General features: G+C 38.6%; 3 protein-coding genes and 1 long non-coding RNA gene across 5 annotated transcripts; all 4 read left to right on the top strand.

Moving 5' to 3' along the window:
• The first annotated feature begins 10,717 nt into the window (after window positions 1–10,717).
• LOC145141356 (uncharacterized) lies at window positions 10,718–11,420 on the top strand. Its single transcript, XR_013722612.1, has 2 exons — window positions 10,718–10,806; window positions 11,127–11,420. It is a non-coding gene; the product is annotated as an uncharacterized LOC145141356 (long non-coding RNA).
• A 7,923-nt stretch (window positions 11,421–19,343) lies between these two features.
• LOC145139508 (uncharacterized) lies at window positions 19,344–20,595 on the top strand. The gene is made up of 2 exons (XM_079073308.1): window positions 19,344–19,853; window positions 19,942–20,595. Exons 1-2 carry the CDS (start codon window positions 19,344–19,346, stop codon window positions 20,593–20,595), a joined length of 1,164 nt encoding a protein of 387 aa, XP_078929434.1.
• Window positions 20,596–42,509: 21,914 nt separating this feature from the next.
• On the top strand, window positions 42,510–44,175 carry LOC145139506 (uncharacterized). The gene is made up of 4 exons (XM_079073306.1): window positions 42,510–43,010; window positions 43,101–43,703; window positions 43,780–43,866; window positions 43,961–44,175. Exons 1-4 carry the CDS (start codon window positions 42,510–42,512, stop codon window positions 44,072–44,074), a joined length of 1,305 nt encoding a protein of 434 aa, XP_078929432.1. The 3' UTR covers window positions 44,075–44,175.
• Window positions 44,176–45,680: 1,505 nt separating this feature from the next.
• On the top strand, window positions 45,681–50,778 carry LOC145137145 (receptor-like protein 7). Of its 2 annotated transcripts, none has more exons than XM_079071285.1 (2): window positions 45,681–48,988; window positions 50,727–50,778. In XM_079071285.1, the coding sequence occupies exon 1, from the start codon at window positions 45,804–45,806 to the stop codon at window positions 48,918–48,920; it is 3,117 nt and encodes a 1,038-aa protein (XP_078927411.1). In that variant the 5' UTR covers window positions 45,681–45,803; the 3' UTR covers window positions 48,921–48,988; window positions 50,727–50,778. The 2 variants fall into 2 exon arrangements, with proteins under 2 accessions (XP_078927411.1, XP_078927410.1); XM_079071284.1 differs by lacking the exon at window positions 50,727–50,778 and adding an exon at window positions 50,591–50,645.
• The last annotated feature ends 21,311 nt before the right edge of the window (window positions 50,779–72,089 follow it).

The raw sequence follows: 72,089 nt of genomic DNA, 5'->3' as shown, positions 1-72,089 counted from the left end.
GAACATACTCATCTCGGAACAACCATGTAAACCTCTCCCATGTCACTGCAACATGATTTGCAGGAGTACAGCTGGCAGTCACAAACTTGCACTAGTCCTTCGCTCCTAAGCGAAGCTGGTTCAGTGCGAACCGAACCCTCAGGTGCTCTGGGCATGAACACGTGTAGAAACACCCCTCAATGTCGGAGATCCATCTCCTAGCAACAATGGGATCCTGATTCCCATCAAACTTTGGTGGCTTCGTGTTGTTGAACTCCCGTAGCAACAACGAGTCACGTCCCTGTGGTCTAGCAGCAGCTACAACTGCGGTGGCTGCAGCAGCAGCAGCCTTAGTAACAACAACATATCGCTCATCGAATGTCTCAATCAACGTGGTCTTAATAGACCCGTACATCTCTGGTATGGCCTCTATGATAGTTGCAGCCACCTCATCATGAATGATCCTGTGGATCTCCTCGTCACTGGAACCACTGTTCTTGGGTTTGTGGCGTGTACCCACCATAATGTCTTTGAAACACAACACGAAAAATTGTCAGAGACTCGCTCGAGCATGCTCACACTCTATATTTCCCATCCCTACATGCTCCTTAGTATCCTAAGGATTTTTACTTGGGTCGCATACATATCCAATGCTTTCAGTATTACGGTGTAACATCTCAATTTTCACGCCCAAAAAATTCATTTTTTTATAAATTACTTTAATTAAAACATTCGGAAGAAAAACATTGTCAAATCATAACATCTCATAAAACTATGTATAATGTCTGAAAATCCAAATCATAAATAGTGATAATGTCAGAGCACAATCCCAAGGAAACTCATAATGCGAAATCTGGGGTGTGTGTATGATGTGCAGCTACCGCGCCGGCTCCTTCCCCTTCGATGAAGAGGTACCTGAAACAAAACTGAAAACTGTAAGCACGAATCTTAGTGAGTTCCCCCATCGTAATACGACCATTCTGGGGTGCCGACCTACCCGTGTCAAGCCATTCTGGGGTGCTGACCTACCCATGTCAAGCCATTCTGGGGTGCTGACCTACCCATCGGTCCTAACAACCAACCCTAGGGGACTATTCCACCCCCTACTGCTACTATCACATATATCACAACGTAAACATACTATGAGACATATCTGGGGTGTCCGAACTGCCCTTCGGTCCTAACAACCGAACTTGGGGACTATTCCCCTCCTACTACCACTATTACATATAACATATCATGGCAGCATATAAACATATCATCATATACTGTCAGACATATCTGGGGTGTCTGACCTACCCTTCGGTCCTAACAACCGAACTCTACTACTATCACATATAACATATCATGCCAGCATATAACATATCAGGTAGTAGCAAACCTAGATGATATCACAAAGACAATCATCTAACATACAACTCCTACTGGTGGGCCGGCATTGTGGCCGTAGACCTACCGCTACTGGAAGGTAACTCACCTCAAACGAGTAGCTGCTGAATATCTGTGTGGGGAATCTCTGACTGCTGCTGCTCCGGAAGTTCTCCGGCTATAATCCCCACAAAACACTTAATCAGAATCCCGATATCTACCCTTAGGGTAAAATGACTATTTTACCCCAGACCAAGTCCAAGTCAAAGTCAAAGTCAAGGTCAAGGTCAAAGTCAACTTCCAGTTGACCCAAATCGCCGAGTTGGGTCGTTAACTTGTCGAGTCCCTACCCCCTCAGTTGTCCTCTTCCACGTCCCTACTCGTCGAGTTTAGCGATGACTCGACGAGTTCTCCTTCTAACACAACCTCAGATGAACCTTCATCCGACTCGCCGAGCGGTATGAACACTCGTCGAGTCCGTCTTCATCCTAAGAACACGTCCTGTCCTCGACTCACCGAGTTGTATGAACAACTCGTCGAGTTCATCTTCAAGGGTTGGGAGATTGCCTTGGACTCACCGAGTCTGTTCTAGCACTCGTCGAGTCCCATGAATCTCCAGGTCTAAAATGAAGTCCAATGCGTTGGGTCACTCTTTCTGTCCTGCTACCACCCTACTAACACCCAACTGAGTCCTTTTGACCCTCAACAGATATGGGACTCAAAGCCTTGGACTCGTCGAGTCCTAAGAACGGACTCGCCGAGTTGGTAACGTCCACACCCTAAATCCTCGATTTCTGATGTACAACTCTTGACCAAAAGATAGATCTAGGCTCCTACAATCGTCCTAGCACGTAAAGTTACAAACTTTACGTGCATGCATGGGACTTTGAGTCCAAAAGGTCCTAAAACAAGCTCTTGGGTTGCATGGAGTCTTCCTTGGGTGGAAAAGCACCCACTTTCTGCCTTGTGACCCCTCAAAGGACCTATATCCGAAGCCTTGTCCCCAACCATGCTTGCATTCATGGTTGGCTACCTAAAATGGCTTATAAAAGCCTTAAATCTCCACAAAATGGGATCTAGCAAATGAACAAGAAAGTTAGCAACTTTATACCTTCTGAGGACTAAAAATGAAGCACAAACTCGAACCCCTCTGGTCTCCTCTTGTTTCCTCAAGCCTTTCTCCTTCCTTCTTAAGACTATCAACACCAAAATCCACCAAAATGGCTTAGATTGCTTCAACAACGGCTAGGGTTTTCTATAGAGGGTTTCTGGGAGCATAAAGGGACAATGGAGGCTGTATAAGGTTGTTTAAATAGGGTGCAAACCCTCAGATTAGGGTTTTGTCCAGACAGAGCCTACCCGTCGAGTCCGGGACCCGACTCGACGAGTCCATCACTTAAATCCCGCGTCTCATCCCGCTTCTACTCGGCGAGTTGGGCCTTCAACTCGCCGAGTCCCAGGCCAAAAATGCAACATTACTTAAATAAAATACAGACCAGGAAACAGGTGTTACATACGGGCCCAATATTACCTTCCACACTAACCCGTAGTCACCCTAAGTCCTCCTCCTAGGATCCTAATTCACAAGTACTCTATCTCTCGTGAATATCAAACTACTCTCTCAGTAGGCTCCTCCTATGCTCATCTAGGTATCTCTCCTAGATTATTCCTCGTCTCAAACTCTTTCTAAGAGATTCCTGCTAGATACTCCTACTCAGCATATACTCAGGGTAAATAACAGATAGCAACATCTCCTAGGCTAAGGCATCACAAATCAGGCAACTCTAGCCCTAAAATATGAAATACCTAGCCTGTCCTCCAACATGCATCCCTAACATCTCATAAATATCTCATACTATAAACAAATAGGGGTATTTTGGGAAATCACCGTTCGGGCTCTGGCTGATTGTACATCCTGATCCATCTCCTTTTTCTCTTAAAAATCTTACTCGTTTTAGAAAAACTATTTCTCTTTGAAATTTTTTCTCCAATCCTCAGTTTGAGTTTAGACATACCCGAAGGTACATCCGAATCCCTCAAACCAAGGCTCTGATACCAACTTGTAACACCGTAAATTTTCAAACAAAATTTTCATTTTTAAATCACAAAATTCTCATTAACACATTTCACAAAAACCCCCAAAGTGTCAAATCATCAAAACACAAATCCATAATTGTTTGAATAAAAATCCAGGATCCTCAAAACATAACCCCATCTCGTGTGTACAATCAAGCCAACGCCTTCCTGTGATCCTAAGAAGTACCTGAAACACATATCACATAACACGGTAAGCACAAAGCTTAGTGAGTTCCCCAAAATACCACACACATCTCATTAGCCTCTCATGGCTATATCTCGATAAAGACCCTCCGGTCAACGTGTCTTAGTGGAGACCCTCTAGTCCCACAACTCGGGTTGGACCCTCTGGTCCTAACTCAATAAAGCTCGGGATAATACACAACATAAATCACAAAGACATAATGCATGATATCACATAACTCAAAATAAGCATACAAGACCCTTCGTTCACACAATGTTACCACTCAGGTAAGTATAGTGAGAAGACTCACCTCGTAAGTAAGCAAGTAAACCTCGCACCCCTTGAACGGTCTAATCCTCGCTTACATGTCATAATCATCTCTAATTTAACACTTATATCCTCAACTCAAAATAATTTAAGCTAACTTCTTTTTTTATTTTTTGGAAAGGGTAGAAGACCATTTTACCCTCCCTTGGTCTCCATAATCCATGTCTTGATCAACCCTAAAGTCAACATAAGTCAACACTCGAGTCAACAGTCCATGTTGACCCAACTCGTCGAGTGCATCTATACGACTCGTCGAGTTTGTTCGTTTTCTCAGAAATATTGCGAAAGTCCAACTCAACTCGTCGAGTTGTCTCATCAACTCGCCGAGTTACACCGTGTCCAGACTCGTCGAGGAAAACCATAACTGACTCGTCGAGTCCCTTCAGACCCTTTCCTCGTCCAGATGTTTTTTTGGCAGAAATGACGTCTCACTCTGGATCTAGCCTTCTAAGGCTCACTTATCACGTAAAGCTGCAAGCTTTACGTTCATGCAGGACATATAGGGCTCAAAATGCCATAACAAGCTCCATAAGGGGTTTCATGCATAGAGACTTGTCCAAAGCTTGATAAAGCTTTGATCTTTGGGCTCATGGGACCTCAATATGCCCAGATCTGGAGTCTCAACTCCATGACAAGCTCATAACACTCTAGGACTCCAAGAAGGATGGGGAAAAGGCTCTAAATGCCCTAAAACGAGATCTAACCAACCAATGAGCAATATGGTGACTTTTTACCTTCAAACAGAAGGTAGGTATGAATGAACACCAGATCCAAAAGCTCCTTCTCGCCCAAAGTCTCTTGCTCTTCAACTCTCCTCCAAGAGTGCACTAAAACTCACAATATTAGCCTCTCTTTCTCACACACAAGGTTATTGCTCGATTAGGGTTTCACACAGTGTAGTAGGGTGACAAGGGTGGCGGAAATAAGGGCTTAAGGTCCTTTAAATAGGACACAAACCCTGAAAACTAGGGTTTTCTTGCTCAGCTCCTACTCATCGAGTCGGGCTCCTCCGACTTGTCGAGTAGACTCTAACATCCCGCGGCCATAATATTCTCTACTCGGCGAGTTGGGGCATCCAACTCGTCGAGTTGCTCTAACAAAATGAGTAAATAAATTAAATATCATACCTGGGAGTCAGGATGTTACATAAACTCATCAAGATGAAGACTTATACCTCCTTGAGATGCTAAAGGAAAGTGAACTTCTGGATCTTCTTTGCCTTGGACTCCCAATGGGGTCTTCCACCACCTTTTCCTTCACAAGCACCAAAAACTCATACTTTTAAGGCTAAAAATAACAAAATGGATTTAGGGTTTGCAAGGGACGATTTTTGAGAGATGGAGGCTGATGGGAGAAGCCTATAAAGGGGCTAAGGATCTTTAAATAGGGCTCAACCCTTAAACTTTAGGGTTTTCCCCAACAGCCACTAGCATATCGTGGCGAAATCACCACATCGTAGCGTTCATTAAATCCCGTGGCCCAAAGCTCACTGCCACGTCGTGGTGAGGCTTCACCACGTCGTGGTTTCCAAAGAAGATTACCATACATACTCGAAAATAATACCATACCTGAAACCGGGTGTTACATGATGGTTTAATGACCATTGAGGAACAAGTTGCTAAATTCCTAAACATATTAGCACACCACAAAAAAATAGATTTATTCAAGTTAGATACTATTGGCCAGGGAAACAGTAAGTCGGTGTTTTCATCGTGTTTTAGATGCTTTAATGCGTTTGCATCAGATATTATTTGTCAACCCAACGCATGTTGCAAATGATTGTATATACACCCGGTGTAAGTGGTTCCATGTAACCATTATAACATTATTATGATATATTATAAAATTTAGGTTTTTAACTAACAATACATTAAAATTTTATTTATATGGTTGTCTAGGAGCAATTAATGGAACTTATATCGAAGTTAATGTCCTTGACTCAGATAAACCAAGGTACCGAGCAAGAAAGGATAATATAGCAATGAATGTCTTAGGTTTCTGCAAATCATGACATTAATTTTGTCTATGTCTTAGCTAGTTGGGAAGGTTCGACTACCAATTAATACCTTTTACTTTTTATATTATATGTACTATTATTTGGTTGATGGATGTTATATCAATGGTGAAGGGTTTTTGGCACCGAATAGAGGTACTAGGTATCATTTACGGGAATGGGAAGGAAGTACACGTGCTCCTACAAATAAGGAGGAATACTTTAACATGAAACACTCACAAGCGAGAAATGTTATTGAGTGGTGTTTTGGTCTACTAAAGGGATGTTGGGTCTATATTAAGAAGTCCTTCATTTTTTCCAATAAGAATTCATGGGAGAATGGTCATAACATGTGCTTTACTGTATAATTTTATTAAGAAACACATGGCTCTAGATCCAGAGGAAAACACGTCAAGCACTGTTGAAGATATGCCTATCGGGAAAAGCAGCCAAATCAATTTCAAATTGTGGATGTTGTTGAATCAAGTAACAAATGGACTCAATGGAGGGGTGATTTAGCCAAGAAATGTTTGATTCTCAGATGTCAACCATATCTTATTAGATTTTTTTATTTTTTTATTTTAGAACTTTTATTTTTAAGTTTGTTATTTGTAATTGTTATGGACGTCAAGAAATTTGAATTTTGTGTATTTTTTTTATTAATTTTAACTGGATTAATTGTTTTAATATTTTCCATTTTTATATATTTGCTATAGGTGGTATTGCTGAATCGGTTGCTGATGCAACAAAAAAAAAGAAAAAAAAATTGATAACGAAGAAGGAGAAAATTTTCCATCGCCTTGTAATATTCAAAACACTGCAACTTCCTCTGATCCGAATCCGAAAGACTCGGCGCAAAATAAAAAGAGAAAGTGACATCTGAAGAAATAACACAGATAATTGAAAAGGAGCTTGTTACCAATTCCGAGGAAATATAGAAAATGACTAGGGCTATTGTGTTTTCTACTAATGACCTCGTAGAGTTAAAAAACATACATGAAGAGTTGAAAACCATGGGGTTGTCTCCTTGAGAAATCATGCATGTTTTTTTTAAAGTTTAAAAAAAACTTGAATTTATTACCAATATGGAATAGCTTGGACTTAGCTAACAAACTACTTTTTACGGATACTATATTGGAAAAAGACAATTGAAATTTGTTATTTTTTATTTAAAATTATGGATTTTAGAAACCATTTGAGTTTAGAACTTTGTTAATTTTGAAGCAATTTTGATTATTTGATATTAGAATTTTTTTAATATGAAAATTTTAAATAATTTTTTTACTAAAAATGTTAATTTTGAAGTTATGTATGTTAAATAGAGTTATTATTAATATTTATTGTAAAATGGTAATATGGTCATTTTTACATCTTGTTCGGTCTAGTTCTATTGTTACCAAATAGTCTCAGACAACTTGTTCTGTTCTATTCCAGTCTTACCAAACGCTATAGCAAAGGAGAATTTACATGCATTAATTTTAGGTGGTTCCCATGACCCACCTTAAATTTCAAATCTTATAATAAGTTATATAGGAAAAAATTTAAGAACCACCTTGAAATTTTTTAGAACCTACCTTATAATGTTAGATAAAAATTGGTGATCAATTTTAAGGACCTAGTTAATTGATTTATAAGCTTATCTATACCTAACCCACATCGGCATTGGAATAAAAACTATCTGATGTTTGTTATCTATAAAAAGGAAAAGTGATGGAAAGGTTTATTATGGAATGTTTAAGTAGTAAAGCTTTCTACCTCCCACTCCAACATTGTTGAGTGGATTTATTGAGGAAAAAAAAGACAAATAAAATCCGAGACTAGGTTTTTTTCTAAGTTTAAATTAGTTTTAGTCATTTAATATTATTTTTAAATGTTGAACTGATTTTTATCGGTCTAACTTGATCTTGTCCGAAAAAAGGACAATTTTTAGGTTGAATTAGTTTGAGTTGGATCGAGTTTTAAAGATTTCCGATTTTCTTGGCCAAGTAGGCAAAACTGGCCTCAATAGAAGGTTAAGTCCAAGTAATTTGCGGAGTACTCGACCGAGTTATTCGATTTTTACAACACTACATACGACCCGACCCAAAACTAATAATTTTAACTATTTCATTTTTTTCGGTTTCACTTAAATAGGAACCACATGGTTTTTTGTTTTAGACTTGCCACTTTGGTATACAAATTATTTGTTATGTCCAGTCTAACCATATTCAGTCCGGTCCGGTCCAACGGTACCTTAACAATGTATATTATATAATCATTTAATTAGCTATTTTCACACCAAAAAACCATTTGAAGGCTACAATCCATTAATGTCCTATTTGTTGAATCCCTCGGTAAAAGATTGTTTCCTCAGTAAATCCTCCTTAATGTCCTATATGCTGAATAATCAAAATAAATTTCATTTACATCCTAGATCTGCTTAGAATCCTTTGTTATATGCCCAAATTTTGCTAGTTATCCGTAGCTAATTCCGTCGTTGAAACCCAAAGTTTCTAATAGTGCATAGTTATGGAAAACGTCCCAGTTTTGAAAAGAATAATTTACACAATCAATTTTTATTATTATGTTTTTACTTTATATAATTTTATATGTTTTAAAATTACAACATATGTTTTAAAAATAAAAAAATACAACTTTCAACTAATAGCTAGTTTGCGGAAGAGGTCCTTAAGTCCTTTATATATGTTGTTACTAAAGAGTTTTTCAAAGTGATAATGATTCGATCCCGTTAGGTTTCTCATGCATGTTGTTATTATTCTCTGCGTGTTATTTTGTGTATCCAGCAGTTTTTTGAGATTGATAAGGATAAACATAAATTATTTATTTTATTTTGAATAAATTTAAAATTTAAACAGAGGATAGTCTATTTTTTTAATAATATGACAGGTTTGTACTTATGTTAATAATATATTAATATAGATATAGATGGATTGGAAGATAAACAAGGAAAATATGGAGTTGGCATAATTTAGAGAGGCATTAATAATTATCCCGTATTTCATTCTAGAATCATCCCTCTGGTTAATTCGTAACTATATATATAATCATCGTTGATATTAAAAGAAGACAAGCTGATTGAGAGAAAGAATTAATAGCAGGAGTACGTATAGTGGTGATCGAAGGCATTGAAGTTTCTGTTAGGACTTTTCGTTCGTCAACTTGAGGTATATATAATATAACTTCGGCTCTAGATTTCAAGTATACATGTAGTCCTTAATATATTGATATTTGAACGTATTGAATGTTAAAGATGAATTAACGTAACCTGATTCGACCATATAAAATCACGATCCAAAAATCGATTTTAGTGATGTGTTTGTATTGATCATCTGCAAGGAAGTAGAGTTTAACATGCATTCGGTAGTTTTAATTAATATTTGAGTTAATAAAATTATTAAACAAATTATGCATAAAACTGTTTGGTATCGATAAATACATGATATTGGATATTGTTGATTTCTTTTTTCGATATTGTTTACTTGATCAGAGCCATGGGAAACGAAACATCAGTACCACTGAAAGTATTTGTTGATGATAAGAAGAAAAAGGTGATGTTTGCAGAAGCTGAGGAAGACTTTGTGGAAATCCTCTTCAGTTTTCTCACTTTGCCTCTTGGAACAATCGCAAGACAGCTCTCAAGAATATTTCCAGGGGACTCGACATATACAAAACTTGGAAGCTTGACTTCTCTCCATGAAAGTGTCGGGAATTTAAATATGACACTTTTCTCAAGCCTGGAATCTAAGGGTTCCCTAGTTCATACAATAAATTCATCAGCTCATCTTTGTGAAAAACTTAAAGTAAATCTGAATCATGATCAAAGGGCGCGTGTGTTTCCGCATGAGGAAATTTTTCTCAAAAAGAAGGCCAAGTTCATCATTACTGATGATCTCAATGTAGTACCTATTGTGCTTGATAAAAGCATTGAGCTTCTTAATTCTCTTGGTGTTGACTACATTGATGAACTACAGGAGAAAACCGTGAACTTTGGCTTAAAAGAGGTAATTAAGCTTTTTATAATAATGGAATAGTTCAAAAGTTATCGTTTAGTTTTAATATATTCACTGTTCAAATTATTATTTCAGTTCATACATCTACTGAAGTGGTCACTATTTACGAATAATTCTTTAACAAATTGTGTGTTGGGGGGAAGAAAGCCAAGTTCATCGTTCTTCACAAACTCTACATTAACAATTCCGAGTACCTCTGGCCAGATTCAGACTCAGAAAATAAAATTACTTATACAAAAATCAAAGAAGAAGGTATTATGTGCACAAGTGGAGAATCATTTTGTTGAATTGCTGTTTAGCTTCTTAACTATCCCATTTGGTGCATATGAACGTATAACAAAGGATATTGGTTCATCTCCATTAATGGGTACAAGTAATCTTTACAATAGTATTTCAAGTTTGGGAGAATACTTGACATCTGAGGATGTGAAGACGATGCTACTTTGCCCAAACATTGCAGAAAGTTATGTTTGTGTGACTGATTTGCTGCCGATTTATGAAGTAAATAAACGCCAAGGTTCTTTCCTTAACAAAGAACAAGCAACAATATTCATGGTTTCCAATGATTTGAAAGTAACAACGTGTCCATCAATAGCTACAATTTCAAAGTTTAACACACATGGTGTTCCTATCCATGATATGGAGCTTCTTGAATTGAGCATTGGTGAACAAGAGGTAAGATATATATAGCTAGCTTCGGGATACATGAATATTAATAAATCCTTTAAGTTAATTAAAACAATTTGCATGCATGACACCATTTGCTTTGATTATGCGCACAGGCACTTTTACTTCTCAAGGCATCTCTAACGTCAAGATCAGCTTTAACTGATTGGTTCAGGGCATTACTATCTATGAAGAAATTAAAGGTAAAAAAGCATCACTTTTTTGGACACACTACAACTAGCTATTATCCCTCTTCTTAGGTGAGAAAATTAGAATTGTTCATATCTGTACTCATTACATACTTAAATTGATTTTTCATATTGCTTTTACTGATCTTCTTTTTCTTATTTCTGGCCATCAATTTGAAGAAGAGATAATGGATCGTTCTAAGCTTGCTATCTAACAGTTTAACTTTTCATTGTTAAAACTTAAGCATGTTGCTTCTATTAATTTGGTTTATTACTATTCATTTTCTCCATATATATTTTTACAATTGTTGATAACAACAGTTTTTCTATTGTAGGATCTTGTGCCAAACAATGATTTTGGTGTAGATGGAGGAAGCATGTCTGAAGAAGAAGTTGGTTCCAATTCAGAAGTAGATAGTCATAGTGACAAATTATCCGTGGCTGGAGATGCTGGAAGGGAGTCAGAAGAAGAAGCTGTGTTGATTTCAGAAGAAGAAAATCATAGTGATGCATTATCCGTCATATCGTTCGATTAGATATTTGGGTTTATAGTATCTATTTTAATTAAGCTTATTGCTACTATTTTAAACTCTATATGACTTTTGAAAGGATGAATTTGGACTTTTTTCTGTTGTCTTTCTGGTTGGATAGATAGAAAAACGAAGAAAATGATTGACCAGATAATGGAATGGAATAGTTTGGTTAACCTATAAGGAACGGAATGAGTTTTTATATTATTAATTGATTAATTCACATTATAATATAAAGTTCATACAAAAGAAACTAGTTTAATGAGATCAGCAAACCATTGCATACATGACCGACCCACGATACTAGAAATAGGGAAGTTAGGACCTATAAGGTTAAACGGTGTGGTAATTTCTTTGTCTACCAAAATTTGGTGTCATATAGACGCTACATAAATTTTGGTCATTCTTATCATTTTTTTGCCTAGGAGTATGTTTAGGAATACACTTATCGTTCACAAAAAGCCCATGACACCGTTCAGCGTAACGTCTTGGTATCATGCATACTAAATCAATAAAAGATGTTACTAATATATCCCTCAGGTCTTAGAGGTTGTTGAATAGTTGTTGATTGAGTTAGATCTGATTGAGTCAGATGTCTTGATTGATTCTACATCTGAAACCATGTTGATTAATTACGAGTCTGACTGACTGTGATTAATGATGAAAATGACCATTTTACCCTTCTGTTCTATATATATGACACTCAATTTAAACAAGTGATTCTTTTCCTTTTAATATATTCAAAGATAAATTACAATACATGACCAACCAAATCAAATCAAAATGATAATTGCATATCTAGTTTGTTTGTTTGTTTTTTTTTTTTCACAAAATTGTTGCTTTTTCAAATTTGGCCATAATGCCCATCCTTAATCCAAAACAACCTCTTGGTACATTTGGAAGCAAATTTTAACCATTTTCAATTTCCTCTGCTAAAAAAACAATTTCCTCTTGAAAATTTTCGAGTTTTCTGACAACCTCCAAAAGATCAATTCTTTATGGTAATTTACCCAAAACTTAAAGTAAAAACTAGTCTTCATATTTTCAATATTTTTTCATGTTTGTTTTATTGACCAAATGCCATAACGGATTCAAAAACCAAACTACATACACACAATCACATACATACACACAATCACATGAAAACTGAAATTCTAAAATCGAACAATTTCTATGGGCATTGATTTTTTTTTCTAAGTTAAGTATTCACTATAATTCAACCATAGATTCAACTTTGTGATTTTTTCCAAGGGATGTTCATTCTCCACTGCTTTCTGTTTTCGCCCACTCACCCATCCTATCTATCAAACCAAATAATATATCGGCTATAGCCAAAATTACTTATGTAAAATCAAGCGAATATAATGACATGATTCTTTTAAGATAAAAGTACTCACTTTTGGTTCCAACCCTACAAAAATAAAAAATAAAAATAATGATAGAAGCCACATAAATCAGAAGCAAGGTGAAACAGAAACCTTGGAGAAATAAGAAGCTTTGGAGAACCGATGTTGGAGAGGAAAAATATAAGTTGATTTCGATGAGGCTGAAGTTGGCGATGCAGAGACTGGTGTCACAACTAGCAAATTAGGGTTAAGATTTTGATCCTTGTACGAGACAATTCCTCCATGTAAACTTGTACTATCCCTTTTAGTGAAATTCAAACTTCGATGCTATTTAAATTCATCCGTTCATACATGGTGATTCAAGTCGAAACAACCTCGTATAAGTCCACAACTCGATCCAATAAGCCAAGTCTAATCACTTTTGGGCCTTAGCCCAAGAATTCTCGACCCAAAACCCTTATTGGACCAAGACTTCTCCCTTGGGCCCTATTGGTCCGATAACTTCTTCACTTTGTCTTATTGGGCCGAAAACCTCTCTTTTGGCCTTAATGGGCCGAAAACTCCTATTGGACTTTATATTGGGCCGAAAACCCATGCTTGGGCCTTATTTGGGCCGAGAACTCCTATCTTTGGGCTCTTTGAACCGAAAACCGCTTATTAAGCATCAATGAGCCAAAAATCTTTATTGGGCCAAGCCAAATCGAAGCCCACCACTTTGGGCCAACCTTGGGCCGAGAACCCCTCTTGGGCCGGTTGGATTAATAAAAAAAAAACAAAAAAACAAAAAAAAAGGAAATAAGCTTGACACCTTATAATTACACAACATATATTTATCCCCCATGCAACCAAGCTAGTCCTATCAAGTAAGGAAGAAGTCAACTCTTCTTATCTCCCATCCTCTCTCTTAATCGGTCGAACACCCCTCTCCCTCCCACTCTCATTTCAAGTTTCCTTTCAACTCATTTTCCTCTCATTTGCTCTCAAGAACATCTCACCTTCTTCTCCCAAATGTTTTCGTGTGTGTGAGGGAATTCTCCAAAGAATCTTCTCCAAAAGCTCTTAAAGTGGTAAGTGTTCTTGTTGACTTCAAACATCCTTACATCTTTCAAGCTAAAACTCTTGTTTACATCCTTTGTTTTGTGTTAAAACTCTTAGAAACACCACACTTTCGAGAATCTCACCAAGATCACAAGCTAGACTTGAAGTTTCTTCTTCCTCTTCTTCTACATCTCGAAAATCCTCAAGGTGAGCTTCATACCCCACTATTTTCATGTTTATCACTCTTTTTTTTAGGGGGGGGGGGGGGAGGGGGGATTACAAGTCAAGTCTTGTTTGAATCTGTGAATATTTACATGCACTTGTATGTTTATGTGGCTATGTGTGTTGAAATGTTGATTACTTCAAGATAACACTCCATAAACAGAGATTTTATAAATCTCATAACTATCCTTGAATAATTTCACATATATTGGTATTATGTTGAAGAAGAAATAAGTTACTAAGTAAAAATGGTTTCTAGTGTGTGTTAAAAATCAAAGAAATTGTCATAACATATTGGGTGGTAAAAGCTTGAAAGATGGTGAAAATATATGAGTTACACTCAAAAAGGTTAATTTTTGGTTATATATATTTTTCCCCTAATACTTGTACAAATATTGGAACATAACAACTCTCATGGATTTATATGAGATTTTGTGGAATATTTTGTTTACAAAGCTCTCAAATAAAATTTTGGGTATGTTAAAATACACTACTAAACTTGGTTATTTTTTTTCTAAAAACTATTTTTATTAGTAAAATAGTCGTAATATGTTGTCATATTTTGCTAGTTTGAATACTTAAAGAATTATAATATTTACACAATGTATACTACAGTTAGACGAATTCACTAATGATTATTTATAAAAAGCGTTAAAAATAATTGAACTAAAACGGTATACAACCAAAAGTTTTACGACAGAAAATTTCGCGTAAACCTGTTAAGGCACTTGTGAGACTCTCCTTCGCCGTACCTACCTAGCGTACACTGTAAGTCCTGTAGTTATAACCAGAGTCTCCTGGAGGGAGAGCGAGGTAATTGTGTATAGATCTATACGGGGTTGACACCCCCACACCTAAGCTGTTCGCTACAGCTAGACTAGGCCAGTCTAGGGTGAAAAATATCTTACCGAAACCGACGTCTGAAGAACGTCATGACAGACATTTAGTCGTATCAAACATGGTTGTAACGACTCACATATGGATTAACAATGATATTTTGGATCTACGAAATTGTACACTTCACTGGTTTTATAAAATATTAAACTATATTTCACTATTGTACTTTACGATCACCACTCGAGTCTTTAGGCTTTAAGACTACATCTTTTCAATAAAACAGGAAATATAGGATTTTCTGGGAATGCACACTCTTTTTACTTACAAGCAAAAGAAAACAAAGGACACACATGCAATTATTCACGGTTTTAGAACGAGACTACAAACTATCTTTTTCACAGGAAATATCGGATTTTCTGGAGTTTTACAAATTATTACAAATCAAAGATATTACAAAGTTTTTATACAAATATGCTTATGAACTCACCAACTTTTTAGTTGACGCTTTTCAAAACGACTTGTATTCTCATGGACTCAATGAGCACGTACCCCGAGGCTATGGATTTTGTGCACTTACTACATTTTTTTTGGAAACATCATATTTATTGTCACAGTTGTGTAATGTTGTGAACAAATACAATCCTGTAAACAATGAATGTTGGTATCTTTAACGTATGATGTTGGTTGCAATGTTTCCAATTATATTCAATTGTGATGATACAATACAATGAAGTCATCCGGCCCCGGACGTTTCCGCCGTCCTGGTTCGGGGGTGTGATAGTTGGTGAGGTAGAAGTTGATGATGTTGAAACCGACAATGGTGAAGAAGTCACTGAAGAAAATGTCGTTCAAGGGGGAGGGGTTGTCCCTCAAGGCATGGTAGGGCCATACAAAAGAGAGTTTTCTTGGAAATTAATTCAATCAGTGTATTTGGTTGATTCGGTCAAACTCTTTTGACTCTTTGTACTCTTCTTACTCATCCAAAAGCTCAAAACTACATCATCAAACAGGTTGATTAACCGAATCAAACCTGACATTTTACTTGACTCAGTAAAATATATATCAAACAGACCCTTATCGTCATGGGTTATTAAAAGGAAATTTAAAGTTTAAGTCCATGAAGTTTCCTTGCTTATTGGATAACTGCCTTAGCCTCATTTTCTTTTAAAGTTCTAAATTAATCCTATTGACTTTCATAATTTGCACTAGTCATATTTAAATTAGTTTGATTTAATTTTTAGTTTTCCATTTTGACACTTAACCGCTTTATTAAATTTAAACGTAAAACAGACTATTTAATTAAGTTAACTATATAGGACTTTAAATTTATTTTATTATAAAATGAATAATTGAAACTTTCTCTAAAAATAGATGTTACAAATAATGTTGATTAACTGAGTCAGACCTGACCTCTTATTGGAAATAAAGATCATGGGTGGTACTGCGAGTTTCACGAATCCACTAGGCACGACACCATCAAATGCACTATGCTGCGACGAGAATCAAAAAACAAGATGCAGTCTACACAACTTACCGACCTGATAAAAGGACTTCGGTCCAAACCTTTGGAAAGTATTGCACCAATCTAGCCAAAAATAAAGAATTTAGGGAAGAACGAGATTTTCATGTTCAAACAGCCAAATCAGTCCTAAGCAGATCACAAATGGGATGACTAGGGGTTTAATTTTGGCGAATGTGATTACAACCCAACAATCATAAAGGAGATGGAGCCATAGTAATCGGGGGATTCTTAGGCAAGAACTACGTGAATGACATTTATATAGATAGTGACAACTCGACAAATGTTATATATACAAGCAATTTTACAAGCAACTCTTGAGCCACGTTCAGAAGAAGATAGAACCACCCGAAACTCATCTACCCAGCTTCGTCGGGCATAACGTATGGCCGGAAGGAACAATCATGTTACCGCTTACCCTAGTAGACTACAACAATGGTAGGACCGACACTAAACTAGGGCCCTTGTTAAAAATAAAATTTTAAAATTATTTAAAAATATAAGAAAGAGTTTGGGCATATATGATATTTTGAAGTGTATAAAAAATAGATATGATATTTAAAAATTAGATTGGACAAATATGATATTATGATATTTAACAAAGGTATACAGTGATGGAGTCAGGATCAAAGTAAAGAGGTGGCGCAAAAAATATTCCACGTAATATACAATAAGAAAAAATAAAAACCGTAATTTCATTAGACATAACAAAGTTTCAAGAAAAAATAATCATTAACGATTAACCATAAGTACCTAATTTAACAAAACATAATCGGTAATTTCTAATTTTTCGACAAAATGCGAAAAAAAATGAAATTTGAAATAACTTAACAATAATAATAGAATTTAGTTTTATTTATTTACTTGTTTCATTGTGCAAGTTGACCGTTGCCGACAACAACAAGCAGCAACGTGAAGTTGTGAGTGCGCATGGGAGGGAGGAACGAACAAACAACGACAACAATTTTGGGTCTTCCGATTTTTTGCAAAACAATAATATTTGGCTTCTAGCTTTCTTTGCTTCATTAAACTATTTTTTCTTTTGGGCTTAAAAACTTCGAAAAGTATTGGGCATTTTGACTATTTTAAATATTTTGGGCTATTTTGTATTTTGATTTATAAATTAGAAATAATCTAATATTTTTTAGGGTAGTCCAAATTTTTTCCGGAATGGCAACACAAAATAAAATGAAAATTTTAGAAAAAATTTACACGACTGGACAAAATTTAAGGAGCATGCTCGGCTACCCCGAGCTCCTACATAGATCCACCAATGAAAATATATACAAAATTCTCCCTATAAAAATTGCTAATAATTTTTATGTAATTAAAACTGGGCATAGAATAATAAGTTACAATGTTTAGTTTTTACAGAGAAACCCATATTCAAATCTTGTGAATCCACCAAATATGTATATTTTAATAAACTTAGTTTTTCCAGTGAAACCTATATTTCAATCTTGTGAATCAAAATATGTATATTTTAATAAACTTTAATCGAATCTTTTAAAGGGTTGCCTTTTTTATTCGTGCCTTATATTCTACTTTATAAAAAATTTAATCTAAATTTTACGGGGCTACCTTTTTTATTATTGTTCCAGCCCAGGCCCAAAACCTGTTCCGCTAGTTATACTTTGTGTTTTATATTGGTTTATCAGAGCTTTTTTAATTATTTAAATTAATGTAAAAATATTGGGGTTTCTGTATGATAGGTTTGTACTTGACGTTTCACAGCTTGTACTAATACTCTAATAGTATTATAGATAAACAAGGAAATATGGAGTTGGAATACTCATATATCTTTCTAGAATCATTCCCTAAATTAAATCATGTCTTAGCTATAAAATCACCGTACGTAAGAGGGAAATTAGTTTTTTTTAGCAGAAAGAAGCAGTCGTCGTGATTGGAGGGAGGCATTAAAGTTTCTATAACTTCGGCTCTAGATTTCAACTTTCATGTACGTACTTCTCTCTAGCTTGTTTATGTGCATGTATTAGTCGTTAGCGTTGCCTGATTAATCAATCATCATACAACTGATGAACAGATTTTTTGTGGTGTGTTTGAGTTAACATATTTAATTATTAGACAAACTCACAATCAGAAGCTCAAAATCAGGTTTAATGGCAGAATATTCACCCACCAAAGTTGGGTCTACAAAACCAAGATCCGACAGGTTTAGGTCAGATTGGGATCTTAACATCGGTCTTCAATCTGTGTCACATCCCATTCTAATGTATATAAGCTTTCGATTCAAAGTTATGCTTAGTATTCATGTTAATGAAATATTGTAGAGTTTACAATTTAATAATTTTGCCCAAAACCAGTTTGACCAAGACCAAAAAAAAAAAAAAAAACAAAAAGACGCCTAGACTAATTTCGTTCACGTCTTAAAACAAAAATATTGGGCTGAAAATACTAAAAAAAAAAAGGACAAAAGTTGTGGGCTAAGTTATAAGCCCGCAACTAAGACAAATAGGATCAGGATCCAGGCTGAGTCCCATTAATGGTCTGTTAACCAGTTAATGACTTTTCAATCCGAATCTAACCAAATCTATTGAAAAGACCCCTAGCTAGAGCATTTTTATTAAATTGTTATGTTAAAACCGTTAATTTAAAAATTACAATATTTCGAAATTTTAAATAATTCTTAAAAGTTATAAATTTAAGTGTTATTTTTAACATCTGATTAGTTAGATTACATCTCCGGTTGTATAGTATATGCCTAATTTAGGATTTTTGGGCACTATTTTATTCAGGGAGTTAACGAATTGTCATAATTAAGTTGCTAACTAACCGTATTTAATTTTGTTAATTGTTTATATTTAGGAAAGTTATAATCTATCTATACATTGTTGATTTCATGCAATTTTTTGGTGCTTCCACTTACCTAGAGTTTGTTTCACATCATCCATGCGATATATATTTGGTTTATTCATGTCATTATTTTTGAAAGATTTGATGCAAATAACTGTTTGGTGTTTTGATAAGTACACGTATACGTATAATATAAACATTTATTAATTTTCTAGCTACGATATTGTTAACATGATCAGACGTACTATGGGAACGAATGACAAATCAGTTCAACTGAAAGTGTATCTTGACAAAAAGAAGAAAAAGGTGAAGTTTGCTGTAGCAGAGGAAGACTTTGTGGAAATCTTGTTTAGTTTTTTCACTTTGCCTCTTGGAACAATTGCAAAACTCTCAAAAAAATATTCTAATAATGATATCAAAGTTGGAAGCTTGACTTCTCTATATGGAAGTGTCGTGGATTTAAATTTACAACATTTCTCTAGCAAGAAGTGTAAAGATGGTCTGGTAAATCCAAGAAACACATCAGTTTCTCATTGCAAGAAGCTTAAAGTAAATCTAGATGAAACAAATCCCATGGATGATAGTGTAGCTACTGATGATGTTGTGTTTCTCAAAAACAAGGGTAACTTTATCATTACCGATGATCTCAATGTAAAGCCTTTCATGCTTGATAAAAGCATCCAACTTTTAAATTCTCTTGGTGTTGAATCCATTAATTGTCTAGAAGAGAGAAAGATGCGTTTTGGCTTGGAAGAGGTAAAAGGTTTTGGTTAATTTATTATATCAGCGTTTGAATTTTTATAAAAAATTATATATCTTTTTAATATTATCATATATGTTTCAGTTCTCGAATCTACTTCTGTGGTCACTATCGACAAATAATCCTTTGACAAATCTGGTGCTCGGGGGAAGTAAGAAGCCATGGTCATCCCCATCGTGTCTCACAAATTCTACATTGATCGATATTACTTCAGCTAATTTGGTTTCAAGTAACTCTGGGAAGATGACTCAACCAATGAAATTACTGGTGCATAAAGCAAAGAAGAAGGTTCTATGTGCACACGTTGAGCATCCTTTTGTGGAACTGCTCTTCAGCTTTCTAACAATCCCGTTAGGTAGTTTTGTACGTTTAACAAAGGAGATCGATGATGATTCATCTCCAGTTCAAGTGGGCATAATTAATTTGTACAACAGTATTTCATGTTTGGCTGATGAAAATTACTTGGAATCTGAGGATGTGAAGGCCATGCTACTTTGCCCAAAGATTGCAAATAGTTATCGTCGTGTCACTGAATTTCTGCCGATTTATGAAGTAAACAAAGACGCAGGTCGTTTCCTTAAAGAACACGCAAGAATATTCATAGTTTCTGACGACCTGGTAGTAACAATCTCTCAATCGATTGATATAATTTCAAAGTTCAACACACTTGGTGTTCATGTTGCTGATATGGAGGTTCTGGATGTAACCATTGGTGAACAAGAGGTAACGCTAGCTTAATTTCAACTTTGCATGTAGATAAGAGAGAAGCAACCATATATTGATTGATCTACGATAATTGTATTTTCGAAACTATCTGGTTTAATATTGCATGACACGTACCTTTGTTTCATTATAAAATGCAGGCACTTTTACTTCTCAAGGCTTCTCTCTCGTCAACGTCAGCTTTAACTGATTACTTTGATCCATTTAGGAAGAAACCAAAGGTAAAATCATCGACTTGAAGCCCTAACATACTAACCCTCTTCTTTGGTGGGGAAATTGAATTTTAAAGTGTTGACAATAATTGTTTTATGTTTATAGGATCATGTACCAAATATTGCTTTTGCTGAAGATGGTGGAAGCGATTCCGGAGAAGAAGTTGATTATTCAGGAGATGAAGTTGGTTTTACTTTAGAAGATGAAGATGATATTGATGGATCATTCGTAATTATAGATTTATAGATTAGATATTTAAATTTGTAGTTTGCTATTTATGCTTATGACTCATGGGTTGTGTGGAGCTATAGAAACGGAGTTGTTTTTAAAAGCAAGTTGAGGGGCGTTAATTCCAATGTTTAAAAAACCGGTTTTTTTGTTGAACCGGTATGTCGACCGGTTTCCAGTTCAACCGCCGCGTCAACCGGTTTCTATAATTTTCATATTTTGTTCTTATTTTTCTACACATGCATACATACATAAATCATGAATTTGACGTTTACAAGTTCAAACATTAAAAATACACATAAAAATAAGTTGTAGATCTGTCTAAATACATTAAAACAACATATAATTATAAGTTTTACATCAATTTACATACGTCAAAAAGAAAATAAAGTATAATACCGAAATAAAATATAGTTTTACATGAATACAAATGCATCAAAAGACATCATAACATTTACCATATGTTTTTATTTAGAGAAATCTAAATAGATATGAAAAAATCCACAAAAGTTTATTATTGAAAATGGTTTTTTCCATGTATTTTTATTTAGTTTAACCGGTTCAACCGGTTTATTTTGACCTGTTCAATTGGTTTTTTCTAAAAACTGGCCGGTTCAATCCGGTTTAGAAATTGGTGTAAAACCGGAGATAGTTGAACCGCTCCCTTTCCCGATTCCCGGTCCAACCGGTCGGTTCAAACTGGTTTTTAAAACACTGGTTAATTCTCTTGTTTTTGAGGTCAAATCGATAGCTTTTCTTTGGCTCAAATGTAGAACTAAATTGTTTTTTTTCTCTGGATCTAAATAGCTTGAATTTTTTTTTTAATCCCCTCCTAGGATGTCGCTAGTTTGCAATCAAGGTTGGCCTTATGTGCAAATAAACAAAGGTACTAAGGTAGGGCTTAGGGCCCCTACCATTTAACCCAAATTCCGAGTCCATATTCCACAGAAATTTGATGAAGCGCTACACTCTACGCCTCAAAACTCAAAAGTTTTGTCTTCTTAAGCGATTAGCGATCGACGATTAAACTTTTGCCTCTGGTCTTCTTCTTCTCCATTCTTGTACTTTAAATAACGATTCTAGGATTCTTCTTCTTGATTCTAGGAATCTTCTACGTTGCCTTATGATCTTCTTCCTGCTCCAGTCTCGGCTTCTTCCTTCTCCATTAAAGGTTGTCACAGACTCACAGTGTCACTGAAACGCAGAAACGGTAATATATATGCAATTTTTTGTTCAGTTTACGATTCTTATTTTTCCATTGAAGGCTGTAAAAAACAGTCATGATGTCATCTGATATTTTGATTATCTAAACGGAGTTAATACTTTTTAGTTATTATTTTTTCAGTTATCTGATTTTTTTATTCCATTGTTCATTGATTACACCAGATTACAGAATATACAATCAATGAATCAGGTTGGAAGGAATTTGAGTTTTCAGTTTTCTAGATTTGAGCTTTCCATTATCGCAGGGGCGGTATAATCGTAATCCATATCTTCTATACTTATAGCTTGATGATCATTCATTGTTATTATTAATCAAATAATTAATAATCATATCAAAGAGAAAATACGAATCAGGTGCTTTAAAAAGGAAACAGAAAATGGAACAAGAAGCTTTTATAGGTAAGCAAAAAGGGTCGTTTTTAAAATATTTAACTACAAACGAAAATATTGATAATGAGCAAGAACAAACTAATGTTGATAATAATGATCATGAACAAACTAATATCAAAAATGATAATGAACAAACTAATGTTGAAATTGATAAGGAACAAACTAATATAGTGAAAATGATAACGAACAAACTAATATTGAAATTGATAATGAATAAACTAATAGTGAAAATGATAACAAACAAACTAATAATGAAAATGATAATGAACAAACTAATATTTAAAATGATAACATGCTTTTAAACATATATGATCGAAGTAGATGGAATAATATTGATACTAATTTAAGAGATTTATTCGTAGAAAAAGGTCCTATTAAGATTTATGATTTTAAATTTCCAAAAGATGAACATTTAAGAAGCTTTAGTACATTTCTTTATATGCAAAAAATACTAAATTGAGAAAAATATGAACGAATTAGGTTGGTTTATTCTATAGATGTAGATAGAGTTTTTGATTTTGTTGTAAATTATTTAATATGAATATATCTACATGTTCATTAACACATAAAGATAACAATTATTGGAACAATATTTCTAATATACTAAAAAGACATGAAGCAAGTAGCGAGCACATTCTTAATATGAGGTCATGAATTGATTTACAAACTAGATTAGCAAATAATAAAACAATTGACAAGCAAACCCAAGAACAAATAAATAAAGAAAAAGAACATTGGAAAAATGTGTTAATAAGAATCATCGTTGTAATAAAAACTTTAGGAAAAAATAATTTAGCATTTCGTAGAATAAATGAAAAGATTTATGAAGAAAATAATGGTAATATTTTAACTATAATTGAAATGATTGCGGAATTTGATCTTATTATGCAAGAACATACTAGGCGAATTAAGGACAAAGAAATTCATAATCATTATCTTGAACACAATATTCAAAATGAACTTATTAGTTTATTAGTAGAAGAAGTTAAAAGAAAATTTATTAAAAAAGTAAAAGAAGCTAAACAATTTTCTTTACAATTCAATAAAAAAAATGGAATAATCATGGATTCTAAGGACACATGATTGCGACTTGGTTTTTAGAGGACTTCTAGCAACAACCATCTTCAATCATTGATGGATGTCGTATTTTGTTGACTTCGTTCACCAATTACAAGAAATTAACACCAATACACATTCCTATGCAAAAAATCGAGCACTCTATCGATCCCTCTATCCGGTTAACAAATGCCCTATTCTGGGGACTTTCTTTAGCAATCATCCTGAAGTGAAGAAATGACATTGAAACATACACTGTAGGTAAATTTCAACTTCTTACGTGTATACTCAACAATACCCTTAGCCGCACACAAAAACTAGATATTTGCTCATGGTTGCGTTTTATTCTTCTTTGCTTGAGAAATATCCATGCACAAACAAATGCAACTAATTATGAATCTAGTTATCTATATCTATCATCATATCATATCCTCACGATCATTGCTTAGCATTCTAAGTTTAAGTCTAGAAATAAATCTTTATTCCTAGTTCGCTTAAACTAATTCTCTGATACCAACTGTGACATCCCCATTTATATGGCCAGAAAAGACCGATTTGTTTATGCTTTATTTTGGAAATCAGAGTATCCTTTTAAATAAAAATGTTGCGGAATTTGTTCACAGAAAAACATGATAAGTACGTTATCAAAGCATTCCCGAAGAAATGTATTTTATTCATTTTAAACCATTGGGATGTCATTGCCAATACAGAAACATAAGCATAAACAGATCTTACATTCATTTATACTAGTGATCTACATCTCCTTAATATCTCAGTGTAATGTAGCTTCATATCGACACTTGTGATACAAATAAACTGAGTGGGTCAGGTTGGGAAACCTGGTGAGTACATAGGGTTTTCAACCCACAATAATATAGTTATTATGTTTAAACATCAAACAATTAACCCAATTACCCATCCCCATTATTCTTAAGTATCTTCCCTATGAATAATCTATTCCTCATTATTTATTCCTAATGATTGTCCTAAGGAATAGACACGAAGTCCATCGTTGTCAGGGTTTATTCAACAGGCACTAAGTCCATAGTTGTCAGGGTTCATCCAACGGACGCTAAGTCCATAGCTGCCGGGGTTGTCTCATTTATTGACAGGATTATTTTCAGGAGTCCACCCACAATACGTGTCAATGGGTTTTTAGAGTACACCGGGTGAACGTCTCGTTCACAACACCTAAAGGTTGCGAGCCTCCTAGTGTTCCACCGGACTATCTAGAATCGTCCGTTGTGACAACCCGAAAATTTTTGCTTTATATGACAAGCCAAACAACCTTAAGTCAGACTCACTCCTGCTATCATTTGGCACTGTTTAGAGTCTGTTTGAGTGTTTTAAGCCCAAATCATTCAAGGAATGAGTGTCAGGAAGTATCTGCTAGAGCCACAGTACAAAGATCAAGCCATAAACCCCTTTCATGAGGAGTTTACGGCCAAAACACATGAGTTTACGGCCATAACTCATGGTGGCCGTAAACCCTTAGCTATATAAAGGATACTTAGCCATTTTCTTCACTTTTTCCTTTCCTTGGCCAAAAACACTTCCAAATCCTCTCAAGTATCTTCAAATTCATCATCTTAGATCATCAAAAACGTAAGTGTTCTTCCTTTAGTTTGATGTTAATTCTTCATTAACTAGCTTCATCTAATGATTTCATCCATGAAAATCATCTTTTCTTAGATCTTCAAGAAACACCAAGAACACACACTAGTGTTCTTGGACCTTAAACACCATTTCAAGCCTCTATATCGTAAGTACTCCTTCCTTAACTTATTGGCTAGTTGGAACACTTGATTAGGGCCTTGAAATCATCAAGAATACAAGAACAAAAGGAGTTTACGGACAAACAATCTCCCTTGGCCGTAAACCCCTATAAAGATGTCAATTAAACCCTAAACACTTCCTAAGGCTTGGAATTGAGACTAGGACACTCCCTTGTGCTTTGTAAGATCTTGAAACATCACCAAAACATCATCTATGTGAGTTTACGGCCCAAGAGTAAACACCCTTGGCCGTAAACTCCAATAATGGTCAAGAATTGGACCTTAAACACATATAGGCCTTTGCTAAACATTAGCTCTTGAAACACCTTACCTTAAAGACCCAATAAGACATCATTTGGAGAGTTTACGGCCATAAGGTTTATGGTATGGCCGTAAACACCTCAACACCCTTCTATAAGTTGGTATTTCTCATCCTTGTGTAGAGCAATAGTCCCTCAAGCTTCCCTAGCCTTCAAACACACACTTAAGCATCTTTGACCATGAGTTTACGGCCGTAAACTCTCTTGGCCGTAAACACATGGCCGTAAACACAAGACCTTGACCTTAAACACCCTTTAGATGAATCATATGTGATTCCAACACTTGGTCAAAGTGTTTCCTAGTCCCGGAAGGTGTTTCCTTTCATATAATTGCTTATAAACACTATATTCATGCCAATACATGTCATTATATGTCAATTAGGACTTGTTGTGGCTTGGAACTTCATTTGTGGAACTTCTCATCTTTACGCACACATTCGTTTGAATCACCCACCTAAGGTGAGTTCATACCCCTGTAATCAATCTTTTAATTCTTTTTAATTGCTTTTAAGGGGGGGGGGGATACAAGTTGAACACAGTGTTAATTGTGTAATTGTTTGTTATAAACATTTTCAAAAGGATTACTTATGTCATTTATAAGTTATCAAAACATTTTAAAGACTCTTTTCAAGTTATGTTACTTATAGTTTAACAAAACTCCGTTTTAAAGTACCATCATAACTTAGTAGTAAAATGAGTCTTTTCAGCAACAATTCAAGTACATTACTAGTAAACTATAATAGGTATAGTTTAGAGATTCAGTTCATACTAGATACAAAATACTATAACAAGTACAGAGGAACATACTATAACAAGTACAGAGAGTCATATTATAACAAGTACAGAAAGTCATACTATAACAAGTACAGAGGAACATACTATAACAAGTACAGAGAGTCATATTATAACAAGTACATAGAGTCATACTATAACAAGTACAGAGAGTCATACTATAACAAGTACAGAGGAACATACCATAACAAGTACAGAGAGTCATACTATAACAAGTATAGAGGAACATACTATTACAATAACAGTAGAAACATTCTATAGAACAGAGTAATACGTTATACCGAGTTTCAATAATAACGGTACAAATTCAACGTACCAGGGTTAGCGAACTTGAAGTATGACACCTACGTTATACCGAGTTTCAATGATAACGGTACAAATTCAACGTACCAGGGTCAGTAAACTTGAAGTATGATACCTACGTTATACCGAGTTTCAATGATAACGGTACAAATTCAACGTACCAGGGTCAGTAAACTTGAAGTATGACACATAAAGTTTACTGAGTTATTACTAATAAAGGTACAAATACAACGTACTGGGGTTAGTGAACGTCAGTATGATACATGAATTATTTATAAAGGTACATCTTCAAAGTACCAGACAATAATAAATAAAATACATGAATACATATATAAAACTCTCAGTAGTTTCGAGTAAGGCGTTAAGAGTACAGGATTTCATTAGTTCTAGTAATTGTCCAAATATTAGAAAAACGCCTCATATCTTATTCATAACATGAACATTCAATAGAAGGTGACTTATAATGCTAACCTTATGATTTCTCTGTAGATACATCAAGGATATAGATTAATTGAGTTCAGTAGATAGTAGAATGTGTGCTTTCCGCTTCATTCCCTGTTCCTTGTTTGGTTGTGGGCTTAGAGCAGATGCACCCAATCTACTATCTATTCAAACTTAACTATATATATATATATATATATATATATATATATATATATATATCCCGTATATACCAAGAAATCATAAGGAGTACCAGGTATAAGTCAAGTCATAGTATACAAATTTAATACATTGTTTTCTAATACAAAAACATAATCTCGGATAGAACATTGAGTAAACTAACTAGAAACTTAACAGTGAAAGGTTTAATCCATATTATTAAACCAATACAAATTACAGGACCTTAAATGGTTAATTTAGTAATACATTAGTTCACACATCAGTGTTATATTTAATTAACTATCTGCTTGATATTAGTTTATATATAACAAGTATAATCTAAGTGACTGTAGAAAAAACTATTATGATTTCCATTTCTATTCATAAAGAAATGAGGATTTCTTACAAGATGATTTCATTAACATAAAGGAACTATTACAATTAACTCCGTGAATACCAAAGGAATGCATAAGAGTTATATTCAGTAAAGATCCAACAACCAATGGAATGTGTGACTTCCGCTTCATTCCCTGTTCCTTGTTTGGTTGTGGGTTTAGGGCAGATTCCCACAATCGATTGTTTGTTTGATCTGTATTCAATATAACTTAAATTCATTTAGTATTCACACAAAGGATTGTAGAGTCATTTATACTTATCTTTTATACATCAGAAGATATAGGATCTTCTGAGGAACAGGCGAACTTTTCTAAACAAAACTTACTACAACTCACCAACACTTTTTACAACATTTTACAAACTTACTTACTACTCACTTACTACATCATTAAAATCTTATGAACTCACCAGCTTAAATGCTGATCTACGCTTTCAAAATAACTTGTATTCTCAGGTAACTAGTAGACAGGTACATGTGCTGGGATTCAGAAGATGGAGCATAGTAGCTTCATATCTTGCTTTGTCATTTACTTTTGTAGTCTATCTTTTGTGAATCACATACTTTGTAAACACTTTCTTTCTAATGAAATGGTTGTTTATTACTTTGATTACTATGATCTATGTATTGTGATACTAAACATGACGTCCTCCGCCCCCGAACGTTTCCGCCGTTCCGGTTTGGGGGTGTGACATCCGTGGTTGTCATCCATAGTCTGCTAGATGACGGGGCCAACGCTTAGGTAAAGGCTCCTCTCATTTTTCACTTCTCACCCTCATCTCATGATCTTTATCACCTTTCATCTCATCATCCAACTCATCTTTCATCTACCCATCTTTACCCATCATAATTATAGGTATAAAATACATATACAGTTTAAAACAATTAAAACATGTACATTTTTGTTCATCCAGCATAAATATTAAGTACACAGATAATATGCACACATAGCATGCAACTTATATTAAATACTTCATATATATGTGTAAGATGAAAGTAACTACGCACTCACTTGTCAAAGTGATGATTCCAAACTCGGGCAACGCTTCGCTTCTAACGATTCTATTTTCCTTCGACGAAACCTAGCATTATTATCGCTAAGTTTTAGTCTAATCTTTATTGCGACTAATTATTAGTCTAGATTCATCATTAACTCAAAGTCTACTTTCATGATCTATCAAGTAAGGAACAACCAGGTAGGATCATATCGGAGGTAGGGTCCGTTTGGTATACGAAGTATACTGTTTGGAAATCCCACTTTAAACACCTCACTAAATCACAGCCTAGACATCATCCCCGTAAGTAAATCAATCAGTATAATGACTTGGAATCACTGATAAATCTTTTTTATAGGTTCATAATAACGATAATGAACTTAAACATAAGTTATATGTAACGCCCCGTTCTAAAAGTACTTAATTATGAATTTCCGATATCAAGAGTAAGGGCGTTTCGGTCTTTTGTGGGCAATGGGTTTTATTCGAGAAGGTTTCGGACCGGGGTGTGTCGTTAGAACCATAGGGCTTCTCGCCACCTTTTCGTGGATATAAAGTTCGTCGGGAACGGACTTAGAATAAAGGAGTTATGACACTTTGAAGATATTGACATTTATAGCCCTTAATGGAAAAAGTTGACGAGGAAGGTCATGCATGTAATTTGGGACACGTGTGGGTACGCCCAGCGTAGGCTGGGTTACGCCCAGCATAATGGAGTAAATGAAACGCGGAGTTCCTCGACGTACGCCCGGCGTACTGGATTTACGCCCAGCGTACGTCCAGTATCCAGAAACCCTAGTTTTAGGGCCAGCCACTATATAAGGAACATCATGGTTCCAACCCTAGCCTCCATATCTGCCCTCTTACCCTCAGAAACCCTAAGTAGCCTTTCTTCTTCCATTGTTGTGAATATTTGACCTTGGGGAGCTTGGGTTGGCAAAGGAGAGCCTAGGAGAAGAAAGAAGAAGTTGTCAAGCAAGGAGTTGGGTGGCTGGAACTCGTAGATCTGGAAAGGCATCATCTTCTGGAGCCCTTTTGAGGTATAAAGTCTCTTGCTTGACATCTATTTTGTGTAGATCTTGGTGTTATGAAGTTTTGACACCATTTCTTGTCCCAAAAACCCCAAAGTGATGCATGATGCGAGTTGGTTGAGATTAACTGTCCTTTCAGACCTTAGGAGAGGTCTTGAGTGAGAAAAATGAGGTCCCAATGGCTTTGGTTGTCTCATGTATGATATAGGTAGGTCTTAATGGATCAAGACCTTGAGTTAAGAGCTTTATGGACGTCCCAAGTAATAAAGTTTGAAACTTTATGAATCCTAGGCATGTTTGGTCGATGGATCTGAAGTTTGGGCTTAAGAGCTTAAGCCATTAAGAACTTATGAGGAATTTTAGTTCAGCGAGATTACGCCCCGCGTAAATTGATGTACGCCCAGCGTAGTGGGTCAGTGTCCCGTTTCCAGTCCGCGAGAATTGAAGTACGCCCAGCGTACTCCCTCTGTTGGGTTTTGATTTTGGGCCTTAAGTGATTGGGCTGTTTATGGGCTAGTGGGGCTTGGACCGTGACTGAACATTATGGATGGAGTAATTTAGACCCAATAATTATTATGGACCTTGGATCTAGGCCCATCTGGTGAGGTGGGCCCAATTTAGTAAATTGGGCCAATATTGGGCTTTGCATGAGGATTTGGTTTTGGGTCTTGGCCCAATAAGAGGATGTTGGACTTAATGAGTGTTGTGGGCCCTTGGCCTAGAAAGTCATGATGGATTCTAATGTGATGATTTGCATGTGATAGTTGGGATTTCCGGCGAGTCAGCATTCAGAGATTTGCAGGATTTCGGCAGTTGCAAGGTGAATTATCCTCACTATATAGACAAGGTCTACGGCACCAAGGCCGGCCCTTTATCGGATGGAAATCCGGGTATTGTTTGTTATGTTATTGTTTTGCTAGATCTGCATCCTGGTATTTAGGATAGTGTTATGTTAGTGACCTGGTTAAGGTCGGTACCCGGGATATAGGGTAATGTTTATGCTAGTGACCGGTTAGGTCGGAATCCTGGTTAGGATGTTGATATGACATGTGAACTGTTAGACTGTTTGTCTGGTTGAGGATTGTTATGTGATTATTTGTTTTATGTGCACATGGTTGATTGACGGGGGTTGGGTTGAGGCGGGTCCTGCTCTGTGCTGTAGGCCAACATACCCAGGGCGGACCGGATATTCCGAAGGCCCAGCGAGCGGTCCGGATAGGCTGAAGGCCCTGAGAGGGCGGACCAGACGTGCCGAGGCTCGGAGAGTGGACCAGGCCGACTAAAGGCCCTGTGTGGGCGGACCAGTCATACTGTAAACTCAGAGAGTGGAACAGGTGGATTGAAGGCCCGGTGCGGGCGGACCAATCACACTGTAGACTCGACGTACATGGCTAGAGTCGGAGGGTGGACCAGGTGGACTGAAGGCCCGGTACGGGCGGACCAGTCACACAGTAGACCCGATGTGCGAGGTTGTTCTATTTGTGATATGATATGAGTATGTTATGTGTGGTTGGTATTTTGGGGGTAACTCACTAAGCTTTCGGGCTTACAGTTGTAGTGTTATGTTTCAGGTACTTCAGGAGATCGTGGCAAGGCGAAGGCGTGATCGTACCGCTCCTCATGTTTTATGATTTATATGATATGGTTCTGGGGGATACTCTGATAATAAACATTTTGAAAACGAGATGTAGGAAGTTAATGGTTTTTGAATGAATTAAAATGTTTTAATTTGGCTATATTTTTATGGACGTTACAAGTTGGTATCAGAGCCTTGGTTTGAGTGAATTGGAGGAACATTCGTGTGAATCCAGTCTCAAATCAAGGAGGGATTTTCAAAATGGTTTTCAAAAGGTTTTCGAAATAAGTAAAGGAGGATGCAGAGGGTACGATCAGCCAGAGCCAGTAAGTAGACCCCAAAATACCATACAAGTTATTTGATTATGTGATATGTTAGAACAACATGCTAGTACTAGGCTAGGGATCTTCAGGAATTGCATGATATAATTGCCTGATTATGTGATGCCTATTAGCCTAGGGTTTTCCTTATATGAGATATGCAGTTTTTCCTCTAGGAGTGAGGATGGAGCGAGTGTGTGTATATATGGTTAGAGTGTTGTGGTGATACTTGAGACAAATATGGGTAGGTGTGGAAGGTAGTATGGGCCCGTACTACTGAAAGCATAGGACCCATATGCGTATCAAGGAAGTCACAACTCTCTAGGGTATCGGTTATGAGATAGTTTCCCGGGTGGACATGTGATGTGTCTAAGGGTCTTGTTGGGGTATTGCAGTATAGCGATTACGAGACGTTTCGGGGTAGGATCCGGTTCGGGATCAGGATCGGGAGAGGGTGGTCAGGATGGGTCAGTACCACCCGAGGTCATTGGTCAGATGAGCACGGACGAGTTGGATGCCAGGATTCGTGAGATCCTGCATGATGAGGTTGCTGCTATGTTCCGGGCTGAGTTGCCGGAGATGTTTGGGTCGATCAAGACCGCCATGGTCGAGTACTTTGATGAGCGCTATGCAGCTCTTGCGGAGGCGGCTGCCGCGGCTGTAGCAGTGGCAGGGGGTGGAGCCGGTCGGGGATTTCAGTATCGGGACTTCGATAACACAAAGCCCCCTACTTTCGATGGAGTTCAGGATCCGATCGTTGCTATGAGGTGGTTGTCAGACGTGGAAGGATGTTTCTTCACGTGTTCATGCCCTGCTGATCAGAGGGTGAGGTGTGCTCTGAACCTTTTGAGGCTCGGGGCGAAGGATTGGTGGAGGTTGACTACTGGATCTTATTCTGACGCGCAGCGGGCTGCGGTTACGTGGGATCAGTTCCGGGAAATGTTCAGTACCCGTTATGTTCCACGGGTCGAGAGAGAGAGGTTGGCTCAGGAGTTCCTGGAGCTGAAGCAGGATTCAGAGTCGGTGACGGAGATCACCAGGATGTTCACTGAGAGGGTGATGTTTTGCCCAGAGTTTGCTTCAGAGCAGGCTCAGATGTCCCGATATCTGATTATGCTCAAGAGGGACATCAGGCAGTTTGTGTCCACGCAGAGGTATGATACCTTGTTAGAGTTGCAGGAGGCCGCCAGGCGGCGTGAGTTAGAGATGGAGTTGCAATTACGAGAGAAGAGGCAGGCCCCAGTGCAGTCGCAGCCGGCGCCGAAACGGTTCAAAACCGTTGACTCCAGGATTGGGGGTCAGAGCAGCCACACTTGTGAGAAGTGTGGGAAGGGTCATACCGGAGTTTGTAGGTCCGGTGGTGAGTGCCGCAAGTGCGGGAGAGAGGGACATTATGCGAGGGATTGCCGTCAGTCGGCCCGGGGGCAGGATACGAGAATTTGTTATCATTGTCATCAGGTTGGACACTTGAGGGCCAACTGCCCACAGTTTGCTGCAGGAACGGTGCAAGCTCCAGCACCGGGCACTTTGAGGATTACGGGTGGAGGTCAGGGTGGAGCGGAGCCTCCGAGGGCTCAGGGACGCGCATTTCAGCTTACGACAGAGGAGGTCAGGGCAGAGCGAGATGCAGCTGCAGGTATGTTTCCATTGTGATATCTTGGTATCTTGTTGATTGTGTAGTATGGTAAATCTGTCTGCATTGTCCGCATGTTTTGTAGTATGATTGAGGATCTTAGTAGTTAGGAGTTGTAGTTAACGTTCAGGAGGACTCTTGGTCGAAAGATAAGGTATATGATCTCGTTGCTAGGAATAGCGACTGCGATGCAAGAAGTGTTCAGTTGGGATTCGAACTTCCTTGGAGTTCGGGATGTGCGATGACGGGAGAGTATTTTGTGAAGGTTGCTCACTTCGGAGGGATTTAGTTCCGGGAGATGAGAGAGAACTTTATCAAGTAAGGTCGATCGAGTTATGATGGTTTGTCAGCGGAAGTTAGTAGTTGGTACACTAAGTGGGGAGAATTGGAAAATTCTCCGGTAAAACAGCAAGTATCCAGGGTTAGTTAGCTGTTTAGATTTATCAGTGTTGTTAGCCGAGAGTGTGGCATGATTAGAGCAAGTGATAGACAAGTGGGGCAGGGAACAGACCATGGTTTCAGTTAAGGTAGTTGGTCGATGTGAGGCCTGGGTTTAGGCCATGGAAAGGATTCCGGGAATGGAACTGGAGTTCGGAACCCCAAGAGGGCTAGAACAGACTGCATGGGAGAGATCCCCGGGAAGAATGGATCAGGGTGATGTGCAACAGTCTTTGAGCGGTCCGGATAGACTGAAGGCCGGTGGGCGTACCAGTCAGGCCGAAGGCTCGGGGAACAGTCCAAATAGGCTGAAGGCCAGGAGGGCGGTTCAAACATGATGAAGGTTCTGAGAGTGGTCCAGATAGGCTGAAGGCCTGGAAAGGCGGTCCATTCATGTTGAAGACTCTGTATATGTTAGTGGATCGGTATGAGGAGAATGAGTGAATATGTCACCATGCAATGGTAAGCGATATGGTCTGGCCCCAAGTATTGATCACTATGATGGAGATGGCTGGAGGCTGTGCGTGGGCCTTGTTAGTTATGTAATCGGATTCAGAGTATATGGGAGTTAGAGAATAACGGTTGCTCTACATGGATAGTGTAGAGCGGAGTTTAGCTCTGTGGCACTTATAGGTGCGGTAAGGATTGTTGAGTAGACTTCCTGGAAAGGAAAGGTATGTAGCTCCGGAATGAGTGTGGGTCCTCGAGAGGAAGGCGGCAGAGTAAAAGGATGATCGAAGATGCTTCGGTTATTGGTAGTAAGCACTGAGATTGTACCAGATATATGGAAGCACATACGAGTTGGATGCCCGTTGAGGTTGTGGCAATGTTGGATGATGCGCATGCATGTTTTCGGTCTCCTTGGAAGAGGAGAAGGAAAGGGATTCCCGATTGGAGATTGGGACAGAGGAAGGTGAGACAGCAGGTTAATAGACTCGAGAGTAGTCTGGACCGGTGCTGAGGGATGTAGTATCCTGTCAGAGCGTAAGGGATAGAACCTGAGGATGGAACAAGATTCGTTCCAGGTTGCAAGTTATCAGGGTTATCGCCAATTTTGGGCGAAGGAAGATGGATTAGTGCCTTGGCAAGAGCTCAGTGGGTGTTGTGGTATCCAGTGTTCGCAAGTTGAGAATGAATGCGTGGGACGGAAGTAAGGTAGTGTCTTCGGGTGGCACTCAGTTGATGAGCGTTGTCATCAGAGAAAAGAAGCTGGTGGCCGGCTTGAAGCAGTTGATCGGGACCCTGCAAGGGAAGAGATGGATTTTAGAGATTCGATACCTGTGTTTGAGGGAATCTGAGCCGGTTTGAGATCAGTGGATGCATTGTAGGAGTATCATCCGGAAGTTTTTGTTTCCGCAGGCTTCGAGGACGAAGCCTAATTTAAGTGGGGGAGAATTGTAACGCCCCGTTCTAAAAGTACTTAATTATGCATTTCCGAGATCAAGAGTAAGGGCGTTTCGGTATTTTGTGGGCAATGGGTTTTATTCGAGAAGGTTTCGGACCGGGGTGTGTTGTTAGAAGCATAGGGCTTCTTGCCACCTTTTCGTGGATATAAAGTTCGTCGGGAACGGACTTAGAATAAAGGAGTTATGACACTTTGAAGATATTGACATTTATAGCCCTTAATGGAAAAAGTTGACGAGGAAGGCCATGCATGTAATTTGGGACACGCGTGGGTACGCCCAGCGTAGGCTGGGTTACGCCCAACGTAATGGAGTAAATGAAACGCGGAGTTCCTCGACGTACGCCCGTCGTATTGGATTTACGCCCAGCGTACGTCCAGTGTCCAGAAACCCTAGTTTTAGGGCCAGCCACTATATAAGGAACATCATGGTTCCAACCCTAGCCTCCATATCTGCCCTCTTACCCTCAGAAACCCTAAGTAGCCGTTCTTCTTCCATTGTTGTGAATATTTGACCTTGGGGAGCTTGGGTTGGCAAAGGAGAGCCTAGGAAAAGAAAGAAGAAGTTGTCAAGGAAGGAGTTGGGTGGCTGGAACTCGTAGATCTGGAAAGGCATCATCTTCTGGAGCCCTTTTGAGGTATAAAGTCTCTTGCTTGACATCTATTTTGTGTAGATCTTGGTGTTATGAAGTTTTGACACCATTTCTTGTCCCAAAAACCCCAAAGTGATGCATAATGCGAGTTGGTTGAGATTAGCTGTCCTTTCAGACCTTAGGAGAGGTCTTGAGTGAGAAAAATGAGGTCCCAATGGCTTTGGTTGTCTCATGTATGATGTAGGTAGGTCTTAATTGATCAAGACCTTGAGTTAAGAGCTTTATGGACGTCCCAAGTAATAAAGTTTGAAACTTTATGAATCCTAGGCATGTTTGGTCGATGGATCTGAAGTTTGGGCTTAAGAGCTTAAGCCATTAAGAACTTATGAGGAATTTTAGTTCAGCGAGATTACGCCCCGCGTAAATTGATGTACGCCCAGCGTAGTGGGTCAGTGTCTCGTTTCCAGTCCGCGAGAATTGAAGTACGCCCAGCGTACCAAGAGGGGTACGCCCAGCGTACTCCCTCTGTTGGGTTTTGATTTTGGGCCTTAAGTGATTGGGCTGTTTATGGGCTAGTGGGGCTTGGGCCGTAAATGAACATTATGGATGGAGTAATTTAGACCCAATAATTATTATGGACCTTGGATCTAGGCCCATTTGGTGAGGTGGGCCCAATTTAGTAAATTGGGCCAATATTGGGCTTTGCATGAGGATTTGGTTTTGGGTCTTGGCCCAATAAGAGGATGTTGGACTTAATGAGTGTTGTGGGCCCTTGGCCTAGAAAGTCATGATGGATTCTAATGTGATGATTTGCATGTGATAGTTGGGATTTCCGGCGAGTCAGCATTCAGAGATTTGCAGGATTTCGGCAGTTGCAAGGTGAGTTATCCTCACTATATCGACAGGGTCTACGGCACCAAGGCCGGCCCTTTATCGGATGGAAATCCGGGTATTGTTTGTTATGTTATTGTTTTGCTAGATCTGCATCCTGGTATTTAGGATGGTGTTATGTTGGTGACCTGGTTAAGGTCGGTACCCGGGATATAGGGTAATGTTATGCTAGTGACCGGTTAGGTCGGAATCCTGGTTAGGATGTTGATATGCTATGTGAACTGTTAGACTGTTTGTCTGGTTGAGGATTATTATGTGATTATTTGTTTTATGTGCACATGGTTGATTAACGGGGGTTGGGTTGAGGCGGGTCCTGCTCTGTGCTGTAGGCCAACATACCCAGGGCGGACCGGATATTCCGAAGGCCCAGCGAGCGGTCCGGATAGGCTGAAGGCCCTGAGAGGGCGGACCAGACGTGCCGAGGCTCGGAGAGTGGACCAGGCCGACTGAAGGCCCTGTGTGGGCGGACCAGTCATACTGTAAACTCAGAGAGTGGAACAGGTGGATTGAAGGCCCGGTGCGGGCGGACCAATCACACTGTAGACTCGACGTACATGGCTAGAGTCGGAGGGTGGACCAGGTGGACTGAAGGCCCGGTGCGAGCGGACCAGTCACACAGTAGACCCGATGTGCGAGGTTGTTCTATTTGTGATATGATGTGAGTATGTTATGTGTGGTTGGTATTTTGGGGGTAACTCACTAGGCTTTCGGGCTTACAGTTGTAGTGTTATGTTTCAGGTACTTCAGGAGATCGTGACAAGGCGAAGGCGTGATCGTACCGCTCCTCATGTTTTATGATTTATATGATATGGTTCTGGGGGATACTTTGATAATAAACATTTTGAAAACGAGATGTATGAAGTTAATGGTTTTTGAATGAATTAAAATGTTTTAATTTGGCTATATTTTTATGGACGTTACATTATACTTAAAGTACGCTAAGCATAACTCAACTTACAGGGGGTTTAGCGAGGAACCGGGCTCTGCGGGGCAGAACTTCCGAGCCGAAAAGCTCTTTTTCTCAGAGCCTTCGGGCACTCCGGGGCTTTCCTCTAGCACCTTGAGGTTACTATGGTTTTAGAAGGGTTTTGGGAGGTTTAGAGAGAGTTTAGAGTGAGAAAGAAATAGTGGAAGGTGTGAGAAATGAAGGCACCTTCGCAAGGTATTTATAGACTGAAATACTGCTCAACTCGTCGAGTTGGGGCCTCTAACTCGTCGAGTTGGTGCCACATGTCACCCTCTGGTGGCAAGGCTTGGGGAGAAAGCAATGGCCCAGATTCAGCCACGTCACCATCTTCGCAGCAACACCCTGTCGACATCTAAACCCTGTAAGTTTCGCATACAAGCTCCATTTTCGACATTCTTTATATCCACACGTAGGTATGGACAAGATCAATAGCACTCCTTTTGACTCCGTCGGCTAATTATCGACCGATTTTAAATTTAACAGTATGAGAAGATTATATTGTTAAACGACCGTGTAAAATTCATAACTTTTACATACAGACTCCGTTTTCGTCTGTCTTTTTATCGTTGAACTCTTATTAATGAGATATTAAATTCTCATTTAGGTTGCGTCGGCCAAAATTTGATCGATCTAAAATTTGAATTCTGGGTTGTGCACTGCTATGCTAAATCTTAGAAAAATCATAACTTCCTCATACGACGTCAGATTTGGATGTTCTTTTTATGCACGTTCTCGGTTTAACGTATACTACGACTTTCATTTAGATTGATAAGGCTAAAAAGTATTTTATCAAAAAATCATTTTTTACGTTACGCGGTGCCGTGTCGGTTTAGCCGTAAAACTTCAACGGGTCATAACTTCTTCGTTATAACTCGGATTTCAGCGTTCTTTATATGTACGGAACCCTTGTGACATATACTATAACTTAGTTAAGATTATTTATTTTAAATAATCTTCTATCAAAAAGTCATTTTTGATGCTTATTGTCTCCAAATTGACTAGCCCGAATCTGCGGGCGTTATAAAGGCGGACATGTTAGCTGCACCTGATCCCACATCGAATGGGAAGGAGAACTAAGCATTCCTTAAAAGGGGTGTGGATACCTTCTCTGTACAACGCGTTTTAAATCCGTGAGGGAAGCAAATCCCATAAGAACTCTACAGTTAAGCGTGCCCGGACGAGAGAAATCCTAGGATGGGTGACCCCCTGGGAAATTTTCGTGTCGAGAGCCCAAAGCGGACAATATTGTGATATGTTTCAGAGGGGGATGTTACAAATGGTATCAGAGCTGGGGCACGGGTCGATGTGTTCGACGAGGTCGTCGAAACCTATAATGGGGGGGTGAAGGCGGGTAGGTTAGCTGCACGTGATCCCACATCGGCTGGGAAGGAGAACTAAGCATTCCTTAAAAGGGGTGTGGATACCTTCTCTGTTACAACGCGTTTTAAAGCCGTGAGGGAAGCAGATCCCATAAGAACTCTGCAGATAAGCGTGCCCGGACGAGAGCAATCCTAGGATGGGTGGCCTCTGGGAAGTTTTCGTGTCGGGAGCCCAAAGCGGACAATATTGTGATACGTGTCAGAGGGGGATGTTACAGTTCGTGTAGCTGACTCTGCATGATTTAGAGTGTTGATATGAAGCTTTTGGTATAGGTGACTTTTCTTACTATATTGTAGGACATTAGGTGTCATGTTATGCTTATTGTCTTTGTGACTTTTGCTGGTATGCTTATATCTTTGATTGGGTTGGGCCCGCTTATATGCTTGTTGGGTTGGGCTGTTAGGCTAGGCCCGATTATATGGTTGTTTAGGTTGGGCCAGCCATTATTTGGGATGTGGTGTTTTAGGGAAACTCACTAAGCTTTGTGCTTATGGTTTTAAGTTTAAACGTGGCAGATTATTTTGATTGCAAAAAAAGGAGAGCTTGGCGTGATTGCATGGCATCCTTGGATATGTGTTGAGATTTCCGCACTTTTAATTCACTACATTTTGATATTATGTTCTATTTGTAAATGATGTTTTACAAATCAATGGTTAATATTGGAGAATGGAACTGGAACATATGTTTTACTATTTTAAATGAAAATTTTACCACGAAAATCTGGGATGTTACACCTCCAACGGGGTCGAGGATTCTCAACGTTGAATCATATATTTCTTTTTTAATTTTCATATGAAAACTTTTATGTGAATAAAAACATTAAATTTCAATTTTACCAACATAAGTTTGAACATTTTACAAAACATAAAAATATTTATAGATTGCATAAAAACTATAAACAACTTTTCTACCAAGTTAACATACATGGAAAATCAAGTAGAAAAAAAAATTATCATAGTAATATTTGAGGTAAGAATAAATAAACCAAGGAGAAAAAAACTTACACACGAGGTTAAAGTAGATAAACGAAGAAGGAAAAATATTATTTCAACCAAGTAATTACTAATGATTGGGTTATTTCGATCAAATTTTAGGTAATAAATTTTACTATAAATATATATTTTGTATTATTTTTATAAATTAATATCTACCATGGTCGGGGACTAGGGATCCCCGTCCTCATCTTTTATTTGGGGATTTTCCATCCCGATCAACTTGGGGATCCCTCGGTCAAACTGAGTACAAGTTTTGGATTCCCCCATTGGGTGTTTTTTTTCCCATTACTAGGGTGATCTTCCGGTGTTTTATGTCATGTTCTTTTAAATAAGTTTCAAAATTATGAGAGGTATACTCCCCTATTATCAGGTCGTAAAAGTTCGATCGCATACTAGATTTGTCTTTGTAACAAGTAATTTAAACATCTTTTTATTAAAGATTAATAATCAAAAATCAAAAAAGAAAGCCAGTAAGGGAAAAATGGTCTTATCACATTTGACATGGAAGGAAATAGTATCCAAAGATACTATAGGGACAATGTGAGTGTAATAAAAAGTTAAGGACCAAACGTACAATTTTGATCAAACCATAGGGACGATTTCAGTAATCTGCGTACTTAGTCCTTATTTTTTTTTAAAAAACTCAAACCATCCATGTTCATGCTCTTGTTAGAAGAAATTGAGTCCATGTCAACTCGATTAGGCTATAGATTAGAAGAAATCGAAGTTGTTGCATCAGATGACTTCTTTTGCATATGAAGGTTTCTTTTACATATTTTGACGAAGATATAGGCCGGATTTGTAGTTTTGTGCCTGTGTGTGTGTGTGTGTTTATATAAGTGTTTGATTTCTTGAATGGATTTGATCTGTTGAATGGATTTCTGGATCAACGTATTTTTTGGATCTGAACATCGATGGTGTTTTTTCCTGTGAAGAAGTAGCAGTGGTGGTCGCTATAGGTTAGTGGTGGTGGTTGGTTTAAGGGTTTTCCGATTACCGAACACAAGGAGTGGGTGGTCCGGGCTTTTCGTTAAAGGGATCCAAAAAATTTCTAACTATTTAATCAATATTCTTTTTAATTAATTAGTGATATAAAAAAAGGTAAAAGAAATCAAAAGGGCAAATTAATGTTTTAGGGACCAAATTCAAAACAAAAACAAAGTGTGGGGATGCTCCGAGTTAAAAAAAAGCGTTAGGGAACAAATACATGTAAAGATTAATTACCGCAAACCACAAGGACCATTCGTGTAATTTACCTTATATATATATACCTTGTTTTTGTTATATAGTTTGTTACTCCAGAGGTTTTCAAAGCTATAATGATTAGCTCCCGTTCTGTTTCTCATGCATTTAGTAATTATACTTCGTACATGTGTTATATTGTGCATCTAGGAGTTTTTGAAAGCCATATGTAAAAAAAATGGATAAACATAAATTACTTATTTTATTTTGTATTAATTTAAAATTTAAACTACAGATAGTCTTTTTTTTTTTTAATAATATTGCGGTTATTTCATGATAGGTTTGTACTTGGTTACAACTTAAAATAATAGTATAGATATACACGGATTAATGGAAGATAAACAAGGAAATATGCAGTTGTCATTAATTTAGAGGCATTATCACTTATATCTTTCCAGAATCATCCATGTATGCATGGTTCGTAACTATATATTATATATAATCACCGTTGATATTAAAAGAAGACCGCAGCTGGTTGAGAGGAAGAACTAGCAGAAGGGGTAGTGGTGATCAAAGGCGGTGAAGTTTCTAGTGGGACTTTTCTTTAATCAATTTGAGGTATAATTACTTCGGCTCTCGACTTTTTCGTGTTTATGTGTTTGTTTTGTATTGCATGTTAGGATTAGATTGACGTAGCTAGCAGCTTGATTCGACCATGATCATAAAACTGATGAATTTTTTATTTGAGGGCTTAAGATTTCTATAATGACGACCCAAAAATCGATTTTTGTAGTGTCTTTGTAAGCATCACATTCACTCTCAAACAATTGTTTCTGGAAGTGGATAGTAGCATTTGTTAGTTTTAATATTTACTGTTAACAAAATCATTAGACAAAGAGAAGCACAAAATCAGGTTCAATGGGAGAATATTCATCCAGTAATGTCGTATGACAAAAGTAGCTGGGTAGCAGGTAGCCCAAAAGTAAACATAAGGATTTTTTTTTTTTTTTTTTTTTTTTGAATTTTTTGTTAAAAGTTAAAATTAAAGCACTCAAAAGATATACAGAATGAAGGAGCGGGATTATCAAGTTATATTAAAATTAAGTTATTAAAAACACTAGCTAGAACATTTGGAAGTGGTTATTAATTGTTAAAATTAGTAATTCATTGATAACAGTGTAAAGTGTGATTTTTCAACTCTATTTGTATACAGTGAAGTTGATCAGGGACGATGGGAAATGTTGCCGAAAAGAATGCAAATTCAGTTCGACTGAAAGTATTTCTTGATGGAACGAAGAAAAAAGTGATGTTTGCAGAAGCAGATGAAGACTTTGTGGAAATCCTCTTCAGTTTTCTCACTTTGCCTCTTGGAACAATTGCAAGCCTCTACTCCAAGGATATAAAAGTTGGAAGCTTGACTTCTCTATATGAAAGTGTCGAGAATTTAAATAAAAAACTTTTCTTTAAGTACTGGTATAAGGATTGCCTAGTTAATCCAATAAATTCATCAGCTAATGTTTGCGAGAAGCTTAAAGTAAATCTAAATGGAACAAAGTCAATCCCTTGTCAGACTGATGCAATCTTTTTCAAAAAGAAGGGTAGATTCGTCATTACAGACGATCTCAATATCCTACCTCTCGTGATGGACACAAGCATTGCACTCCTTAATTCTCTTGGTGTTGAATCCATTGATTTATTACATGAAAGAACTATATATTTTGGCTTAAAAGAGGTATATATGCTTTTGGTTTTGGTTATATTTATATATCACCATGTATCGTTAATTTTATATAATATCCCTTTCATATTATTTTTATTTCAGTTCTCGCATCTACTCAAGTGGTCATTACTGACAAATAATCCTTTGACAAACCTGGTGTTTGGGGGAAGGAAGTCATGTTCATCATTGTCCACATACTCTACACCATGTAATTCACCTTTCATGTCGGGTAACTTTACCCAGACAACAGTAAAATTACTTTTACAAAAATCGAAGAAGAAGGTATTATGTGCACAAGTGGAGAATCGTTTTGTGGAACTTCTTTTTAGCTTCCTAACAATCCCGTTGGGTGCGTATGAACTTTTAACAAAGGATATTGCTTCATCTCCAATATTGGGTATAAGTAATCTTTACAATAGTATATCAAGTTTGGGAGAAAGAAAATTCTTGAAATCTGAGGATGTGAAGAGCATGTTACTTTGTCCCAAACTAGCAACTAATTACCATTGTGTCACTGACTTGCTTCCGATTTATGAAGATAATATACGCCCAGGTCGATTCCTTAAAGAACAAGCAACATTCATAGTTTCTGATGATTTGAAAGTAACAGCTTCTCAATCAATAGCTACAATTTCAAACGTCAATGCACCTGGTGTCCCTATTGCTGATATGGAGTTTCTTGACCTATGCGTTGGTGAACAAGAGGTAATTAATTAGCTAGCTTTGGCCAATTGATTTAATTTAAACACTTTGCATGACACCATTTGCTTTGATTATGTAGGCACTTTTACTTCTCAAGGTATCTCTAATGTCGACATCTGCTGTAACTGATTGGCTAAGGGTATTACAATATAGGAAGAAACCAAAGGTAAAATCATCACTTGAATCCCTTTTACAATGTATTTTAGGCAAAATACACCTATTACATTACAGTTGTTGATAATGATAGTTTTCTGTCTCAGGGTCATGTGCCAAAATTTGCTTTAGCTGAAGATGCTGGAAGAGATTCAGAAGAAGTTGATTTTACGTCAAAAGTGAAAAATTATAATGATACATCATACATGATGTTAGATTAGATATTTGGATTTATAGTTTCTGTTTTAGGTTATTATTCGTGTTTTAAACTTTTTATGACTTGTGAAACGCATGAATGATTTTATGTCGTATTGATCATCTACATTCTCTTATTATGCATATGGTTTTAGGATTTTTTTTTTTGGATAAAGAAGGCAACCTCTGGTAAATTTATTAGAAACAGAACATTACAAACTCTGAGGCATTGAAGAATTCAAATCTATTAAAAGACCTTTGATTTTTCTTCGAATTGTTTTCACTTCCAAAAATCATTTTCCTTTTTGACTTTTCAGAATTTTTTTCCTTTGACAGAATCATTCAAATTTCGATAGTCATCCAGAGGGTATGCTTGCTTAATGCTTTTGTCATTCCCTTTAACTCCTGAAACTTTGCTTCTATCTTCTTCTTTATTTCCTTTCTTAATTGCCCCCACAGCAAACTTTGAAATTAAAACTTTATTCCCCATATTCTCATTGTTCTTCCGACTTTCCAATCTTTTTCGTTTCTTGTTATTTTGATTTGCCCTTTGATTATGAAAGTATATAAATACTTGGTTCATTCCCCATAAGCTAGAGAGTTCAAATACCTAGCTCATGTTATTCTCATTGTAGGCCTCATCTAAATCAAGCAAATTGAAACACAAAGAGTCATGAATATTTGTCAAGAAATCTTGAGAAAAACCTTAGAAAAAACACTTTGCAACCATATTTATATTTCATAACCTATCACAGCAACCCCTTTAAGTGGGGTGTATGGACCCCACTTAGAAGTGGATACCACCATATTTATTACTAAAAAGACCTCAAACATTCATGTTTTTACTAAAACGTCCTACTTGGACATTAAATAGCCCCCCATTGACATTTTTTTTACTAAAAAACCAAAGATAGTTTAAATTTTCAGAATTATGTTTTTACATATTTTTTTTTTATTAATAATGGACATGGATAGATTTCATTTTGGATCCACCATTGATAACAGCCCGTGAAATTCATGGTTATTTTTGGAAAACCTTATTTTTGTTTTTTTTTTTGCCTAAATCTAAGAAAGAACTTATGAATATTAGTTTAGTTTGTCTTTTTCACTTTTTAAAATTATCAATAATTACATACTAATATTTATGATAAAAAAAGAATCAAATTAGTGAAAATATTATACTATAAGAAAATATAAGAAAGCTATAAATGTAGATAACTAATTGTACACTTGAATATAAGTGATTGATAAAAATGACCAAAAAGCTAATCGGTGAAAAACACTTTAATATGTAAACTTTGGGGGAAAGGAAGAAAAAAAGATTCTCCCTTTGGCTTTTTATAGTAGTTGCTTATTATTTTAACGAATACTTGATACAATGAATAAATTTATTAATAGTTTAACACTATACGATGTTGTTATAAGTTATTGACCTATCACTATTCACTACAACGATTTCAAAGTAAACGGCAAAATCAACAGCCAGGATTTTTACGCATATTTGACTAGTATTAACTTTGTTTTCTTTCTGACTATTTTCAGCCAATCGATGTGTTGGAGTATTCCTCACTGCAGGAATTGAATTTAAACAGAAGTCTTATTCTCATGAGACCAACTAGAGAAATATAGCAAATCAAAAATCGTATCATATTATCATCAAGATTTTGATATTAAGTTTTCTTTTTGCCTTTTCCAATTTGTAATATTTTTAATATTGTAGCATCATTTGCGTGTGTAAAATTGTGGTTTGTTCCAATGAGAATATTCCAACTCTGGTTTCAGATTTTGTTGATAATTGGCTTTTACCTGATCTTGTTTGGGGTCAACTCCATATCGGCATCTAGCCATTGTCAAATCGAGCAGCAATTGATTTTGATACAGTTGAAGAAGGAATTAGACTTCAATTCTTCATTATCATCAAAACTTGTGTCTTGGGACCCAAATGCAGCAGATTGTTGCACCTGGATAGGTGTTAATTGCAGCATCAGGGGCCAAGTTATCGGCCTAGATTTAAGCAATGAGATGATATCTGGTGACATTGATAATTCTAGTGCTCTCTTCAGTTTAAAGAATATTGAGACGCTGAATCTGGCTGAAAACGACTTCAACTTCACACACATTCCTTCTGGATTTGGCAGCCTGACAAGTTTGAGGAGTTTGAACTTGTCAAATTCATGGTTTTCAGGCCAGATTCCTGTACAACTCTCACAGCTGACAAAGCTTCAAGTTCTTGATCTGTCTTCGCCTTTCTCCTTGGGAATTCTCTCACTGAAACTTGAGAACCCCAATTTAGGCATGCTTATCAAAAACCTCACACGGCTTAGAGTTCTTTATCTGGATGGTGTTGACATATCAGCACAAAAATCAGATTGGTGCCAGGCTTTATCCTCTTCTTTGCTTGATTTGGAGGCTTTGAGCTTGTCAGATTGTCAACTTTCAGGCCCTTTAGATGACTCCCTTGGGAACCTACAGTCACTTTCTGTAATTCGACTGGCTCAGAACAATCTTAGCACTCCAATTCCAGATTTCTTTGGCAATTTCAGAAATCTGACTGTTCTGCATCTTGGTGCTTGTAATTTGCGTGGAACGTTTCCCTCAAAGGTCCTCGAATTGCAGAAATTACAGAGTCTGGATCTATCAAGCAATATGAATCTTCATGGTTCCTTATCAGATTTTCCTGTGAATGGATCTCTTCAAAGTTTAGTGCTCAGCAACACAAACCTTTCAGGAGCAATACCGGAATCTATCGGGAATCTTAAGAGCTTATCCCGGATTGAGCTTCCAAATAACAATTTCAGTGGAAGAATTCCCAAGTCCATGGAGAATCTCACCCAATTAACTTACCTCGACTTGTCCTTAAACAACTTTACTGGCCAAATCCCATCATTTCAGCTGTGCAAGAATCTTACCCATATTGACCTCTCACGAAACAGTTTATCGGGTACCATCCCTTCTGCTCACTTCCAAGATCTTCAAAATCTTGTGTTAATTAATCTAAGGTTCAATACCTTCAATGGAAGCCTACCTTCGTCTCTGTTCAATCTTCAACAACTGCAAAAGATCCAGCTTTCCAACAACAATTTTGATGGTGTACTTGCTAATTTTACTAATCCATCTGCATCTTTACTGGACACTCTTGATTTGAGCAGTAACAAGTTGAAAGGACAAATTCCCAAGTCCTTCTTTCAACTTGGAAGGCTTAATATCCTCTTGCTATCTTCAAACAACCTCAATGGCACGATTTATACAAAAGATTTCCAGGGTCTAAGCAACCTAACAACCCTTGATCTTTCCTTCAACAACTTGTCAGTTATAACGAGCCCAATCCCTTTGTCTCATCTTCCAAAGTTTTTCTCATTAAGGTTGGCTTCATGCAATCTTCAGAAGTTCCCTAAACTACACAACCAATCAAGATTGATAACTCTAGACCTTTCAGACAACAAAATTGATGGAGAAATACCAAACTGGATCTGGCAACTTGGCAATGGAGGCCTTTCGTATCTGAACCTTTCTCGTAACCAGTTAAATAGCCTCCAAGAGCCCTATTTTCTGCCCGATCTTGCTGTCCTCGACCTGCATTCCAATCGCCTCCATGGGGCGATTCCAATTCCACCAAAAACTGCTACCTTCATTGATTACTCCAACAATCTTTTCAATTCCTCACTCCCTGAAACCATTGGGGTAAACCTCTTGTATGCATATTTCTTTTCGGTTTCTAACAACTTACTCACTGGGGAGATCCCTGGATCCATCTGCAATGCTACCTACCTCAAGGTTCTTGATTTGTCAAACAACAATTTAACTGGAAGGATACCACAGTGTTTGATCGAATCTGGTGGCAGCCTTGGTCTTGGGGTACTGAACTTGGGAAACAACAGTCTTAGCAGCCAAATCAAAGTAACATTCCCAAGGAACTGTAGCTTCAACACACTTGATCTGCATGGAAATTCTTTGGAAGGGTCAGTCCCACGATCTCTTGTCAACTGCAGAATGCTAGAGGTGTTAAACCTTGGCAACAACATGATAAACGATACTTATCCATGCTTTTTAGGTGACAACACCAACTTGCGGGTGCTTGTTCTACGATCCAACAGGTTCCATGGCTCCATGGGTTGTGGTGAAGAACAACAGAACAACTGGTCAAACATTCAGATTCTAGACATAGCTCACAATAGTTTTACAGGCACTGTCCCTTCAGATTTCTTCAGCCACTGGGATGCTATGATGGCTGACAACAATGGAGGAGAACATTCACATTCACTTATGAAGCACCTCAGCTTTACCGTTTTACAGGTCTATGATGATGGAATCTATTATCAGAATTCTGTGAGAGTCACCATCAAAGGACTAGAGCTGGAGCTAGTGAAAATCCTGACTCTCTTCACATCCATTGATATGTCAAATAACCATTTCTCAGGTCAAATACCAAGCACAATTGGGCGACTCAAAGCACTGTATCTTCTCAACGTATCACATAATGAGTTCACAGGCTCAATCCCACCGTCTCTCGGAGATTTGTATCACCTAGAATCATTAGACATGTCATCAAACAAACTAACTGGAAAGATCCCATCAGTGCTCACAGATCTTCCATTCCTTTCCAGCTTTGATCTGTCATACAATCAATTGGAAGGAAGAATCCCAACAGGCTCCCAGTTTCAGACCTTCCAAGACACATCATACAAAGGAAACAACGGATTATGTGGGTTTCCTCTGAGTAGAAGTTGCACTACTTCAGTTGCAGTATCAGCACCAAATTCCCGGGAATCAAATGATGATGGGTTTGATTGGCATTCCGTATTCTATGGAATGGCAGTTGGGTCAGTCTCAACCATCTTGTATTCCGTTTGCAAGAGAGGTACATGTTATTGATTTCTCGAGGAAGGAAGAGATTGATGGTGGTGTAAATTGTAAAATGTGATTCCGTTGATCCAACACAGGTATCATCTTTTTTGTCTTTCTATTCTTCAAAAGCAGAGTCTACGTTCTCAAAACTTTGACTTGTGTTATATAAGCTATTTTGTTTTCCTTTCCAGAATTTTTCAGTTTGTATCTAGAGTCAGAATATGAATTCTTCATGTAAGAGAAAACACAAAAAACATTAAGGTCAATTAATATCTATTGGATTGCTTAAAATACTCAATTAATGATCAATTGTGAAAGTTGATTATAAACTAAATCTGCCATATTTCTTGAACAACACCCTAATCTTGTTGCAGTTTTTATAAGGCTAACCACATTCAATAGTAAAGATATATATTTTTTCTGTTGGAACCAACCAAAATTACAGTTCTGTTTTAACGGTTTTCACAATTCATTTTCAATAGTCAAAGGCATTCAAAAAATATAAATAAAAAAAGATGCTGGAAAAAGATCCGTTTTCATGATCAATTACTCTAAGCAGTATTACATCCTGATTAAAAAAAACCGAACTTGAAACATTCATTTAATGCAAAAACAGTGTTGCAGGGGCTTATCAAAGTTCCTCGCACACGAAAAAATACAAAACAAAAAAGATGGAAAAAATAGCTAATGTTATCTAACTCTAGCTTCACAAAATCACAAATAAGTGAACTCACAGCTTAAAACATATTTGATGAAACCCCTAAAATCGGCAAACATGATCTTGAACCATCATCTTGCCACTAATCACTAATCATAACCCAAAATTAAAAAAGACCCGATTTATTTTCTCTAAATTGCAATCGGCAATCATAACTCAAAATAGAAAAAATACGTAATTGGCGAACATGAACTTGAAATTAGAAGCTGCGTACACCTTTTTGACCGATTTTGTGCTCTGGTGTTCTTCCGCAGTTCAATTCTGAGGTTCTAAATTTAGAATCAATGTGAGACGGTGATTGAGGAAACACCAAAGCAGAGAACTTCCCTAGCCCCTAAGCCCGTGCTTGTGACATTTGGTTATCGGTTCTATGGCAACTGATCCGCAAGTAAAAAAAAAAAGTATCGACCACGAGCGATCCACATCGCATGACTATGATATTTCAAATATATAAAATAACAAGTCTCAAAATAATGCTAAGCAATTGACAAAATTGTTTTCATTTAATAGAGAAAGACTTTTGTAACTACTATGTTTATTAAAAAGGTATAAAAATATATTAAAATTTATGGATTTAAATTTTTAATGCATTACAAATAGTTGATATATTTTTTTATGTTGAAAAAAATTACAAATAAAGCTAATCTCATAAATTATTTTCTAAAATTTAATCAAAAACTAGTAAAGTAAGCAAAGTACAATGCTATAGCATCTATTCCAAGGTAAATTTTTGGTCATTATATGAAATGTCATTCAACATAAACGAATATTGGATATAAAAAGATAATCATAAAACATAACAAATGGCTCCACTTATGGATGTGTAAGTCTTATTTCTTTATCCAAAAGTATGTGATAAGTAAAGTTTATATGCTTTTATTGAAGAAAAATGTGATAAGTAACGTACAATGTTAAAAATAAAGATTAAAAATTAAAGAATTTTTAATGGGTATTAATGGTTTTTTTGTTATTGAAATAGTATGTCCCAAAGGATACCGGGAAGGGTAGAAGTGGTAAACAAAAGTGAACATATGGTTAGATACATAAACTTGATGATCAACATGTTTCTGGAACTATTGTCATATACCGACTATGTCAACATCCTATACTTGCAGATCCAGAGAGGGGAGATGAAGCCGGAAGGGAGAACCACTGTTAGAGTTTCTTTGGATGCACCTTTTCCATTTCCTCAAACTTTTTTTTTGTTTTTTTTCCATTAAAACTCGGGATTTGGCAAGCTATATGAAGAAAAATCAAGTGTTAAATGCAAGAAATAACAGCATAATTTCTTAAGTTTGAAATTGTGCTTGTCTTCCTATATTTCTAAAATTATGTACCAAGCTGGCCTTGTTTTCAATTTCAGTGTCATCTATCTCATCAATATCTTGCAATGATAATGTCTTTGGAACCCTCATTTGTCTCGAACATTTTGCACTTATTTACTGAAAAACCTGATGATAACACAAAAATTTAAAATTAGGTGGGATAATTTTCAACATTTTCAAACCTTTCATTTTAAAACATTTTGTCCCATCTATCAATGATAGATGTAATTATCATCCGATAAAACTAACTTAATGAACAAACGCATTCATGAAATCTTTTCTCAAAAACAAAGCAATAAAACAACAACTTCGGCTCAAAATTGTGATTATTGTAAAAAAAACACATAATTTAACGAATAGCAACTGGAATGTAACAACGTAAATTTTCAAACAATTTTTCATTTTTAAAACATAATTCATTCATAACAAAACCCATTGTATCACATAATATCTCAATGAACAACCCCAGAATCTCAAGTACATAAATCTTCATCAGTGTGTACAGACCATGCCGACGCCTTCCCGCGATCCTCGCTAGTACCTGAAACACATAACACAACAACTGTAAGCATAAAAGCTTAGTGAGTTCCCCAAATACCACATACAACACATACGCCTTTCCAGGTCATAACTCTGTGGGATCTTCCGATCCAAGTGTCTCAAGGGACTTCCGTCCCGAATCCTGGTAGACCTTCCGGTCCTACCCGTATCGACCTTCCGGTCTGTAACCTCCTGACCTTCCGGTCCATGTCATCTTGACCTTCCGGTCCATATCATCTTGACCTTCCGGTCCTTACCACACATAACATACATAGCACATACATATCACATAACCGCATATAGCACATACATCTCATAGCATACATGACCTTCCGGTCATACATAGGTACCCTTCCAGGTACAGTATAGTGAGAAGACTCACCTCCTATGATGTCTAGTAAACCTTCTGGCTTGATAACCTCGATCCAGCCTCCGCCTAACACATAAGGTAAACATCTCTAATTAATACTTTCTCTTGTTCTCATCTCTAATAATGGGTAGAAGACCATTCTACCCCTCCCTGACCTCTCTTGAATCAGCTTGACCAAGACCCCATGGTCAACTGAAGTCAACTCTAGCCAACGGTCAACTTTGAGCAGACTCGTCGAGTGCACTCAGGTGACTCGGCGAGTCCATGCTTGTCCTCTGAATCCTCCTAAGGTCTCACTCGACTCGTCGAGTTAACCTTTCACTCGACGGGTTACCACTGGTCACGAATCGCGGGGCAACCCAACTCGACTCGTCGAGTCCTCATATGGACTCGGCGAGTTCCCTCCATGGCATCACTCAAATGACCTTCTGAGGTCAGATCTGTTTCTCTAACTTATAGATCTGACCTTCTTACACCCAAATATCACATAAAGGTTCAAACTTTAAGCTCATGCAACACTCTTATGCCCTTATATGAAGAAATAGCTCCTAAAATGGCAACCTAGATCCATATCTCCAATGGAACAACATAAAGCAGAATGGTTGGGACTCTCTGGACCTCTTAAGGTCCAGATCTAAGACTTATTCCACCTTGGGACCTCATAAGCTTCGAATCCAAGCTAAAGAAGTAATAAGAAAACCCTAGATTCAAGAAAACCACCAAATACATGAGAATGAGTATAGATTCATACCTCCTACAGCAGTCCCATGCGAAGAGATGCTAGATCCACTGCCCCCATCTCGTTCCTTGCTTGAGTCATGCTCTTTTCCTTCCACAAAACCCACCAAATTACTTGATTTCATCATAAGAACTCTCCCAAGGCTCCAATGGCGATTTAGGGTTTCTTACAGGAGATATGAGGCGCATCCAAGGTCATAAGTTCCTTTAAATAGGCTCCAACCCCGGAACGTAGGGTTTCCTCTGCCCAACACCTACTCGGCGAGTCCATACTTGGACTCGTCGAGTCCTTTCATTAAATACCCGCAATCAACTCGACGTGACTCGGCGAGTCAGACTCTCGACTCGTCGAGTCCCTCCTAAATCCTCCAAATTGAAACACAAACTGACATCCCCGAAATCCCGGATGTTACAATTCTCCCCCACTTAAATTAGATTTCGCCCTTGAAATCGCTCCTCCACATACAGATCGAATCCAATAACCAAATGGCACCATCGATAGGATCTCATGCCACACAGCTTCCATCCTCTCTGGACACCTGGATCCCAACAGGGATTCCTAATCCCGGAGGAAACCCAACCCTTCAGATTCTCTCCCGACATAATCCAACAATCGGCTACCGATCCCTCATACCAAATATAGAAACCATCCGAATCACGACCCAAGAAACGGGAGGGTTCACGTCCCAGCAGGGATCATCCACTGAACTGCTATCGAAACCCAACCGAACAAAGAATTATCAACTCTCTACCCTCAAACCCTAAGGAATAATCGTGCTCGCTCTGAAGTGTCCTCAGACATCAAAAAAATCAAAAGCCTCAGCTCCATTCCTCATATCCCTTTTTAACACCGAGTACCAGGTCTGATCTCGACCTAATAGTTGAACCTCCAGGGTCATCCGTTGCATTATCCCAACCGTCTGCATGGTTTCCTTTTTACTAACCACATCGGCCCAATGTGACCCTCGAGTAATGAAGTCCGCTTAACCCTAAGCGAATGCTACCTTCCCAAATGAAGATCGACTCGACCCCGACCTCTGTCATCTGTTACTCATAGTTCTAAGCAACTTGCGGTGCCTCCCGTACCCGAGTACTGACCCACACAGGTCTAAGACATCAGATGACAAATACTACTCCTCATCATGGAACCCACCTCAGAATCCAGAACCTCATCTCGCCTATCCAATGCACCACCAGAGCCAAACTCAAACTCGGGAGTTTGGTCCGACCTAGAGTTGGAACCACTCGTCCCAACGAAGCACTCAACTCAGAACTCATTTCCCATAAACTCATGCGTACCTCACTTATCCTATTCTTTCGGATTGCAATGACCACACCTTACTCAGAACATAATGATCCCCTAACATTGAGGAGACCCCGATCTCGCCCCTGGTCCGACCACCAGCTTTCCAAAAACTCATAAATTAGGGCCAGCCCATGCCTAAAACTCTTCTGCGCCATGCTCTGATCAAAGAGTACTTTATCATAACAACTTTTCGCTAGCTAGTGTGTACTATGTCTTCCCGTAGCACCACATCAACCTCTCACTGACTGGTGAGTACTACGGCTTCCCACAGTATCACCACAACCTCTAACTGACTGGTGAGTACTACGGCTTCCCGCAGTATCACCACAACCTCTCACTAGTGAGTACTATGGCTTCCCGTAGCATCACAACAACCTCTGACTAGTGAGTACTACGGCTTCCCGTAGCATCACCACAACCTCTGACTAGTGAGTACTACGGCTTCCCGTAGCATCACAACAACCTCTGACTAGTGAGTACTACGGCTTCCCGTAGCATCACAACAACCTCTGACTAGTGAGTACTACGGCTTCGCGTAGCATCACCACAACCTCTGACCAGTGAGTACTACGGCTTCCCGTAGCATCACAACAACCTCTGACTAGTGAGTACTACGGTTTCACGTAGCATCACAACAACCTCTGACTAGTGAGTACTACGGCTTCCCATAGCATCACAACAACCTCTAACTGACTTACACCCTCCGCGGACCAATCATATATAGGTGCATGCACTTACCCAAATTATGCATCACTATATCTGGCGGCAATCGCCATAATAAAACACCCTTCTCTGCTGTAATCCATATTCTTGGACAATCTCACTTTCTGTCATTAACTGAAAGGACTCCCACTGGAATCGTAGATGTTTGACCTACCACTTGACGTCTCCACTCAAGACTCAAAATTATCCGAAATCCAATGCATTAAATTCGGATACCTCGATACACCACCATAGAACCTTACGACATCTCGTCTCATCCACTGATCTTCCTGATCCACAACCTGAAATTGGTTGTCTAATCTTTTGCCCTTCCCAAGCTAAATAACAGCCCCATTATTGAACCAGAATTTCTCAACCGTCGAACTCACCCTACGAGCCAACCATCTCGAATTCACCATTTTGACCTCGAAGAATTTCCGTTCACCCCAAGGTCTCCGACCAACGGCCAATTGCCGTGGAGACACTCATCCTTTTCAAACATAACACATTCATTATCTCGCTCTGCACCTCGTCTCAATCACCAATAACCCTGGGCTCATGAGTTCGCACTGCCGATCTCTCCGTATCCAGATCTCTAACTGTTCTCGATAGAATCTCTAACCCCCTCAATAAAATACCCGGTTCTCCCCCACTTAGGGTTCGAACCAACCCCAATCGGCACACCAGCAATCTATCCCACAGACTGTTTCCATCATTAACATCCCACCGACTCCTGGAAGGTGCTACACAACGCTCGATGATCTCCTGACAGAGATCGAGCAACTCCAATGCCCCGAAACTCAGATGAAATCCTCAGAACTTCCTACCATGACTGCCTTTAGTCATTCAGAATCTCACACCATTCCATCACCGGACCTCCCAACCGTCCGGTATTAACCCTGACTCTTAGTCTGGAAGTAATGATCTACTGTACTCCTTATCATCGACTCCTCAACCAACGTTCCATCACGTCACTTATCATAAGAGCAGAAACCATATTTCCACTCTTAATACCTATCAAAGACAATAAGGGTCACCGCCCTGATATACTCCTCTTGATCGTCCGACGTTGCAGCTAACACATGTCCTACTATACGCAATTAGGGTGTCTCCTGGTCCTTGACCATCTCAGTCCCCACTGACGACCTGTTCAAGCTATATCTTTACCTCGCGGCAGACCTACTGCCACATACTCTGTTTGAAGATCACCATCTGTGCAATCCCACAGGGCTCACCCCCAACTCAAAAACCGAAATCTCAACACCTCTTATGTCTCCCACAGGAAACGGATATAGCACCACTCGGGTCACAGAAAGTGACCTCTCCACTATCGGCCGGTCGCCCAGCCCAGACTGTATTCTCCCATAACGTATCATCCCTACTCATCCCTGAGTCTTGTGACTCCAACTAGCATATCACCCACAATCCCTCGGAGCTCACTCGATTTCCCTTTTCAAGGGATGCTCCACTAAAACTTGTTCATCATGGCCTTCTGGCCCCACACTCATTCACCTCGATCTCAGTCTAGACAATCCCAACGGAATAACTGGTAAAAACCAGAAACACTAACCGCCACATGTCATGATACTCAAACCGTGTGGTCACCTCTCGATCTGCTATGCATCATGGTACCTGTACCATGTTATCTCCTCTTAATCTTCTACGAATCATGGTACTCGAACCACATTCCCTTTTCTCAATCCATCTCAAATCATGGCACTCTAACCCTGACATCAACTCTCGTCCTGCTACAACTCATGGGACTCGACCCATGGCATCACTTCTCAATCTGCTACTTATCATGGTACTCGAACCATGACATCACTTCTCAATGATCAAATACCGGCTCATGCGTGCCTGCTCAGACGACACGTGCTCAGGACAAAACAACGTCCTCTCGTGAAACATCCGTGTAATCACAGTCACGGACTCCGTCCGCTGCTTGAGGGACAAGAACTCATGTGCCAACCGTTCCCGCTCCAACGGGGGAACATACTCGTCTCTGAACATGGTGGTGAACCTCTCCCAGGTCACCTCCGAAGTTTCTTGCAAGAGTGAAGTTCGCCGCCAAGAACTTCCACCAGTCCTTCGCCCCCACGCGAAACTGGTTCAGTGCAAACCGAACCCTCAGATGCTCCAGACACGAACAGGTGTAGAAGCATCCCCCGATATCAGAAATCCATCTCATTGCAGCAATCGGATCCTGCGTCCCGTAAAACTCCGGTGGCTTCGTGTTGCTGAACTTCCGGAACAGCATCGAGTCACCCCCCCCCCCCGAGGTCTAGCAGCAGCCACAGCTGCAGTAGCTGCAGCAGCCGCAGCCTCAGTAACCACTGCGTATCTCTCGTCGAACGTCTCAATCAAAGTGGTCTTGATAGACCCAAACATCCCTGGTATCTCTGTGCGGATAGCCGCAACCCCTTCGTCGTGGATCATCTGACGAAGCTCCTCGTCACTCACGCCACTAGTCTCTGGTCTGTGGCGTGTCCCAACCATGATGTCTCCGAAATACAACATAAAAAATCAGAGACTCACTCGAGTGTACTCTGTAATGCCCGTGTTTCTGGGCTAGACATTAATATTGTTGTAAAAGTCTAGGTTAACCCTTGTAACTCATTTTGAAATAATAAGAATGTGTTATTTGAGTATTATGTGTTTTATGCTTAATTATGTGGCTTAATTAAATTAAGAATAAAAATAAGCGTAAAAATAAAATATTAGATAAGCTCGATATCTATGAAGGAAGTTGTAGTGGTCGTGGCAAGGTTTCCGAATATATAAAGAATGCCGAAATCCGAATTATAACGAAGAAGTTATGACCTGTCGAAGTTTCGCGACGGAACCGGCACGACGCTGAAGGACGTAAAATACAAATTTAAGATAGAGCGATATCTAGCCTTAGTAATCTAAACGAAAGTCGTAGAATACGTTAAACCAAGAGCATGCATAAAAAGAATGCCCAAATCTGACTTCGTATGCGGAAGTTATGATTTTTCTAAGTTTCAGCTTAGCAGTATGCAGTCCGAATACTCGAATTTGAGATCGAGTGGTTTCTAGCCGAAACTTTCTAAATGAGAATTGAAGATCTCATCGTTAGTAGCCCAACGGTAAAAGGACAGACGAGAACGGACGTCGGATGAAGAAGTTATGATTTTATATCGGAGTTTTCCTATCCCGGCCTACTAAAAATAATATAATAAAAATAAAAGTCAAAATTTGCCGACGGAGTCTAAATGAAAGTTGTAGAGCATAATCTCACCTACGCGTGGATATATAGAACGTCAAAAACGGACCTCGTATGCGAAAGTTATGAATTTTTGAAGTTCGTGGCACGCATACCAAAGCTTATCCGAAGGGTTCGCCCCGCGTAACCTTTGAGTACGCCCAGCGTACTCCGGTGCATGAACCGCCTCAGACTCGAGTGCTCCGATGACGTTTTCAAAGCATTACGCCCTGCGTACCGAAGCATTACGCCCAACGTAATGCGAGGACTCAGCCCCTATAAATAGAATGCGAGGGCAGCCGATTCCTTTGTTCATTTTCTCTTCTCTCTCTCCCGTTTTGCATCATTTTTCGTGCAAGATATATCCCGAAGCCCCGGTATCATTCCCGAGCCCCGAAGCAAGTTCCGAAGCCCCGGAGATCCCGAGAAGTAAAGTTTCCGAGCCGAAACTCTGCCCGTGAGAAGCCCGGTTTTCAAGAAAAACCATCCCGGTTTTATCGGAAAAGATTATTTTAAGAGACGAGTTGCTGTCCGATCATCGTCTTATCAAGTGAGTGTATATTCGTTTTCTTCTAACACATAGATATGAAGTATTCTTGTAAAATACGTGCTATGTGTTTGTATATTATTTGTTTATTTGAACTAGTTGTTGAATGGATGTTTTATACAGGTTTTAAGCTGTATATAAACGTATATATTTTATCTGCTAATATGTTGGGTAGAACATGGGTCGCCAGTTGGTGTGTGATGAAATAAAATGATGAGAGGCCTCGATGTTGTTGTTGATCTAGTCATCTAGCGGAGTATGGGTGACGACCACATACTCTTTCTAGACGGTCCCGTGGAACACTAGCAGGCTCATAACCTGTAGGTGTTGTGAACGATGTGTTCACCGGTGTACTATATCCCCCTCATAGTTGCCTTTAGGACATCTATTGTTAAGGAAACCCCTTTGCAGTAATGTCCGTCCCGATGAAAATCCTAGATTAGGTCCCTTGTAATAGTTGTTGTTTTAGGGACATAAAGTGAGGATAACGGGAATGGTATGAATCCCAACCCGATTCCCCAAATTCTGCTATCAAGCACTGGGAAGACGCGATTCACATGCCGTGAAATTTTACCGAACTCCCACCTCACACAACCCTCAAACCAAACAGCCACTTAGGTTGTCTTCATTCCTAACAACGATGCGAAACTTATCCCATTTTCAAAACCGCTCCTGCTTCTAAATCCCGGGATAATTCTCCCCCACTTAGATTCGAATAAGTCTTCACAATACATGAAAGTTGGAGAATTCCCAATCGTCCTCGCTTTCCAACGATCGATTCGATGACAACCAACTCTTTCCAACTATTGATCCATTACCAGCCAATCCCCCGTGGTCACACGCTTCTAAGAACTAGTTGAACACTTCCTGAATCCCAGCGAAACTGACCGTCTCTAATGTTTGAATGATCCCACACTCAAATATTGAAGACCTAAAGATAGGTGCTCCAACTAATATCTCAGCAACGAGCAACTTCCCTTGGCGCCCTCATCCACCAATCAATAACGGTTACTAAAACCACTGAATCCTGACAATGCTGAATAACCATCCTGTGGGACCCTGTTCGCGTGTCTCCAAAATAATACCCCTCTTCCCAAGGTGCTCCAAACAAATCTCCCGCTCTCGGACTCTAAAAATCATATCATTCAGGGTCTCGCACCCTGGCTCACTCATCCTAAAAGTGCAATAGATCGCACAATCAATCCTTACCGCCTGATACAAGAGATCCAAGGCGAACCGGACCTCACAAAATACTTATGCCACATCGACCCACCCGCGCTCACCAGTGCTGAACTACTGTCGCCAATCCCGGCGACTAACTGACCCCGAGCTGGAAATACACCCTGATCCTGGGGTCACAAGCTTGCTCATTCCTTTGAGCTCGCAAAGCTGAAAAGGGGACCATCCTTGCCCTAGAAAATGACAATCATATCCATCAATTAACCATTCTACTTCCAACTGCAAACCCCAGTTGAACCTAATCATCACTCCTTTCTGGAGTCCCCGTGACTCACATTCCGGCCTCGAGCAAAACCCTCAAAGCCTCGATCTAGAAACTCATGTGCTAGCCTCTCCCGCTCAACCCGCGAAATGTAACGAGCACAGAACATCCCCTTGATCACAAATAACTGAAGCCCTCTGCTCATCAGAATATGTCCCAGTAACAAGTCCCGGTACTGGAAAGCTCGACCAGCTCCTCCCCCTGCCGTCGTTACAGTTGTTAAAGCTGTTGCGGCAGCCGTCTCAGCAATGGCTGCGTAGCGCTCGTTGAAATACTCAACCATGGCGGTCTTAATAGACCCAAACATATCCGGTAACTGTCCCCGGAAAACCTCGATCACCTCCTCCCGGATGATCTCACTGACATGTTCCTCTGTCAATACTGGCCTATCCTGGCTGCCAGCTCCCGATCCTGATCCGGATCTGGTCTCAAGACGTCTCGTAACCACCATTCTGATAATACACCAGAGAGATCTCAGATAATCCATATAATAACAGGGAACCAACTCCCAACTAAACCCTAGGGGTTGTGACTTCCTTGCTACGCGTATGGGTCATATGCTTTCAGTAGTACATACCTATAATACCTTCCACACCTACCCATATTTGTCTCAAGTATCATCACAACGCCCTGACAATATATATAATCATAGCGAGCACTCAATCCTCACTCCTAGAGGAATGATAAATATCACATAACTGGCCTCCCGACCTCTCACAACCCACCCATCCATGAAACTTCCACCAACCCTGCAGCACTAGTGTATGCTAGCCATACATAACGCTAGACCCTATAGACATTCGAATGCTCGGTCCTACTCTAAGCCTACAACCAAACAAGAACAGGAAATAAAGCAAAACCAAATATTCTCAGGCTATAAGATCTTTATTATGTATAACTTATGATGCATACACTGAGCAACTACAGTAATGATGTCAATTTCATATAAGGAAAACTCTAGGCTATCAGGCATCATACAATCAGGCAATTCTATCATGCAATTCCTGAAGACCCCTAGCCTAGTACTAGCATGCTGTTCTAACATAACACAATATCAAATAACCGTATGGTATTTTGGGGTCTACTTACTGGCTCCGGCTGATCGTATACTTGCATCCTCCATTATTATTTTGAAAACGATTTGAAAATCATTTTGAAAATCTTTTCCTTGATTTGAGACTAGATTCACACGAGTGTTCCTCCAATTCCCTCAAACCAAGGCTCTAATACCAACTTGTAAGACCCATAAAAATCAAGCCAATTTAAAACTTTTTCAATCATCCAAAAGCCATTAGTTATTACAAAATGTTTTCAAAATAGTTTAATATCAGAGTATCCCAGAAACCATAAGTCCAAAACACGAGGATGTGTACGGTCACGCCTTCGCCTTGCCGAGTCATCTGAAGCACCTAAAACAATAAACTGAAACCGTAAGCACAAAGCTTAGTGAGTTCCCCCAAAATACCCATACACAGAACAATACACATATAATCACAAACAACATACTATGGGTCCAATCAAGCATCGGGTTGGAGTACCCCAGGCCCTCAACCATCGAGTTGGAGTACCCCAGGCCCTCAACCATCGGGTTGGAATGCCAAAATACTTTGGGTCCAGTCATCCTCGGGATGGTATACCCTCGGCCCACAACCCTCGGGTTGGAATGCCCACACACTACGAGTCCAATCATCCTCGGGATGGAATACTCACGACCCACAACCATCGGGTTGGAATGCCCAGGTCTATTGGCTCTTGCACAAAGCTGATAAGCCTCAACAACTAGTCAAACATGTGTACATATTTCAGCTAATCACATAACAGTCTATAGACAGACAAACCGATCTAACAGATCATAACAACATAGTAACATCCTATCTACCAGGATACCGATTTAACGGATCATAGCAACATATAACACCCTATCTACCAAGATACTGATCTAACGGATCATAACAGCATATAACATCCTATCTACCAGGATATTGATCTAACAGATCATCATAGCAAATACCATCCTATCTACCAGGATATTGATCTAACAGATCATACTAGCATAACATATCAGGATAACAATTCAAAAGGGTCGGCCTTAGTGCCTTAGACCCTTGAGTATAGTGAGGAAAACTCACCTCACACAGCTGAAGTCCCGCGGATAAAACTCCAGCTATTGGTTGACAGATTCCCGACCTGTCAACATCAAACAACACCTAATTAATAATTAGGTTCCAAGCCAAGGTCCAACTCACACTCCAGAGTCCCAATAGTCAACCAATGGACTAAAGCCCAACATATGGCCCAATTTTCCAAATTGGGCCCAGACCCCTACATGGTCTTTCCTTAAGGCCCATCCAATTATTCTAATCCAAACTCTTGGTATTCCTATGGCCCAATATCACATAATCATAAATGCCCAATTATGGCCCATCTATGGCCTAATTTTCCAAATTAGGCCCAAGACTCTCACATGGGCCTTATCCTAAAACGCATACAATTATTTAATCCATTTACTTAATCTTGGAAAGCCCATTAATAGTCCAATCACCAAACCCCAATATAAAGGCCCAAATTAAGGCCCAAGTGAAATTAGGGTTTCACATAAAATGATAATTAGGGTTAAGTGTTTCTCAATTAACCCACTAAGGACTTAATCCATTAAGTCCATCATTCTACTAGATAAATCATATGGTTTGATTAAGCTTAATACATAGTCCAATTCTAATGGCCCAAATGTGGGTCTCGATAAGTCAAAGGCCCATAATCCAATATTAGGGTTTTCTAAATCCTAATTAGGGTTTCTCACCCAATCATAACCCAATAGGCCCAAAACTAAATCTTTAAGCCCATTAGGGTTTCACTAGTCGGGCACCACCCATAACCACCTCGGGTAGTGGTGGTTAATGGCGGCTCACGGCGGCGGCCACCACCTCATGGTGGTGGTTTGGTTCTTTTTTCATTATTCTTCTGCTAATTACAATTACAATGCTTTAATCCAAAACTAAACACACACACACTAACTAACATAAACACATACACACACAACCACTCTAGTGGTGGCTGGTGGTGGTAGAGGGTGGCAGCCACCACCTCACGGTGGTGGTGGTAGCCTTTTCGAGAATTCCGATTACACAACATAAACCAACACTCAACACAATATAGCAACCGCATAAACACACACACACACCTAAATACATAGCAAAACTCGCACACAGCCACCTTCCACGGTGGCTGGTGGTGACGGAAGAAGCAGCAGGCGGAGGCCTTCGATCTCCAAGGCTGAGTGATGACGGTGGCAGCTTCGTCTTCGTCGGCAGCAACACGACGACATCAACTTCGGTTTGGAAGGAAACGAGGGCAACAATCCTGGTGGTTCACGCTATCATTTCTTGTTCCCAGCAGTGGTGGCGACAACCAAAACAGGGCAGCAGGCCACCGAAAGGGACGACGACAGCGACAGACGGCAGCTACTGCTGCGGAGAAGAAAGAGGAGCAAGGGAGACAGGAACAGCACCGACAGCTGCCATGAATGGCTGAGAGCGGCGACTGAAAGAAGAAGAAGAAAAGAAGGGCGGAGGCAGCGTTGGGAGGTGGTTATCCGCCACTGAGGTCTTAATTTGAGGATGTGAGGACCGCCATTGCCGTCAACATGGGCCACTGGTGGACGACTGCTGGCTTGGGGCTTCGACCGATTGGAAAGACAAGAGGGAGTTGGGGTGGTGACGACGGCTGGTGTCACAACTAGCATTTTTAGATAAGAAATTCTATTTTCATGTAAACTTCATTTGTTGTAAGGCATGTGTTATAAGTGAAAATCATACTCTGTGCTTAATAAAAACCATCCATTTGAATCCAAACTCTTGATTTAAGTTCAAAACCTAATACAATACATCTCATATGGATGGAAAACCCTAAAAATCCCGGTTCAAGATTTATATGAGCCAGGATTCACTGATTGGGATCTAATTGGACCAAATTCATTAAACTATAAGATTTTGGGCCATTTGGGCCTAGAATGATTCATTCTACCTCTAATGGGCCATGATGGGCCATAAATTATTTAATTAGCCCTAATGGGCCATAAACCCATTCCTTTCACCATATTGGGACGTGAACCCTCATAAGGGCCTAATGGGCCGAAACTATGTTATTGGGCTCCATAAATTCGAACAAGCCAAGATCGGGCCCAAAACCAATTCATCTCCATCCTTTTAACCCCATTCCGGGCCCATTTATAAAATAAAGAGAGAAAACTTCATGGGATTCACCTCATCTTTACCCATAGGATTTCCATCTAATTACATCCCATGTATCAACAACATTTCACCTTAATCTCCTATGTATTAACCAACCATCAACTCACACTCCCTCTTTATCTTCCATATTCTCGGCCAAAGAACACACACACACACATACACACACATTCTCACATTCAAACTCTCCAAAAACTCTCTCAAGCAATCCCCCCATCTTCTCAAAATTTCGAGATTTCGGGTTGTGTTTCAAGAGTCTTCATCAAGTTTTTCAACCTCTTGGTAAGTTGTTATTATGCATAAACATCTACTTTCCATCTTAAAGCTAAGAACCCTTTCTTACATAGTTTATTTCATGATCTAACCCCCTAGAACCCTTTAAGTTCGAAAATATCCTCAAGGAGTTGTTAGGGCCGAAAATCTTCTCACATCATCACCAAAAACCGAATCCAAACCTCAAGGTGAGTTCATACCCCCTATTTTCGGTTTTTACTAAGTTTTGGGGGAGAATACAAGTTGATTTGAGTATATCTATGTGTATATGCATGAATATGTGTGTTTTTCATGATTTATTTGGTGATTATGTGCTATTAACTTCATAAATCTAAAAATATGTTAAGAATATGAAGTTTATCACTTGGAACTACATGAAAACCTTGAGAAAAGTATGTGTTATCACATATAATATATGTAAACTTTGAGATCTGGGATTTATACACTTAAAATAGCAAAAATAAATGTTGTGTACAAACATGGATAACTTAAACTCAAAAATCAGCCCTTGACAGAAAAGTTTTGGCCAAATCTCGAACTGTTTTGACCACCCAAATGGTAATATTTTTCAAAATTGTTTTACATGCAAACATTTCAGGTTTATACCTTTAAAATGACTACCCTCACGTTTTCATACGATTTTCTACAATTTTTGGCGAATTTTACAAAACTGCCTATCATATTTGAAATAATCTCGGACCAGCCTGTGAAGGTGAGCAATTTCACACTGGATAGAGGCCATTAAAAATTATAAGAAAGATTGTGAACAAAGTAGACAAAATTTCCAAACTTCCAAAGTTTACGGATCCAAATTTCCACTCACGATGATTTTTATACAAATTTTCCAACAACCGGGTCAGAAAAGTCAAAAACCAGAAAAATGTGTATTTTCACAAAAATCAACCCAAAAATGATATTTTTGACAAAAATGGGTTAGAAATGTTATTTTTACCAAAAACTAGCCATAAATACAAGTTTTAAACAAAATGGGGACAAAAGTGTTATTTTTACTAAGATTGGGCCTTAGTTGTAAATTTTTGGCTTATCGGGCCAAAAATATCATTTTTACAAAAAGTGGGCTTAAATAATTTGGCTAATTCTAGCAATAAAATAACAAACGGACTAATTTTGCCATTCGTATAATATTGGACCTTAGTGGCCCATTAATATGCTTGATAGGTCCTGAATACTATTTATTTGTTTATTGGGCCTCACTGACCCATTAACATGCGCGACGGATCTTGGATACTATTTGCATGCTATTTGGGCCTATAAATACCTTACATGTGAAATGGGCCTTAGTTGTCCTTTTACATATATTTTGGGCCCATGTTATATAATCTCATTTCTTTCGGGCCTAAAAATGACTTACGTGTTCAGTGAGACTCAGTGATCCGCAGACATGGTTTATTGGGCCCGGAATGAGTTTATATGTTTCTCTTCGCGTAAATTCGATTAAGGATCTAGTGAGACTTGTCGATTGACACCTATTGAGTGTACGATCGTAGCATGTAGTTATAATCAGAGTCTCTTGGAGGGAGAGCGGGGTTTTGTGTATAGATCTATACGGGGATGACACCCCACACCTGAGCTGTTCGCTACAGTTAGACTACATCAGTCTAGGGTGACTATAACCTTATTCTATTTTTCCGTCGGCGTTCACAACCGCCAAGACAGCCGAAATTTTCATTATTTAGTATGGTTATGACGGCTCACTTAGAGGAATTAACATTATGAAGTTTGCGGAAGACCATTCTCTTTTCTCTTGGATTACTCGGAAACTTATTCACACTGGTACTCAACCTCGGGGTTGGTCCGACAGCTTTCTCTTTTCTTCTTTTACAGGTAACATCGGGTTGTCTGGGGGCATTCTATTTACATTCTATTCATTCACTTTTGGCATTCTATTAATCAATAACACCCATGCATTGATACAAGATCGGACAGAAACATACTAAACTATTTTAAGAAAATACAGGATTTTCTTGTGATTACAAAGCTATACAAATCATTTTCTCAAACATGCTTATGAAATCACCAACATTTTTATGTTGACCTTTTTAAACTAACTTGTATTCTCAGGAAACCGTTGAAGCAAGTCGGGACGAACAAACTAATGGATGTTTTGTTATATTTCTATTTCATCAGACTTTAATTATTTTGGCATGTAATATTCAAATACAATACTCGATGTAAACAATGAATGTTGTTATATTACATGTGTGATGATGATGATGATGTTATGTTGCAATTATATACTCTATGATGATACTACAAAAATGGAGTCACGCTCAAGCCCCCGGACGTTTCCGCCGTCTGGTTCGGGGGTGTGACAGATTGGTATCAGAGCATTGTTTATAGTGAACTAGCATATCTAATCATACATGATATGCAACTATAAATACAATGGGACTAAACTACTCTGAACATAATAATTAAAATACATACCTATGTGTGCATTTTATAGTAATAACACAACAAGAACATTAAAAGTCTTTGGAGGATTTGAACATCGCAATTAAACCCGGGCAGTTATGTAGTCGTATTGGGGGTGAATGTAGTCTGATCAACTACATTCATTCAAAATACGACCAACATGTTTTCGGGAGTAATCGTGATGGACAATGAATAAAAAACTTACCATCTAATTATCCAAAGAGCTTATAGAACCTAACCTAAACAAAATTTAAAATACTATAGGAGTGTTTGGTGTGCTATTTGTTTCTAGTGTTTATACACTTACGTGCAGACACTATGGCCAAGTATCATTAGCCAGGAAACCCCTACCTCCTTAGTCAGGGAAAGGCAGGGTGGCTTGACCCAGAGGAAGACCCATCAGGAGACTCAGAGGAAGAACATGAAGTAGAACTTGCAGATAGACCCGCCGAGTCAGTGGTGGACCTCGAAGAGGAAGAGCTCGAGGGCGATGACGATGACGACTCCGACGCAGAGTCCGAGGTCATCAATCTTCCATACATGGCCAGAGTACCGACTTATCGTAAGGGCCCCGATGGCCCCACGCCCCCCATGGGCACACGATGTTAGGAGATGGAGTCGCCAGCAGGGGATACGACCGCCCTACGGTATGAACCAAGGTCTTTTTGATATTAGTCATGGAGGACTAGCTGACCGGGCCCTCTCAGACATGGTCCGGCGCACCCGAGACATTGGCAACCAAGCTCAGGACACCCCAAATCATAGTCGCATACCGATGGTGAAGGTTCAATGGAACGCTAAGTGTGGACCGAAATTCACATGGAAACGCGAGAACCAGATGAAGCAGAAGTACCCTCTACTATTCTCTCATTTATGATCCTAGCTTTCGAAAGAATTTTGGGACTAAATTCCCTCTAACGGGGGGATGATGTCGCAACTAGCATTTTTAGCTAAGAAATTCTATTCTCATGTAAACATCATCTGTTGTAAGGCATGTGTTATAAGTGAAAATCATACTCTATGCTTAATCAAAACCATCCACTTGAATCCAAACTCTTGATTTAAGTTCAAAACCTAATACAATACATCTCATATGGATGGAAAACCCTAAAAATCTCGGTTCAAGATTTATATGAGCCAGGATTCACTGATTGGGATCTAATTGGACCAAATTCATGAAACTATAAGATTTTGGGCCATTTGGGCCTAGAATGATTCATTCTACCTCCAATGGGCCATGATGGGCCATAAATGATTTAATTAGCCCTAATGGGCCATAAACCCATTCCTTTCACCATATTGGGGCGTGAACCCTCATAAGGGCCCAATGGGCCGAAACTATGTTATTGGGCTCCTCAAATTCGAACAAGCCAAGAATGGGCCCAAAACCAATTCATCTCCATCCTTTTAAGCCCATTCTCGGCCCTTTTATAAAAAAAAGAGAAAACTTCATGGGATTAAGGGGTGACACCTCATCTTTACCCATAGGATTTCCATCTAATTACATCCCATATATCAACAACATTTCACCTGAATCTCCTTTGTATTAACCAACCATCAACTCACACTCCCTCTTTTTCTTCCCTATTCTTAGCCAATGAACACATACACACACACACATATTATCACATTCAAACTCTCCAAAAACTCTCTCAAGGAATCCCCTAATCTCCTCAAAATTTCGAGATTTTGGGTTGTGTTTCAAGAGTCTTCATCAAGTTTTTCAACCTCTTGGTAAGTTGTTCTTATGCATAAACATCTACTTTCAATCTTAAAGCTAAGAAATCTTTCTTACATACTTTATTTCATAATTTAACCCCCTAGAACCCTTTAAGTTCGAAAATATCCTCAAGGAGTTGCTAGGGCCGAAAATCTTCTCACATCATCACCAAAAACCGAATCCAAACCTCAAAGTGGGTTCAAACCACCTATTTTCGGTTTTTACTAAGTTTTGGGGGAGAATACAAGTTGCTTGGTGTAGATCTATGTGTATATGCATGAATATGTGTGTTTTTCATGATTTATTTGGTGATTATGTGTTATTAACTTCATAAATCTAAAAATATGTTAAGAATATGAAGTTTATCACTTGGATCTACATGAAAACCTTGAGAAAAGTATGTGTTATCACATATAATATATGTAAACTTGTAGATCTGGGATTTATACACTTAAAATAGCAAAAATAAGTGTTGTGTACAAACATGAATAACTTAAACTCAAAAATCAGCCCTTGACAGAAAAGTTTTGGGCAAATCGCGAACTGTTTTGACCACCCTAATGGTAATATTTTTCAAAACTGTTTTACATGCAAAAATTTCAGGTTTATACCTTTAAAATTACTACCCTCACGTTTTCATACGATTTTGCTACACTTTTTGGCGAATTTTACTAAACTGCCAATCATATTTGAAATAATCTCGGACCAGCCTGTTGAGGTGAGCAATTTCACACTGGATAGAGGCCATTAAAAATTATGAGAAAAATTGTGAACAAAGTAGACAACATTTCCAAACTTCCAGAGTTTACGGATCCAAGTTTCGACTCACGATGATTTTTATACAAATTTTTCAACAAACGGGTCAGAAAAGTCAAAAACGAGAAAAATGTGTATTTTCACAAAAATCAAGCCAAAAATGATAGTTTTGACAAAAATGGGTTAGAAATGTTATTTTTACCAAAAACTAGCCATAAATACAAGTTTTAAACAAAATGGGGACAAAAGTGTTATTTTTACTAAGATTGGGCCTTAATTGTAAATTTTCGGCTTATTGGGCCAAGAAAGTCATTTTTACAAAAAGTGAGCTTTTTATGCTATTTTGGTAAATAATTTGGCTAATTCTAGCAATAAAATAACAAACGGACTAATTTTATCATTCGTATAATATTGGACCTTAGTGGCCCATTAATATGCTTGATAGGTCCTAAATACTATTTATTTGTTTATTGGGCCTCACTGACCCATTAACATGCGCGACGGACCTTAGATACTATTTGCGTGCTATTTGGGCCTATAAATACCTTACATGTGAAATGGGCCTTAGTTGTCCTTTTACATATATTTTGGGCCCATGTTATATAATCTCATTTCTTTCGGGCCTAAAAATGACTTACGTGTTCAGTGAGACTCAGTGGTCCGCAGACATGGTTCATTGGCCCGGAATGAGTTTATATGTTTCTCTTCGCGTAAATTCGATTAAGGATCTAGTGAGACTTGTCGATTGACACCCATTGAGTTTAAGATCGTAGCATGTAGTTATAATCAGAGTCTCTTGGAGGGAGAGCGGGGTTTTATGTATAGATCTATACGGGGATGACACCCCACACCTGAGCTGTTCGCTACAGTTAGACTACATCAGTCTAGGGTGACTATAACCTTATTCTATTTTTCCGTCGGCGTTCACAACCACCAAGACAGCCGAAATTTTCATTATTTAGTATGGTTATGACGGCTCACTTAGAGGAATTAACATTATGAAATTTGCGGAAGACCATTCTCTTTTCTCTTGGATTACTCGGAAACTTATTCACACTGGTACTCAACCTCGGGGTTGGTCCGACAGCTTTCTCTTTTCTTCGTTTACAGGCAACATCGGGTTGTCTGGGGGCATTCTATTTAAATTCTCTTCATTCACTTTTGGCATTCTATTAATCAATAACACCCATGCATTGATACAAGATCGGACACAAACATACTAAACTATTTTAAGAAAATACAGGATTTTCTTGTGATTACAAAGCTATACAAATCATTTTCTCAAATATGCTTATGAACTCACCAACATTTTTATGTTGACCTTTTTAAACTAACTTGTATTCTCAGGAAACCGTTGAAGCAAGTTGGGACGAACAAACTAATGGATGTTTTGTTATATTTCTATTTCATCAGACTTTAATTATTTTGGCATGTAATATTCAAATACAATACTCGATGTAAACAATGAATGTTGTTATATTACATGTGTGATGATGATGATGATGTTATGTTTCAATTATATACTCTATGATGATACTACAAAAATGGAGTCACGCTCAAGCCCCCGGACATTTCCGCCGTCTGGTTCGGGGGTGTGACAGATTGGTATCAGAGCATTGTTTATAGTGAACTAGCATATCTAATCATACATGATATGCAACTATAAATACAATGGGACTAAACTACTCTGAACATAATAATTAAAATACATACCTATGTGTGCATTTTATAGTAATAACACAACAAGAACAGTAAAAGTCTTTGGAGGATTTGAACATCGCAATTAAACCCGGGCAGTTATGTAGTCGTATTGGGGGTGAATGTAGCCTGATCAACTACATTCATTCAAAATACGACCAACATGTTTTCGGGAGTAATCGTGATGGACAATGAATAAAAAACTTACCATCTAATTATCCAAAGAGCTTATAGAACCTAACCTAAACAAAATTTAAAATACTATAGGAGTGTTTGGTGTGCTATTTGTTTCTAGTGTTTATACACTTACGTGCAGACACTATGGCCAAGTATCATTAGCCAGGAAACCCCTACCTCCCTAGTCAGGGAAAGGCAGGGTGGCTTGACCCAGAGGAAGACCCATCAGGAGACTCAGAGGAAGAACATGAAGTAGAACTTGCAGATAGACCCGCCGAGTCAGTGGTGGACCTCGAAGAGGAAGAGCTCGAGGGCGATGACGATGACTACTCCGACGCAGAGTCCGAGGTCATCAATCTTCCATACATGGCCAGAGTACCGACTTATCTTAAGGGCCCCGATGGCCCCACGCCCCCCATGGGCACACGATGTTAGGAGATGGAGTCGCCAGTAGGGGATACGACCGCCCTACGGTATGAACCAAGGTCTTTTCGATATTAGTCATGGAGGACTAGCTGACCGGGCCCTCTCAGACATGGTCCGGCGCACCCGAGACATTGGCAACCAAGCTCAGGACAATCCAAATCATAGTCGCATACCAATGGTGAAGGTTCAATGGAACGCTAAGCGTGAACCGAAATTCACATGGAAACGCGAGAACCAGATGAAGCAGAAGTACCCTCTACTATTCTCTCATTTATGATCCTAGCTTTCGAAAGAATTTTGGGACTAAATTCCCTCTAACGGGGGGATGATGTCGCAACTAGCATTTTTAGCTAAGAAATTCTATTCTCATGTAAACATCATCTGTTGTAAGGCATGTGTTATAAGTGAAAATCATACTCTATGCTTAATCAAAACCATCCATTTGAATCCAAACTCTTGATTTAAGTTCAAAACCTAATACAATACATCTCAT

The sequence above is a fragment of the Lactuca virosa genome, chromosome 9 (genome assembly GCF_052849685.1).
Source record: "Lactuca virosa cultivar CGN04683 chromosome 9, Lactuca_virosa_CGN04683_v6, whole genome shotgun sequence".
Classification (NCBI taxonomy): Eukaryota; Viridiplantae; Streptophyta; class Magnoliopsida; order Asterales; family Asteraceae; genus Lactuca; species Lactuca virosa.
Note: the sequence above shows the minus strand (reverse complement) of the source record. Positions and strands in the feature narration are given on the sequence as shown.

Bases quoted from the DNA above. Each gene is read 5' to 3' on its own strand.
- LOC145139508 (XM_079073308.1), top strand. From the start codon at position 19,344: ATGGGAACGAATGACAAATCAGTTCAACTGAAAGTGTATCTTGACAAA. The intron at 19,854-19,941 runs GTAAAAGGTTTT...TATATGTTTCAG, and splicing joins TGCGTTTTGGCTTGGAAGAG to TTCTCGAATCTACTTCTGTG.
- LOC145139506 (XM_079073306.1), top strand. From the start codon at position 42,510: ATGGGAAATGTTGCCGAAAAGAATGCAAATTCAGTTCGACTGAAAGTA. The intron at 43,704-43,779 runs GTAATTAATTAG...TTGATTATGTAG, and splicing joins TATGCGTTGGTGAACAAGAG to GCACTTTTACTTCTCAAGGT. The intron at 43,867-43,960 runs GTAAAATCATCA...TTTCTGTCTCAG, and splicing joins AATATAGGAAGAAACCAAAG to GGTCATGTGCCAAAATTTGC.
- LOC145137145 (XM_079071285.1), top strand. From the start codon at position 45,804: ATGAGAATATTCCAACTCTGGTTTCAGATTTTGTTGATAATTGGCTTT.